The sequence below is a fragment of the Crocodylus siamensis genome, chromosome 4 (assembly GCF_052110815.1).
Source record: "Crocodylus siamensis isolate JL-2025a chromosome 4, ASM5211081v1, whole genome shotgun sequence".
In the NCBI taxonomy this organism is placed as follows: Eukaryota; Metazoa; Chordata; order Crocodylia; family Crocodylidae; genus Crocodylus; species Crocodylus siamensis.
This window is the reverse complement of record NC_143398.1, coordinates 53,598,446-53,670,534: the sequence shown is the minus strand read 5'-3', so window position 1 is coordinate 53,670,534 and position 72,089 is coordinate 53,598,446.

The window sequence follows — 72,089 nt, the reverse complement described above, 5'->3', positions numbered from 1 at the left end:
GACTTTAGGCTATATGAAAAAATTCATTTTTCTTAAGAGCTCCAATTGAAAAAGATCATTCGTTGCTTAAAAGCATTACTCAAAAATAGCTGAAGCTAGACCATTCAAACCAAAATTCTAATAAAATGTTGTAAATTGATAGTTTGGGCCACTTTCTGAAATCCCATTTAAGTTTATACTAGAAGATCTGATTACAAGATTGAGTTCCTACATTATTTTATAATGCTCAGTGCAGAATGATTTCAAGACTTTATATTTAAGAATGCCTAAATTCACTAGATATTCCTACTCGTTCTCTTTGTTTCATTCAATCTATTCTCCCCTCCCACATTCTCTTATAATTAACATTAAGAAGGTGTTTGTCAAGGATGTTTCATAAAGAACTCCTTAAATAAAGAAGCCAAATTAAAGTCTCTTGTGTTAAGACATTTTGTTAAGAACCCACTCAGCTAAGGATGCCTCAAATTAAGACTCTTCAACTAATGATGTATGTACCTTCATTTTGGAAAGTATCAGTTAAGTATGCACTCCTAAAGCAATTTATCAATGCTGAGGTGATTCAAAAGGTGAGACCCATGTAAACCGTTCAATCAAATAAAAAGTATATCAAAGGTAACTTAGCAAAACATATTTCAAAAGTAACATAGCAATCTTAATATTTTTCCAGGTTTTTTTATTATTTTATGAAACTTAGATTATACAGCAGAGTAAACACTGTAATAATAAAGCTGAAAATTCTGTTTTAGAGTTTCTGATTTGACCTCTCACTTTCCTTGATGTCAATCAAATCTTACTCAGTTGAAATCAGTGGAATTACACTAGTGTAAAACTATTCTATTATACATTATCTCTATCATTCTAAATGTAACACAGCAGGACATGGCATGGGTTCAGAAGTGAATCTCTCTCTCCTGGGCACTGGCTGTTGGATGTAGAACAGTGCTGCAGGTATGCATATGTAAAACTTGTGCTGCACATATGTTTCCTGCACCCTGCTTAGAATCATGTCTCTTCATGGTCTTTAGTCATCAAGGGCTCAGTTCACAAGGAGCTTTAAGTACTGTAGCATCTGACCTTTAGGTATGGGCTTAATTTTCCTTGTCTAAAGGGCCAAAGTTAGCTATTTATCTCTGCTTGGGATTTGCAACTGCAAAACCTTTTCTGGCTAAACCCTTTTCTTTCAAAGGGAAAGGAGGGGTTAGTTCTTTCTTTCAAAAGACTATTTGGTAATTGCCCTGAAGCATATGTTATTATTTGATAGAAAATTGGACTGCTTGAGCTGGAAAACAGGAGAGAATCCTACCCAGGAATACTTTACAGCCTAATAGTTAGAGCACCTTTCTGGGCTCAAGTCCCATCTTACAAAGGAGGATTTGAACCTCGGTCTCCCCCTTTCCAAATGAGGACAAAAGGAGAACACCAGCAACTTCTCTTGGGTTGTCTTTTATATGGACCTGCCTATGTATAGAGTATGTTTGGTGAATCGGGTCATAGAGATAAGATAAGTAAGGACATGCATATGCTGTGCTTCTGGTAGGCCTTAAGACTAGAGACAGACATTACACATAAACCAGCTTAAGTGATCAGAAACCAGTTTAAGTCTGTAACAGATGTTCAGTGTCCATAAACCAGTTTGAAAATGGCTGAAACCAGTTTGAGATGCACCTGGCTGAATGTAGTATCAGACTTAACTAATTTGGGTCAAACCGGTTTATGCAATGTCTGTCCCAGATCCCTTGCTGGTTTAAGATAAACCAGACTCCCCCGGCATCCTGGCATGCTCTCTGGGCTGGGTGGGGCTCTCTGCTCCACAGAAAATCTGGCCCTGCCCCTCTGCTCCCTGGCAGGAGCTCTGGCAAAGGGTCTGCCTGGCTTCCCCCTGCCCTACCTTTCCCACCCCTCACAACTCAAGCAGGAATCCCCCTCCCTCCAATCTCCAACAGCACAGTTCCAAGCCTTACAGACCCTAGGCATGTGGTGTGCTAGCTAACGCCAAGAGGTGTCTGTGTGTGTGTCTCCAATTTCACTGGGACAGGCAGACAAAACAGTGACTGCTTAGGTGTTTTTGGAGCTAATCAACAGGTCAGCTGGTAAACTGTTTAAGAAGAGTTTGAACTAATGGAGAGAGGCTATTGTTTTGCTGATGGGGTGATAAACACTGTTATCAGCTCCCTGCTTGCTTGCTTGCCTGTCAGTTTGCTGTAGACAGTATAAAGGAGCAGGGAGGGAGAGTGAAAAGTATCAACAAATGCATGCACTGCACACCCTTCTCCCTTTGCCTCAGAGTGCTAGCAGGAGTCTTGGGCCTGACAACACACCCACCCCTTGAGCAGGCAGCAGGGGAAAGCCTGGGATGGTACAGGCAGACCTCCCTAATCAGAGGTCCTGTGAGGGCCTGGCCAGCCCCACCTCTGCCCAGCTTCCTGCTGAAGGGAAGGGAGGGCTGCTCTAGTGCCCCCCCCCAGCTTCTAGCCTGAGCTACTGCAGGCATGTGCCTGAATTTCCTCAGTCCAGAGAGAACGTCTGTCCAGTTACAAACTGGTTCAGCCTAGCTAGCATAGACTAACCTGCAAAGAGTGAATCAATTCAGGCTCATACTTTTTGAATGGCTGTCCCTATCCTAAGTTTTTAGCTGATAGACTCTGTGGGCAGTTTGGGTCTTGTGTACATCATAAATGTAAAAAACTTAGGTTAGTTTAGTGCTCTGTTGGAGAAGAAGGGAATTGGCAAAAGCTGGAGGCTCCTCAATGTTGAACTGAGGAGGCTATTGAGATGACTTGGAAATAAGCCCTAGAGTCCAACCCAAATTTCTTTATCATCCCCAAGATTGGTGCTCCTTTTATTCTCTCTCAGTGCAGGTCAGGCTTCTTATGACCCTAAGCCTCTTATTATGCAATAGTTTCTGTTAAAAGTCAATTGCTACAATAGTTGTCTGCAATATAGTCATATTTTCCTATGCTTGGAATAGGAAGTAATTGTACAGTGTCTGGTAACATTGTATTGCAACTGCTGGTAAACTCTGACTAATGCTGAACACAGTGTATATGCAAAAATTCTTTTTGTTGTACTATACTTATTTCTTTTATATGCCACACCAGCAGTATATAATACAGTAATCACTATTGCATATTGGCTCCAATTACATAATGCAGAGAAGAAAAACAGTTTACAGAAACATCATCCACCACACAGTATGTATTTCCTCACAGCTGTGTGTGTGTCATGTGCATGCATGTGTATGACTTGGGGTAGGAAACAAAGTCCGTGTGGGAGCTGGATTATTTCAGTCCAGTCTATCCTAGGTAACCAAGAGCCATTTCAGGAACATTTTGCACAAGTTTATAAGGCCTTGGATACAAGTACATCACAGAGCTACATTCCTCTGACACACTGCTGCAGTGTGCAACCACAATGTTGAAGCTGAAATTTCCCAGACCATTCCTTTGTCAAGTGCTTTTTTTTCTTGTATTACTAGGTAAAAAGACAGAATATTATGCTATCGTCGCTCTTAAGATGTGAGAAGGAAGGCAGCAAGTATTTAATGAAGATAAACAGATTCATTCTTTCGTTCTATCCTATCAGAAAGTCAATGCATTATTTATGTACACCTTTGCTGAAGATCAATGTGGTGATAAAATGTCCTGTACAATATTTTGGTTATCTGTTTCTGGACCTCCTCTTTAATTCTGCCACGTTCCCTGTCCTTTACTACTGGCAATTTTTTAGCATTTCAGTTAAAACAGAAAATCCAGGTTATGGATATCCAAGGCAGTGCAGGGGGTAGAGGCAATAGAAGAATATTGAGAGTGATGTAGTGTTGGCATGATGTTGTAGCTGTGATGGTCCAGGAAATATGTGAGGCAGGGTTTTTTGTGCAGTGATATGTTTTAATGGACCAACTACATTTAGACAAACTTTCAGGCACAAGGTACCCTTCTTCAGGTCTGAGAAAGAAGCAGATACACTAGAACAATAGCTTATCCCCATATGTAGATAATATTTAAATTATAGCTTGTTAATCTTTGCTTGGCTTCCTCATATGATCATTACTGTTTCTCTGACTCAGAAGCTGAGGGCTTTTCAAGGAGGTAGGAGTTCTTCTGCCACTTATAAAATGGTACATGGGAATGTCTGGTGCTATCTTAAGTTAATCAAAGGTTGCAAGATTAAAACTAAGTGTAAAAAATAAGTAGATTTGGAGTTTAGAGCTCTGGGAATCTGTAAAAACAGTCTTGCCTGTTAGTCCTGGAAACCAGCATTAGAAACATTTGAGGTTTATTCATCCCTAAAATTTACTGAGAATTCACAAGTTAGACATGTGTATTGTTGTTCCACTGTGTTCTCATGTAAGTGACAGTTATCATCAATTTGCAAAGTTACGTGACTATTTGGAGCCAAAAGCATTAGTCTGCTTTATTGTGTTAATAAATAGTGAAACCCATTATCTACTGATTTATCATGGTGCTGAGAATTGTTGTTCTATAGTTTATGACAGTTCACTTAGCAAATAATGCATGCATATTGTTTTCAATTTCTTTGCACTCCCAGGAGGGCGGTAAAACTATTCTAGGTAATAGATTAGTAACAATAATAGAGTAAGAGCTGGAGGGTTTTCTGGAATTTCTGGAGAAATGTATTTCAGCTTGTACTGCAGCAGTCATCCAAGACATAAATTTATTAATGTGACATTTATAGACTGCATGGGTCATTTAAATTATTATTTGAAACAATAAAGAACTGGTATTTAAATAAACTAAAAAAGCACATATAAATAGAAAGCTCTGTGTATTCAAATTCAGAACATAAATGGTTCTGTTTGTTTATCATACAATTACTACCTTTAAATATAGAAAAATAGATCTTTAGATGAAACTTAAATTAAATGGTTTGTTGAAAAGCTTTTTTATTATCCTATAATTATGATATAAAGTGTGTGTTTGTATAGATAGCAATCATATTATATATATATTATATGATTACTATCTCTATATAGATAGATAGTAATCATATGAAAAAATATATATATAATGATATAAGATAGATATTATATAAAAGAGAGAGAGAGAGAGATCATAATTTATTTTTTGCAACTTTATAACCAGCAAGTTCTTATATATATGATAGTTTTGAGACCTTATTGTTCAGCTTCTCTACTTAACTTTAAACATTATCAGGGAAATATGTCTCATACAACCCTTTTTCTACTGTAGATCTCCAGGAGTGCTATCATTTTTATATCAGAATAGGGTTTGCTCCACTATGAACTTCACCACCCCACTTTCAGGCTCATCTAAATTAGAATTGACCTGAGCCTTCTTGGGTGCCTACAAATGTTTAGGACCCCACTCTGAGTCATGGTGCTTTATATAAAGAACCATGAGTTACAGCTGTCCCCCTGACCCAACCAACATTCGCCTGTTGGTTTGGGGGAGATTGAGCCTGCCTTTACCAGCCCTCCTGGCCAGCAGGTAGGGGCACTCCAGTAGCTTCCAAGGAGGCTGTTGAACTGCCCCTCCCCAGCCCCACTCTCTGTCTCCAAGCTCTGGGGCTGTTAGCCAGGAAGGAGAGGGAAAATGAGCAGCACAGACCTGGTGGCTTGCCCAGTCTGAGCTTGAAGGGAGCAGTGGAATAGACCTCTTCACCTTGCAGGTCTACTCCCTAGTTAACCTGATAGGTGAAAAATTAATGCTTGAAGGAATACTAGTTCCCTAAGGTGCTTTAAAGCAGAATGCCTTAATTTAGTACCTGATTTGATGAGGGTTATTTTTTTGTGCAATTGGTGATTTTCAAAGCTCTCTGTGTGAGCAATAGCAGAGAAATCCCTCAGAGAAAACAGTGGCATGGTAGCCTTTGATCACACATCTGTGTTTACTGCAAGATGTATTTCTGGTTAGATCTCATGTAGCTTACTCACAAGCGTCATCCAGAGGCAGGTGGAGATTTTCTCTGGAGGCAAGCAGTTGACTGACCATGAGTTTCAAGAGAGAGAGTGGGTTTCAGGTGCTGCAGGTTCTCTGAGAGTTTTCATCATGGCTGCTGCCCCTCCTCTTGGGCAATCTTTAACTTATATAGACCTTATGACCTCATTTACCTGATCCAGTGAAGGCCAGCAGTTGTTGCCTGCAAGCCAACTAATTTGAAATGCATCAGTGGTTGCTGGGTAGACTGGCAGGGTCTCTAGCCCCTTCCCAGTTATGATGACATTGCTTAGTACAATAGGGAATTGAAGCCCCACCGCCCAGGTATGTGAGGCCAGTCATGTAGGCAGAGGGAGCAGGTTCCCCCCTCCCTCAGGAATATATCCAGCTCAGGTTACAACTCAGGATTACCTGAAACCAATAGGGCCAGTGGTGTCTGCCCTCTGCAGTGACCATGGTAACCAAATTGTCAGATTGGTTATCAGCTTGATAACAGAGTTTGGGGAGAGATAGAGATGGCATTCTGCTACACACTTCTCCAACCTCCCAATCCTTTTCTACCATACTAACTATGAAACTATAATCATACCTTATTTTGCATTAGTGAGAATGAACAGCACAATCTCACTATACACAGGGGCAACAGAGTTTTAGGGAAAATTAATTCCTACTCAAGACCCTTTTATGACATTGACAAGCACATGGGGGACAAGATCATGGGTAACTGGCATATTATAAAAAAACCCCTTGGGTTTCTATTTTTCTGCTAGCTGCACTTGGGTGCAACTTGAGAAAGATCTTAGGGCAATGGAAAATTTATCTGGCACCTTCTCTGTCTATCTCTCTCTCCCCTGTTACTCTTTTGTAGCTGTTTCCTCTTTAAGACAGGAACTGTGTTCATATGTTTGTACAATTCATAGCATAAATATACACAGTTCATAGCACTCCATTTCATACTAGTACATAATATTAATACACAGAAAATATGTGTAATAGGAAATTTAAGTTTTAGAATGATAAATTATTTTTAAAAATTGCAAGGTGAGGTTCTCACCTGTGTCTTATTCCTCAAAATGAGCTGAGATGGCACCTCTGGCAGCAGACTTTGAAGACAGACGAGAAAAGCTGTCTCTGAAACCCCACTCTTCCCATTTCTCCTTCTTCCCTGTAGCTGGTCCTCTCTGTACCCAATCTCATGAAGCTACATCAATGGAGGAGGTATAATATTGCTTACTGTAAGTCATTTTATTTTAAAATTCACAGCCAAACAATAGGTGAAATCAATGGCAAATGTCATGTTTATTATGCATGAGTGGAGCTGTATTGGGTGCTATTTTCCTGTCCATCATATGCTTATGGCATAAAGATTGATATTTTTTTCTAGAACTTCAAAACCAGGTAATTTTTTGCTTATTTTATACTTATAATTCGTATGCTTTCTTAGTTTATTAACACAGGAAATAGATAAACCATATTTCTATATATATATAAATATAGTATTGCATATTTATGTTAAGCAGTTTACTAATAGCTACAATTATATACCTACTATCCTATAATCAGCAGCAGAACCTATATCTGATATACTGGCCAACCCAAGAACAGGAGTTGCACACAACCATTTTACGCATAAAATATTATCTTTTGTCATCATCTCATGGGAAGGGAAAGTCAAGTCAGTGAACTTTTAAGACTTTGATCTAGCAAAAAATACCAAGGGTATTTCTCCTAGGGTTTTCATTGTACTGATTTAGGACCTGATGCTGCACCCATCAATTCCCACAAAGAATATGAGAAAACTGGGACTTCATTGTAAAAGAAACTACACAAGGATAAATTAAAAGATTCCTTCTTCCTTCACTGAGAAAGCTTCCCCGCCCCCCCCACACACACACCTTGTTTGTTGCTATTTACCTCACAGAGGACTTCATTTCTAAAATACTAATGAAGTGTTTTATATCATAAAAGGATAAGTAAAATTGAGTAATTGAAGAGGTTAGGAGTCTTTTAGTTTTTAACATAATTTTTGTTAACCTTTTTCCCCCCTATTTCATAAACAAATGGTTTCTGGTTAAGGTACCTCTGACTATCTCAGTATGAATGGGGATAGGGAGTTCATCTGGGATGGATTTACTCTCCTGGTATAATAACAAGCAGAAGTCAGGGTCAGGAGAGCTTGAAAGCATTAGGATGCTGATTGGAAAGTCTGCTGTTTCTTACCTTGAGGGTTGTTTCTCTATTATTGTAAGCTGCCTTGCCTTTATGAATAGGGTTTGATATAAATCTATAATAACAACAACAATACACATGCAGAGGCCTAATTTGATCAGAGAGCTGGGGAAGAATATTGTTCAATTATCAGGCAAGTCTATCAGAGGCTTCCTATGATTTTTTTTCAAATTTCCTCTGTCCTCCACCACTGATATCTAAATGATCTCCATGATTTACAAATACCTGTAGTGAAGCATAACAGAAGGTTGCTAAGAAATCTTGTGTGGAAATCTCAAGGTGGATATCATCTACAGCAGCCTGTTTGAGTGCAATTAGGCAGCTATGCAAAAGCTGAACTTACATTTCTTTTCCATTTATCACCTACAGACACCTTCATAGTGATCTGTTCTAGGTAGTTAACATGTCGATGCCTTCCAAATGTTTAAAACAATTTTTTCTCTCACTGTAGCAGGGCACTAAGGTGCCTGCTACTTGAAGAGTACGAATGGTCACCCAGGTGCTGGTTGCTGGGGCAACCAGGAGGAGCTAGGGGCTCACACCTGTTGAGTGAGCTGACTGGAAGGGGCAGGCCTGGCTCCTATATAACTCCCAGGCTGAGGCCATGAGGGAGGCCCCCGCTTGCAACAAAAGGAGAAGGAGCTTTGTTGGCTTTTCTCTTTGTTGTAGTCCTTGGCATGTAGAAAAAGACTTCAAGGTCATGGTGGATAATCCATGTTTTCCAGGTGTAATATTGTGGCTGAGGGCCAGGGTATTCCTTGAATATATAAATAGCAATATATAGTGGGAATAAGGAGCTGGATTAATATATTTGGCAAGTTGATTTTTTACCTAAAATACAGTTGGAGTCATTTTTAACTTATTTATATAAACATTGTATTTTATATCCAATAGGCCAATGATTAAGGCACCTTTTTCTGATATAAAACATTTATAGCCATATCTACTCTGTGCCCAGTTCAGAGCAGAGATTTCAGCTAAGATTGCCTAGCTTTCAGGACAGTATCCTAAGCAGCCATCACTAAAGTATTCTGGTGTATGTTTCCTGCAGTATCCGCTATTGAACCTGGTGCACTTTATACAAATATTCACCCGTGTATAAACTAGAATCCAGTGAACTTACTTTCCAAACTATAAAGTTCCTTTTACATTTTCACTCTGGTTCAATTAATGTCTGTGTGTTTTATATAAAAAACGAAGAGTTTCAATATGAGAGTAAGAATAATATAAACCAGAATATACTCTACAGCCCTCCTTGAAATTCAGGCATTTTTCTAGGCAATGGGTGAAGTAGGTTCAAGTTTCCTAAAGCAGAAGAGGACTCTGACCCCTGATATTCCTCATCCTGGGGGAATATTCTAAGCGCTTGGTGTCGCTAGTACCACCTCTTCTTCAGAATAGTGCTTATGAATAGTATTTCAGAATAGTTAGGTGCTTATCCTCCATTTGCTGTTATTAAAATACCTTAATTGCAATTGAAATGGAATATTTTTTGGGGGGGGTTATCTTGAAAAAAAATCTAAAAAAAAAGATACTGTGTTTGACTCAAACATTTGGTCACTGGTTTGGTTTTCTGATTTAAATCACAAATATTTGCAGCGGTAGGCAGATAATGATAGCTTTGCATTTGGTACAAGTGTTATTGCTTATAATATTGTGTGTAGTTCTGTTGTCTATACTTCAAGACTATTATTTTTAAAATGGGGATGATTCAGAGAATATCCATGAGAATGACTGAATATTTGGAAAATGTTCTTTTTAGTCTGGGACTTGAGGGGTGTGTCCAGACCAGTGCACACATGCCTCTTGCAGCATCTCAGACCAGTTTGAGATGTCACAAGAGGCATGCTGAGAACAAAAAAATGTTCCTCACATTACATATTTGTAGTGCGGGCTCAAAATTTGATATCTGGATTTTCAGGAATCAAATAAAACACCCTGGAAAAAAGCAGCCCAAGGCACAGTTCCTCACTGTGCCCTGAGGCAAGCTGGGGCTTGGACCTCCAGAGATGCTCTTGCATCTGGCTAGAGCATCTCTATAGTGCCCCTTGCTGCCCAAGCAAGACCAGTGCAAGGCTGTGACCCGGGAGCTGTCCCTGGTAAGTAGGGACTGGGGCGGGGGGACAGCTGTAGATGTGTGGGGGTGAGAGGGTCAGTTGCTCAGGGCCCACTGAGGCAAGAGCCCCAGTGGTGCAGCATGTCTCTAATTGCCTCAGAGTTGCCACTGCCTGTGCCTCTCAGTGTGGGTGCAGCCCAGCTCAGTGCAGAGCCACATGGGACTGTGCATCTTCAGGCAGCTCCAGGGCCACTCAGTCTGGCACCTGGGGCCCAGATGTGCTCGCAGGGACCGTGGGTCATGCTGAGCCAGGTCCTGCCTCCAAGGAAATGGCCCCACCTAATGGTGTTCAGGGTCTGTGGAGGCAGGACCAAGCTCAGTCCATTGCACAGTCCCTGTGAGTGGGGCTGGGCCTCAGGTGACAGTCTGAGCAGCCCTGGGGCTGCCTGAAGCTTCGCAGCCCCATGTGGTGCCATGCTGGGCCACACTTGCACTGAGAGGCACAGGCAGTGCTGGCTCTGAGGTGATCGGGGATGTGTTACACCACTAGGGGCTCTGGCCACAGTGGGCCCTGAGCACCCCATGGTCGCTGCTGCTGTGGGGGTGAGTTGTGGGACCTGTGTGGGGAGCTGGGGCCCTGTGTGGGGCAGGCTGTGGCCCAGTGCGGGCCACATGATGGCCCTGTGAGGGGTATATGTGGGCCCCATGAAGGGCACAAGGGCCCTGCGGGTGGGCATGTGTCTCTTGCGGGGGGCTGCAGGTCCAAGGGGGCAGAAGCTGTCTCAGGTGTACAGCAGGTCACACTCAGGCATCAGCTGCAGTGGGTAGAGGGGGAGGGGCACTCCAGGTTAGGGCTGCTTCAGCAGTCCAGCTGACACAAGGGGTAGTATCCCCAGATACCAAGTGGCCATGCCTTAGAAGCTCCTGAGGGCAGGTTTTTATACTGCTGGGGACAGCACAGGTGCTGGCCCCAGGCTCTAGCTCCCACTGGCTGCAGATCTGGGAGGAGATGGGCAGGGTTATTTTGTCCCAAGTGGCACAACTTGCCCCACAACAAAGTGCGTGTCCAGGCATGTGCACTGAGGCCAAAATCCCCGGCTCAAATTTGTGCCGCTCCTGCTTCAGCTGCTGCAAGCGAATGTGCCTGCATGTGTGGATGCACCTAAGGAGCTCATTTTATTTAGTTTCTCACTGAAGTTTATGGCGTGATCTGATCAGTTTATAGGCATGCATATGGGAAATAGAAATTTGGTAACAGAGTGCTCTCCAATCGAGCAGGCAAATGTATAATTGGAACCATGGCTGGAAACTGTTTGAAAGTAGATACATTTGGACTAGAAATAAGGACAAGCCTACCAAGGTTTGTAGTGGATTCTCTTTGGCTTAGTATTTCTAAATCAAGATTGGATTTAAATCAATTTTTTCTGAGCTGTTCTAGTTAACCATAGGTGTTAGATTTGAAACTGAAGTTAATAGAAGTAAGTCCTATAGGCTGTTTTATGTAGGGTGTCAGTAAGTTACAATTGTCTTTGTCTTAAAACTGAAGAATCACCTTTGTCTTATTTAGAGTCCAGACTGATGGGGGCTAGATTGGAACTGCTCACAAAATTGAAATAGTGTAAAATGTCTCTGGCTTCTGAGAGAGGACAATTACAAGTACGATGCCTACAGTAGAAGAATTGCAGAGCTTTCCAACAACTTTGTTTCATAGATTTCATAGACATTAGGGCTGGAAGGGACCTTGGGAGATCATCGAGTCCAGCCCCCTGCCCAAAGGAATGCATGATGTTAGTTTTAACCTATTATGCTTACATTGTTTAAACTACTTGAGGGAAAGTCATTTTTCATGGTCCATACCACCACAGTTCAAATCAGTAGCAATTCTCAAGCTGAAAAACAATGACTAGGGTAAGAAAGGTGTAGTAATATTGGTATAGTGGTAATTCACTCTAGTTATATCTTTTTTTTTAAGACCTGCACCTAAAACTCCCTGCATGTATCTACATGTACAATTAGCATGTAGCAATAAATTCTGGCACGCTTCATGCTAGAGTTTATTGCTCCTGGTGCAGTATTTAAATGTGCACTTGGGACTGCAGCATGTTGAGCCAGGGTGGAGCAGCCCTGACTGGCAGGGGACTCCCGGGGTGCTCCAGCCCAGCTCAGTGTGCTGTAGAAGTGCTGGATGGGGCACAAAGGTGCTCCAGTGTGGGGCTTGCAGGCAGGAAGCCCCCACACTTTAGCACCCTCATACCCCAGCCAGCCCTGGTCACTGTCTACACATGCATTTTGGTGCATATTACTATTCTGCTGCACAATAGTACTTGTCCTGGATAGTACTATCCTACAGTGGAGTTAGTTAATTTACTGCACCCTAATATGGGCACACTTGTAAACAATGACACTTTACTGTGAAGCTAATCAATCATCTCTGCAGTAAAGTGCACATGTAGATGCAACCCCTGTTTCCATATCTGCTATGTTTCTGACTGCTGGAGGTCCACAGTTATACTGAGCTTCTTGAACCATCATATACAGGGAATGTCTTCTTGCTCTGTTCCTCTTCCTAATGCATCTTTGCATCAGGCCTGAAATAGTAATACCTGTAGCACTAAGGGTTAATTCCCTTCCTGAGGGCTGACATGACATGATGACATCAGCAGGAAGTTGTTAGCTGTCTGTGTGTGTGTGTGTGTGTGTGTGTGTGTGTGTGTGTGTTAGTAGTTGCAGTAAAGCCCTTTTGAGAGCAAGAAGTCTCCCTGCCTTTTCCTAAGCTATGAGATTACACATTATCCTACTTGTCACTTGCTAAATTTATACAGTTGATCAAGGATCATTTGCATCTGAGTGATTCCAAAACCACTTAATTTGCAGCAGGTTGCTGAATTACAAATGAACTGCTCAGCTGTTTGCTACAGCTTTTACTTCAAAGGAGGCTGCTTCCTTAATCAGCTGGAGCTCTTCAGGAGTCTCATACAGCTGATCCGAGAAGTGGCACCCTTTGAAATAAAAGCTACAGTAAATATTTGAAGCAGCTCAGTGGTCCTGCACAGCAGTTTGCTGTAGCTCTGAATATCCCCAGATACTCTGAAAACCCTTATCTTCTTCACAGGGTGCTGGGGGAAGGGGCTGTTAGGAACTTAATCCTGCATACTATCTGGGCTTGACTGTACTAGGGTTCAGTCATTAACATTCACTAGCATTAGGCTATCAAACTCCCTGGAGATATCCCTCTAAAGCTGTTATTGAAATATAGTCTGTGACAAGAAATAAAATATATTATTACCATAATCCAGGGCTACCCAGCTTCTGGAAAGTTGATGGCCACATGCAACATGGAATGCAAACTGGGGGAGCCACATACTACTTGCCATGCAGGTGCTGCTCCCCACAACACTTATCTCTGCTGCACAGGAAGCCTGGCTCTCCACCACCAAATATCCAACTGCATCTTCCTCCTGTTGTCACCCTTCTGCTGGCCAGGTGTGCTGTGTAGACAGCTTTGCCTCTGCCACCCATGAAGCACAGGCAGCTTAGCTCCCCCCACCCTCTAGCCATATGCATAGTAAGAGAAGCCCAGCCTGCTCCCCAGATGCATCTGCAACATGGACACTATATCCCCTTCCTAGGTCCCCAGGAGTGGATGCAGAAAGCAGAATCAAGGAATGGATGAGGAGTTTGGAGCCTTTGATTAATGCTGCACTAAAAGCAAAGTGGGGACTAGCGGCTGGATGGCAGAGGTGGCCCTAGGTATGGGCAGCATGAGCAACTGCTCTGAGTGCTGTAGTCAGGGGGCATCACGGATACATGCTTGCCCTGCACTGCTGTTCCCTGCTACTCATGCAGTGGGGTACTTCAGTGGCAGCTAATCCTGGGGGCTGGGCAATGGAATAAAATGCCCCCTGACAGCAGTGGTGGTGGCAAGCACTGCTAGGGAGGAGAGCACCAAAGGCTGGGCCAAGGGCAAGGCGGCGGTGCCCAGTGAGAAGGCAGTGTGATTGGCCAGCTCCAGCTTGTGTGGCAAGGGCTTCACGATCACTGAACTACTGGCAGCCAAGCTGCAGCCCCCCTGCCCCTTTTCAGCCACCACCACCACTGTCAAGGGTGAGAGTATGGGCAGCCACGTGATGCTGGGTGGTGGCAACTGGGTTTTGGCTGTGCTGTGTGGGGATCCCTGCCTGCTGTCTGCCCATCTGTCCTTCATGTCACCCTGCACTGACCTCCCACTGGCCCCACTGCCTGGCACCAGACCAGAATCTTGGGTGAGTGAACATGCATTGCCCCATGATAGCCCACAAGGTCTTCTGCCGGGGTCTTCTGCTGCTGCTGGGGCATATGTGCCACACACGCATGCAACCAACCCCCTTACACATACACCTGCAACCCCCTCTCACACACACTTTCCCACCCCCAAGGACTCCCCCTGCCCCCACAGAGACAGTGCCAAACATGAATGATGCGTGCCCCTGGAGGCTGGGAGGGGCACGGTGACCACCTGCAGGTGGCAGTGGTGTTGGCAGCGGGGGTGGGTGGTGAGCAGGGACTGCCCACAGTTGCCATCTGTGTTGGCGGCAGCAGTGAGGAGGGACTGCCCACAGTCGCTGTCTGCGCTGTTGGTGGTGGTGAATGGGCACTGCCCGCAGCTGCTGCTGGTGGTGGTGAATGGGGACTGCCCACTACTGATGGTGGCTGGGCTGGAGGAGGGAGGGGAGCAGCAACCACCCATAGAAGCCAGCAGCAGCTTCAGCAGTGGCCAATCTCAGGGGGTGCATGTGCCCCCCACGTATGTTGCCTATGGTGCCCATGCCTTGTGGGGGAGAGGCATCAGAGGGATGTGCCAAAATGCAAGTTCAACCAGTGCACCATTTTCTCTAAGGTTGGCTGTGCTGGACACAAATCCCATATTAGGGGGCCACATATCAGGAGCTGCCAATTGGACAGTACTGACACAATCTGTTTAACACCTATCACATATGTTCACTATGGAAAGTCACTAGGATGAAAAGCAGCAGAAAACTATCATGTAGAATTCTGTAAAAACTCTTGTACCTTCTGTGTTGTCCAGTATCTCCAGCATAGCATTGGATTTAGACCAATATTTCAGATACGTTTTTTCTCCATCAATAATGTTTTCTGTTTCATTCTGGCAAGCAAGAGCTCTAGTCATGAGCTAGGACTCTATTGTTCTGAGTACCATACAAATGGGGCGGGGGGAGGGAGGAACACAATTTCTTCCAGAACTGACTGAGAATTTACTGAAAATTCAGTTCATTGAGATCAAAATGTATCTTTTGAAAACTGTAATCTCTGACACATTTTGCTGAATCAAAGGCAAGGTAACCTTATGCTGATATAGTGTAGGGTTTGGCACATTGAAACTTAAAAAAGGAGTGTGAATCAAAGGATCCAGCCTCCTTATTTCTACAGGGTGCTGAAAGCTCACCCTGAGGGTACATCATGTACTTAGATGGCTTTTGAAATCTTTGAAATCATATGGCAGCAATTATACTGTGCCTGAAATGACCTTTTGGAAATTACTTTAAGAAAGCCTTAATAAATGGACAGTTACCCTGGCTTTGGTGACAAACAAAACAGGTCCTACTTTCTTCTCTGTAAGTAGTAATTAATTGGCTCACTATAGGCCGAAGGGAAACTTTTACTGGGTTAGTCTAGATAGAATAAGCACAATAGGAAAACTGTATGTTGAAAAAGATTTCAGGAATTCAGCTAGTCAAATCTCTCTCATACTCAGATGGAATCAAGTATAACTAGATTATCCAAGGTAGGTGTTTGTCTAACCTGGTCTTAAAAGCCTTTCTAGCAAGCCTGTTCCGGTGTTTTATTATCCTGGCAGCTAGAAAGTTTTCTCTAACATCCAACCTAAATCTTCCTTGTTGCAGCTCCATCTTCTTGTCTTCTGCCCAGTGACCATGGAAAGCAGTTGATTGCTTGCTTGCCTTAACTTATTTTAACTTATTAATCGGAAACCTGTTATCCTGTATCCCTTCCATTCCATGTCTTGTTTTTTTCTAGACAACACAGAACTACTTCGTTCAGCTTTTTTTCCAAAGTTGTGTTTTCAGTATCTTTTGTTGCCCTTTTCTATACTCTCTCTAATTTGCTTTTTCTAAGGCAAATTATTTCCCGCATCTACTATCTTCAAAATAGAATGTGGTTCATTCTTTTCCTTGTTTCCAAGGAGGGAATTCACCTCTGCTACTAAACTCTGTGTAAACTGCAAACACCTAGTCCTAGGAAGTAAGGTCAGTGGGCGTGTCTACATGTGCAGTTAATGAGACTGAATAAACTCTGGTGCAGTTTGCGCTACAGTTTATTTTTCCCAGGCACCACATTTGCACATGTGCCTGGTACTGCAGCACATTTAAGCTGGGGTGGATCAGCCCTTGCTGCTGGGGAGACTGAGGGGTCCACCTGCCAGCTTTGGGCTTCTCTGCCCCAGCTCCATGTGCTGCAGAGGGGCTGGCTGGGGCACAAGGGTGCTTTAGTGCAGGGCTAGCACTTAGCTTTAGTAAACACTGTTGTTCTGTGTGTATTTTTTGAAATATATATTGGTTCTAATGACAGCGTGCTCTGTTTTATTTACAAAATAATTATTCTGATCTCATATGATATATTGGACTGCCATTTATTAATACTGGATTACCTTTATATTCTATGGCAATTGCTTCTAAGTTATTGTCTTGTTCTCTATGCCATTTAGCTTAATGAAACAGTATCACCCTTATTAGGATGCACCTAGGAAAGTGTCAATGTGGCTAGGGCTTTCAAAATGGTTGAGGCAAATTAATACTGTCAAACCCAAGAGGGAGATTATAAATTCCCCTTTATGCCGTCTTTATGCCTTTCAAGGACAATTTACCCCCTGCAGATTCAACTGATGTTTTAAGTGCCTTGCTTTTTCATTTTGCATCACACTGTAATACTCTATTTCAGTTTAGATGTGTTCCATTGTTTGATGTTTCTTTAAACTCAAATTAAAGAATGAGACCTCAACTGTTAAAATGTTTATGTAAGTATTATGTATATACAATTTAATTAATGTGAATTATGCCTTATGTTGTATTAAAAATAGGTGATTGAATGATGTATATTCTGTTTAGAAAGCAAGATGTTTAATTCCATTCCTTACAAGTTCAGCTTCATAGCAAAGAATGTTTGAAGAAGTGGGTGACTACTGGCAGTGAATATTCATTTGATTCAAACTTTTATTCATTTCAAATTCAACATATAAAATGTAAAAAAATCCCAACCACCCAGCTGAGGTTCAGGGTAACTTTGAAAACTATTAAAATGAAGTCATACACAAAGGATATGAACAGCAGTAGGAAAAGACCCACCTTTCTTGACACCAAAGGAGATAATCTAATTTCTGCACCTCAGCTCATACAACACTAATGTCTTCAAAAAAAAAAAAAATCATACCCCATGAAAAACTCAGCTGTTTTCATACCTACCCAAACAGGTAGACTATACAGCATGTTCTAAAGCTCAATAATTCCTCTATGGATTCCATAGTAGTCTCACTGGGTGCGTCCAGATGTGCATGGACATTTGGTTCCCTGGGGACAAGTAGTGGCGGTACACCTTGCGCTGACGCTTCTTGTCCCTGGGGAATGCCTGTGCCATGTATGTTTTGGTATGTGGCAAGTTGACCCAGGTGGCACAGGGGAAGCTGCGCTGGCCCCAGCAGCCTTACCTGGGGTCCTGGGAGCCTCCTGGAGCTGCAGCCACAGCGATTTTGCTGGGTGGAGCCTGGCCGGCAGCAGCAGCACAGCTCTGAGCAGCCCAGCTCCACTTTTTAACAGTGCATGCTGCCCAACTGGGCACTGCTTCAGGGTTTTTTTCCACAGTATTTTTATGACCCCTAGGTATCCATGAAAAAAAAATGGAGCAGCGCACGCTTGGGCAGCGTGCCCTTGCAGCAGAAAGAACTCCAGACTGTGCAGTATAGTCTGTAGCAGTGCAAATAGACTGCCAGTGGATAAACATATATTGTGAAATATGACTAGAAACAGATTGAGGTAAAACATATCTTTCAAATATAAAATGAGTTAAAAAACTGCATGGTTAAAATATGTGATACAATACTCCTATACTGTGATACAATTTGTGATGGTTATAAACTAGATATGGTTTGTGTTATATATATATATTACACACACACACACACACACACACACTAGTTGATCACTGCCATTTAACCATCTTATGTTGGAGGCAGTTCTGTATGAAGAGTTCAGTCATAATTAACTATATTGTGTCATTGATTTGAATGATAAATTATGCAGAAATATTTATTAAAGTACATCCCACTCTCTGTGATAGTCTCCCCCAGTTAACCTACATTAATAAAGGCAATTATGAATAGATATTGATCTGACCCTGTTCTCCATTCAAAACTGCAAATGCTGCATAAGGCCAGACCTGTCACCATCCTGAAGGTTGGCTTACTGGAAATCAAGTAACAACAGATCACAAACTCAGCTTAAATTTTGTCCTTAGGCTTGACTTTCCTTAGAAGTTTCCTTCCAAACTTCCCTAGCTCTATTGCTTATATAACATACCTTTGTGTTATGGGACTAGAAACCCTATACAATAAATTGGACGAGTTAGATGCCTCAGTATAGAAAAAAAGCAAACTCTGTGATAAGCTAGGAGCTGACCAACAAACCCAACAGGAAAGGCGTGAGGAGAGGAGTTTTTCTTTAATCATGCCTATTCTGTGATTAAGGCACTAACCTCAAGTCAAGATTAACATTCTCCACTCATAACCAGAAACAAGGTTCCTACATTTTTCCTTACAGAGGAGAGCTAGAGGAGACAGCAACTGTGTTCAGATCCACCTTATATCAATTAAATGAAAGGTTAAAACACTGTCCCATGATACAGGACACCCAGGTGAAATTGCTGTTTCTTTCTGAGCAGATTTGAGTTTACCTGTAACAAGGGAGACCTAACCACCAGGTGGTAGGTATTACTCTGGGGTGAAGGTGCTCTTAATGGATCTGGCTGATGCTATTCTACTGTTTATGGAATGACTGAGTATTCAGCTGGACTTGAGAGCACACAACTGTATAACCTAGTGAGGCACATGACCTGGGCTCTGTGTTTTTTCCTTCAACTGAATATTGAATTAATTTTTATAACGTATTGCCTGGAGTGGGGAAACACGTGCGCGTCTCCTTCAAACTCAGTACCCTAATTGATCATAGATTAATTTCCCCATCTTTTCTCTAGTCCAATGAGTATAGGTATAGCTAGACTATCCATAGAAATCTAATTACGGGGCTTCAATTCCCTTAGAAACCCAGTAAAGGAAACACAGAGTACATGTCTTCTGTATTTTCATAGAGTGGTCTAACTGGTGAGTTATTGGCTTTAGCTGGCACCACCAACATCAGCTGCTTTCTGATATGCTAGGTGTGTTCTGGGAAGGTCTACTCAGGATTTGCAGACAGAAACCCAGAAGCTCAATTTTAGGTACCTGGGAAATTTTATTTATTTATTTTTAAACTAAGGTGCTGATTGCATTACCTTTATGGAGATTTCTGAGGAACTAAATTTTAGACTTTAGGCCAGTGGTTCTCAATCTTTTCAGACTTGAGGCACCCCTCAAAAAATGCCACCTAGTAGTTTTTCTGTGTCTTTTGACTATAGGAAAATAATAGAGAAGTTCTTTTTTCTTGCAAGGAACTCAGAAAGACCACACATGGGCAAAATGGTTTCAACTTTCCTCTTTTAAATCTCTGGGCTTATTTTGTGAACTATGTCTGTGGACCCAGAAGTGCTAACATTGTGTGGCACCCTTAAAAAGATCTCATGGCAACCCATGGTGCCAGAACACCTTGGTTAATAACTGTTTTAGACACTTAAGCGATCTTTTGGCACTTGAATATTTTTGTGGGTATAGTCCTTATTTCTTGGACCCATAATTCCTCTCTGAAGAATGGGAAAAGTATAATCCCCTGTAAGAACATTAAATAATGTTGTGATATAGAATCATAGAAAATTGAGGTTGGAAGAGAACTCAGGGTGTCATCTAGTACAAACCACTGCTCAAAGCAGAACCGCCTCCAACTATATTATTCCAGCCCACTCCTACTAATGCAGCCCAGTCTGCCATTAGCCTTCTTCGCAAAAAGGGCACATTTTCTCATGTTCATCTTATTGTCCACTGTAACCCCCAGGTCCTTTTCTACAGAGCTGTTGCTTAGCTAGTTGGTCTCCAGCCTGTTCCAATGCATGGGATTGTTCTGTCCTATATGCAAGACTTTTCACTTGTCCTTATTGAACCTTGTGAGCTTTCTTTTGGTCCAATCCTCCACTTTGTCTCTCTCAATCCTAGCCCTACCCTATAGTGTATCTGCAAACTTGCTAAAGGTGCACTCCATCTGATCTTTCAGGACACTGATTCAGATATTGAACAAAACCAGCTCCAGGACTGACCCCTGGGGCACTCCATTTGATACTGGCTGCCAACTAGACATTGAGCCATTGACTACTGCCCTTTGAGCCTGGAGATTCAGCCAGTTTTCTATCCACCTTGCAGTTCATTTATCCAATCGGTATTTCCTTAGCATGCTTGCAAGAAGGTTATATAAAACCATATCAAAAGCCTTTCTAAAGTCCAGGTATATCACAATGCAGTGCTCTCCCTGCATCTGCAGAACCAGTCATCTCATCATACAAGGCAATCAGATTGGTCAGGTGTGATTTTACCCTTGGTGAATCTATGTTGACTGTTCCTAATCACCATCACATTCTTCAGGTGCTTAGAAATGGATTTCTTGAGGATCTGTTCCATGATTTTTCCAGGGACTGAGGTGAAGCTGGCCTGTCTGTTGTTCCTCAGATCCTACCTCTTCCCTTTCTTAAAGATGGGCACCAAATATGTCTTTTCTAATCATCTGGGACTTTTTCTGACCACCACAAGTTTTAAAAAATGATGCCCAGGGGCACTGCAATCACATCACCAACTCCCTCAGCACCGTCAGGTGCATTGCGTCTGGTCCCACGGACTTATAAATGTCCAACTTTTTAAATAGTCTTTAGAAAGACTATTCTTTCACTGCTGTAGGCTGCTCAGTGTGAGGTGCTGAGATACTGTGAGCCATATGTGTTTCAGATAGAAAGTTAACAGAATGCATCTGCCACAATGAGATAGCAAAATTTACTGTATAGCCTTACATAGTGTTCTAGCTTGTCAATAGAAAAGTCCTGCAAGGATTTTATTGTTACAGCACTAGCTAGCTCTTTGTCACATCTTCAGAGAGTTTTGCAAACGTTAATTAATCTATAATATGCAATGGTGTGATATAATGTAGGTCTAGAGTTTGAGAACGGATGATGTAATTGCTTTCCTCTTCCAAAGTGAGCTAATAGCTAGTGTTGCCTAATTCACTGTAATAGAAGCACAGTATGGTGTGTAACACTGTTAAGAATAGATACTCAGTTTGAAAAATAAATTTAAACAGGTGTAGTAGAATTTGACATGCTATATGTTTGATAGACAAAATAAAACATATCCTCATTAATCAAGGAGTGCAGAAGTCTAAAGAATAATGCCTAGGGAAATGAGAACCTTTGCTAAATTTTCAGAAGCATGGATGGTATAGTTCTTCCAGGGGAGGAGTAAGTGATATAGGACAGAATGCTCCCAGTTCTCATCTGAATATCACTAGGAGGCCTCTGGATCTGAGGCCTTTATTCAGTCTGCTCTTCATTTCTAAATTGACAGAAACCATCTTGTTCAAGTCAAGGACATTCACCTTCTCATTAGTGTTGATGACTAGTGACTGGTGCTGCCGAAGGAAATGGTGATTTCTTATGTGGAAAATGGCCATTAGAAAGCTGTTGGAGCAAAACTGGTTTATTACTTGACACTTCAGCTTCTTAGAGAAGATTTATTCTAAGTGCAGAGGTAACACTGCCAAAGCTATAGGTCTGAAGTAATAAAAGATGATGATGCTCTTTATACTTGATGCAGTATGGCTAAGTAAAGATTTATATCAGGAAACTACTGAAGGTGTCCACACTGGTTAATATATTAGCAATTATTTCTTTTTAATTTTTTCTTCTTTATTTTTTTCCTTATGAGAGAAAATTATAAAGTTAGCTTCATGTAATTAAAGAGCTCTCAAATATTGAGAGAACTCTTATTTTTAAAAATGTTATATCTGTAAACCTAAAAATGACTAATTATTATATTTTAAAACAATATTTAAATATCTACTGTTTTTCCCTAGAGACAAATATTGTGAATGTATTTTAAAAGGATTGGATAATTTTATGGCCAGTAATAACATTTTAGTTATGTAAGTTATTTATCAAAGTAGAAGTAATGGAATGAAACTGAGCATAAGAAAATTTAAGCTAACAGTCAAGAGAAGTTTACTAGAAATGAGGTTGATTTTGCAGCATAATAAGTTCTATGAACACTTTATTTTCATGTCAGTTCTTAAATACAGTTCTTTAGTGTTTTGTAGCCTCTACATTCAGCTCTTTCTTAGGTCTTATTTTAATCACAACCAGTTAAAGATGAAACAACATACAGTTCAATCCCAAACATTCTCCCTATGCTGTCTAGTTCAAGACCACCTATCTCATTCCCTGAGTGTTCTATTGCTCTAAATGAAAACCTTTCCAGCTTTCTCTTGGACCTAATTCTTTTTATATTCCCACAGATGGAATCCTTACTTTTTGGTTTGATTGTAAATGTTATTTAGCAGACCTGCTCTACCCTGTCTCTTTAAGATAGAGCTTTCCTGTCTTAGCCCAACCAAACATGGGCATTTGTTTATCCAATTATGGTTTTCCAAAGGAGGTGATGGAATTTATAATAAATTAATTAAAACTAGATAGCACTTGAATAAATTTGAAACAAGGTAGCAAATTACTTCAGAATGAGAAGCACAGATAATGTAGTAACTATAGCTGGAAAGTCTGCGGCAGTGGGTGGAGGGTGCAGGGAACTCTCAGCGCTGCTTCAGTCCCACTGGCACAAGGGGTAGTGTCCCCAGGTACCAGTTGGCTGGGGCCCAGTAACTCCTGAGAGTGAGTAGACCTGAGCTACTTGCCAGGGCAGCTTTTTATACTGATGGGGCCAGGACAGGGCAACTTTTTATACTGCTGGGGACAGCACAGGTGCTAGCCCTAGGTTCTTGCTGCCCCTGGCTGCAGATCCAGGAGGAGCCAGGCAGGGTTGTTTTGCCCCAAGAGGCACAACTTGCAACACACCAAAGTGCATGTCCGGGCACATGTGCTCAGGCAAAAAGCCCCGGCTCAAATTTGCACCGCTTCTGTTTGAGCTGCTGCAAGCGCACATGCCTGCATGTGTAGATGCACCCAGGAAGGGTTAGGGACTGAAGGTTGAGCTTTGGAGTCTGGAGGAGCCAGGGCCTTCTTCCCTCTAGAAGCCACATATTAGGTTTCAGGGAGAGTCAGAAAGATTACATGAGGCTGGAGGTCCTGATCAAGCACCTCCTCAGGGAAATCTGTGATAGACATGATGGTGAATGGGTACAGGAAATTGTAAGAGTTCACAGAAAGAATCCTTCCTTGGAGTAAATAAAATGGAATTGCTAAGTATGATTGAGAAAGTTAATAAATAAGTTTGGCAAGGAACAATAGCCGAAAATATTGTGGGAGGAAGTAATGGATTCACCATACAGGTCAGATTAGAGCTACTGCTAAAAGTGTCAAGGTCTTTAAATAGCTTGAACCTGTCTACCAGAGAGACTGCATCTCTTCCCATGTTATGCTTTCACAGTATTCATCCTTGAGCTTCCTCAACATAAATAGGATCATAAGAAAGAGGGCTAGAAGTGACCTCCCTAGCCCCTTGATTGGGCAAAGGATGATCCCTGAATAACCACCTCAGTCAGGTGTCTATCTAACCTGCTCTTAACATTTCTAGGAATTTATACACATGCTCCAGGAATGGGAGGAAGGATGTGCTTTAATTAGAATGGCTCTGAGAGTCATTCTAATTAAAGCCCCTGGAGAATCATGTGTATCAGCATCCCCACACTGAAAAATGGTGGCAGGAGTGCTTTAATCTAAAGCTCATTTGATGAGCTTTAAAGTTCCCCCACTGCCATTTTTCACTGCAGGAACACTGATACATGTGACATTGGAGTCTGCTGGAGTGCACTAATTACCATGGTCCAGCAGACTCTATAAAAAACTCCTTCATAGTCAGGGTGTCCAGATTGTAGAATAAACTTCCTCCAGAGGTGGTGTAGTCACCTACCCCGAAGGTTTTCAAGAGAAGACTACACAGTCATCTCGCTGGGGTCACCTAACCCCAGTTGTCTTCCTCCTAGAGCGGGGGGGGCGGGGGCTGGACCCAATGATCTTCAAGGTCCCTTCCAGCCCCTAACAATCTATGGATTTATGCATCTGCTGGCACCTCACTACACGTGTATAGCTACCCTAGGATTCCACAAGTTATGTATGCAGCAGTCCAGTACTTGACCACCTTCATAATAAAAAAGTTCTTCCTAATCTCCAACCTAAATTTCCTGTACTTCATGCCCAAAGCCTGAAAGACTGAGACTTGGGCAACAACTTAGGGCCAAGGGGAGCCTGAGGCCCAGAGCTGGAATTAATGTGAGACGGGTGACAGCACAGGGGCCAGGAGAGACCAAGGCCCATGTCCAGAGAGAATGAGGCCTAGCAAGAGGCTGAGAGTGAGGTCCAGGCAGATCAACAGTTGTCTGAGGCCTGAGAGGGCCATAGACCAAGAGTGGGGTCCAGGCACATTGACAGACACCTGAGGCCCAAGGGCTGCCAAACCCAGAAGCCCAGAGGTAAGAAGACCAGTGTGTATGGAAGTAGAGGCCCCAGTGAGGGGTCAGAGTAGAGGCCCCAGTGCAGGGGCATATGGCCCAGGCATGTCTAATAACAGCTGAGATCAAGTTGAGCCAGAATCTGGGCCAAGGTATGTCTGAGGGCGCCTGAGGCCAAATTTGGGGCAGTGGCCAAGTGTGGCCCACTGAGGGGGCTAGGGGAGTTGGAAGTCCTTATGAATACTATCTGCAAGGCATGGGACATAGTAAAGGGGAGGTCGAACCCGTGTATTAGCCCTTGGCATCAGGGCATTAAATGGGCAGTCTCCCACATTTTTCCATCTGTTTGTTTTGATACATCCAGGTGTGGTGGGCAATTCAGGGAGGACGGCCCTAGACAGGTGGGTGGCCTGACATTGTGACTGGCCTCAGGATAGCCCCCCATCACATCCTTCCTTAGTTTTGGCTTCTCCAGATTTAATAACTCTAGTTTGCTCCACCTTTCCTCCTAAGTAGGGATCTACTATATTCATGATTTTGCATTTTTTGTAAAAAAAAATAAAAATAAAAAGTGGTTTCCAGAAACCCAACAAAAATGGCAATTCCCATGATTTTGGTGTGGAATTACCAGGGAAAAAAATTTAAAATAAAATGGTGGCTCCCCAGTGGGAGCCAGCAGTCCTCAGGAAGCTGCCAGAATAAAGGGGAGTAGCAAAGAATAATTAATAAATAAATAATTAATATTAATGTATTACCAAAGCTGCTCTCCCCTCTCCCTATTTTGCTGCTGATTGGCCAAGAGGGCTGCCTGTCTTGTAGCCCTGCCCCTCTGCCAAGAAGTAGTGAGGGGAGGGCTACACAATGGGCACCTCTCTTGCCGAATCGGGGGGGGGACATGATGGTTAGCTCTCTTGATTAATCAGTGGTGAGCGTTGAGGCCACCAGGGTCCCTCAGCCAATTAGCAACTGGGTCAGGTTGCTGCAGAAAGTCTGCCGAATTGGTGCTGCATGCTATGAGCAGCCTGTGCTTTTCCCCTCACTTCAGTAGGAATTAAATAGATCCCTACTCATAATTCATGTTTCCCAGGCCTCTGATCATTGTTGTCACTCTCCACTGGACTCTTCAATTTGTCTTCTTGAAGTGTGGGGTCCAAAACTGGATACAGTACTGCAGGTGAGGCCTCACTAGTGCTGAACAGTGTAATAATCACTTCCTTGTTTTGCAAGATACTCCTGATATTACAAACTCATATGCTGTTGCCTTTTGTAGCAAGCACACACTGTTGGCTCATATGCTGTTTATGGTTCACTGTGTCCCCTAGGTCATTCTCTGCTGTGTTTTGAAGCCTAGCCAGTTGTTTCCTAGTCTGTATTTGTTCATAAAATTATTCTCTCTCAAGTGCAGTACTTGGCACCTGTCGTTATTGAATTTCATCTGATTGTAGACTATTTCTCTCAGTTATCCAGATCAGTCTAGATCAGGGATGGGTAATTATTTTGGGCAGAGGGCCGCTTACTGAGTTTTGGCAAGTCATCGGGGGCCACATGAAAGGCAGCAAGGTGCAGATGAATATTAATTTTCTAAATTAATAGAATCCCCCCGGTCTAGATCCTAACCCTACCCTCCAGAGTGTCTGCAACACTAACCAATGTGTCATCCACAAATTTGCTAAGTATACACTCAATCCCATCATATAAATTGATAAAGAACAATATCATATCCAGGACAGACCCCTGGGAAGTTCCATATGATACCACCTCCTAAATAGGTATTGAGTCATTGATGACAGCTTGTTCTTCTGCTACTCTAGGCTACTTGTCCACTTCCCAAACTTTTATGTCAACTACACTTATGATCTGGTAGGTGACCTTGGGCATGGCTACATGTGCCTGAACAAACTGTGGAGCTCATTGCCCTGGAGTTAAGTGCTCCTGGGCACACTGTTCAAACATGCCCGCAGGAGCAATTAACTGAGGAGCAATAAGCTCTGTGGTTTATTCAGGTGCAGCACATGGAGCCCAGGCAGAGCAGCCCTGAATGGCAGGGGGCCCTGGGAATCAGTCTGCCAGCCTGGGGCTGCTCCCTCAGCTCAGTGTGCTGTGGAGGGACTGGCTGGGGCACGAGGCAGTTTAAGTGTGAGGCTAGCCTGCAGACAGCCCTTGTACTGCAGCATCCTTGTGCCCCAGCCAGCCAGGCAGCATCTACTAGGTGTGTGTGAAATGTGTCATATTCTGTTTGGATTTGGCCCAAATCAGGGACAGGGATTTGATTCATTGATTCAGATCACTGTCCCCAATTTGATTTGGCCGAATCTGAATCTGAAGATTCGATGCTGATTCAGCAAATCAGTTATTTGGCCATAGACACAGCTTTAAATGGTTTTTTTTCTATATACCTCAAGGTACCAGGTGCAGCTTGTGAATGCTGTGATGCTGGGGCAGATGAAGCATTCCACAGGTGCTTGGCGGTGAACCCAGAAGTGGACTAGAAGTACTTCCAGTCCAATTCTGGGTCCACCAGGGAGAACAGGGGGGGCCCCAGCTTGGCAATTGGCCATGGGGGGGATCCCAGGTGCCCCCCCAGACCCAGGAGACACCAGTCACTGAGCCAGGGGAGACACAGAGGGCCCCCCCAGCACACTCCCTGATGGATCCAGAAGTGGTCCGGAAGTGCTTCTGGTCCAATTCTTGGTCTGCTGCCAAGCACGCTGGGGAGCTCCATGCACTCCTGTGGGACACTCCATCTGCCTCAGCATCCTAGCATTCATGAGTCTCCTAGTATTTAGAGGTATGTAAAAAAAACATTTAAAGCTGTGTCTATGTCCAAATTATCAAATCTCCCCAAATTGATTTGGAGGGTTCTGATTTGATTCTGAGAGATTAAGGGGTCTCCTGATTCGATTTGGATTCAGAGGTTCAGCCACCAAATCAAGCTGAATCTCCATTGAATCAAATCAGGGACCAAAGCTTACCACAGCCTTAGCATCTACATGTGTTCTGCTGAAGAGTTTTTTACTCCACAGCAGGACAGTACTTGCAAATACAAATAAATTAGTTTACTCCAGCTGAATAGGGGTTCACATGGAGATGCTGCAATATATATTATGGAACTAACTGGTCAATTGTACAGTAAATATCTCATGTAGATGAGTTGCTTGTTAGTAAAGTCTGAAGTAAAAAAGTATTAAGCACTCTGCATCATCTGTAAATATGTTGATTCCTAGGTTGCCTTCTGTATTTGGTAAGGGAACTTTACTTGGTTCCTCTTAGTTTTACTTATCTGCTGATGGAGCCTTATATGAGTTTCTTAATTTTTGAACTTGCAAACACCCACCATTGTTTGCCCAATCCCAAATTTAATAATCTTCTGAGCATGGTGACAAACCCTTCTTTCAGAAGCTGGGTTTGGGAGGCATGAACTGGGAAGGCATGAACTGCTCATCAGTATAGTTATAAGCAGTTTTATATTCACATTCATTTATGAATATTAATGTCCTGGGGTGGATTCATATAGTTGTCTTCATAAAAGCTGAAGAAATCAATGTATACAATTGCATTTGGGTCAGTAATAACTCCTTTCTCCTTTCACCACATTCTTCTCTTATTGCCTACCCTCCAGAGCATAAGTGGGCAAAATATGGCCTACCAGGTACTTTCATCTGGCCCACAGCACCTGCCCAATGAATTGTACCCTACCTATCCCTTCTTCCCAACAGGGTGGGAGTGAGGTGCCCAAATATACACCCCCCCAAACATACCCTATTGCACTTTGCTCCCACTCATAGGCAGAAGGGCCCTGCATGGTCAGCAGCAGCTTCCAGGAAGGGCTGATGCTGTGGTTGCTGCAGCCCCTGGGGACTTGCTCAGCTTCCCCTGTCTCTGGGTCACTCTGGGCAGCAGGTAGGGAACCAGTGGAGGCAAGGGAGAGGTTGCAGCTGGGCAGGAGCATGGGGCTGGAGCTGCCACCAGTGTGGAGCCTACACCCAGGGGAGCACTGCCAGACTGAAGCTCAGGAAGACAGCCTGTGGGTGTGAGAGAAGGTGTGGAGGAAGCCCCAACATTTCTTTTATGGCATGCAGCCCCAGCAGGTGGTAGCAGTTGAGGCAGCAGCAGCAGAGGGGTGTGCTCGGGGAGCTGGTGCCTGGCAGGGCACAGCTCTGGCCAGTGCTGCACATTGTGAGAAGGGGTGCAGCCCAGTTGGGCCACCTCTATTGCCAGTGCTCCCCACCATTCAATCGCTAGACAGCTGGGAGTGGGCTAAGTGGGCTGAGGAGGGTCACGCCCCACCCTGCCCTGCCCCAGCTCCTACGTGGCCCAGCCCCCCACAGAGCCATGCGACCAAGCTGCTGGTGCGCAAGCCAGGTTGGGGGGAGTACACACCTTTCCTTTCATCAGTGGGGGGGAGGAACCCCGCTTAGCCCCTCTAGCACCCAAAGAGTAGCAAGACACTGGCTGGCCCTTCTGCACATGCGCACAGTTTAAAAAGGGCCCAGCAATGCCACAAGCCTTATTTTTGTCCCAGCTCTGGTACAAGATGAATGGGTGTAAGCCTGCTGTGCCCCCATGAGCCCATGGAACCCCAGCAAGACCCCAGGACTCCAATGGTAAGCAGGGGCCCATGGAGGGAGGGACCTAGACAGCTGAGAGTGGGCTAAGTGGGCGAGCAGGGTCACGCCCCACCCAGATCCTACTTCGCCCAGCCCCCCAGGGAGCCACATGAACAGTCTGCGCAAACAAGCATGCTCCTAGGACCAGTGCATGAGTTAGTGTGGGAGTTCATGAAGGAGGGTTAGCGGGAGGGCACAAGACCCTGCCTGTGAGCCCCCCAGGGTAGAGAGTCCCAGCCGCAGTCAGCCCACCAGTGGCATGATGTGGATGGGCATGCACCACACCCTGAGGGGCCCCTTGGGTCCTGTGCCCCCCCAACACCTCAGAGACAGCCACCCAGATGGAGTCCATGGTTCCACACAGATCCACACAGATGGCGCCTCTGGATCTTGGCTGCAGGGGCTGGGAGCATGGCCACCTTCCCGTGTGGGGTCTGCTCCCTTTTGGGGTCTCTGGCACACCAGCTGGAGGAGCTTCAGGCCACAGTCTGGAGACTGTGTGCCATCAGGGACTGTGAGCAGGAGATCGATTCTTACTGCCAGGCCCTTCTCCCCTGGGAGATGGAGAATAGACCATGGTCTCCCTCCAGGACAAGGGAGGACTCAGGAACCTCCCATTCTGTCCAGCCCAGGGGTTGGACCAAGGTGGTCAAGGGCCCCAAGGCCCACTGCACCATGGCCCCCGACCTGCTGGAGCTTTGCAACAGGTATGAACGTCTTGCAGCCCCAGCAGAAACTGGTGAGTTGCCAGCTCCTGCAGGCAACACAGGCGCTACTGTAGCTACCATCCCCACTCTTCCCAAGACAAAATACTAAGTGTTTGTTGTGGGAGACTCCATCCTGCGCAGGACTAAAGGGGTAATCCATTGCTGCTTCCTGGGAGCCCGCATCTGAGACATTGCGGGGAAGATCCCTAAACTTCTCCAGTAAACTGACTACTATCCCATGCTCCTTATCCATGTGGGCACCAATGACACCACTTGGAGCACTCCCAGCTGGGCCATGAGGTGCTACAGGGATTTGGGAGCAGGGCTTAAGGGTCTGTGGGCACAGGTGGTGTTTTCTTCCATCCTCCCAGTCTCGGCCTATGGGTTGAAGAGGGAGAGGAGAATCCAGATAGTCAACCAAAGACTGCGGTGCTGGTGTCATCAGGAAGGCTTTGGCTTCCATGACTACAGTCTTTTCTTTGAGACAGGTAGCAAGCTTCTGGGAAGGGATGGTCTCCACTTCTCTCTGCTGGGGAGGAGGCTCTTCTCAGCCAGACTGGCTGAACTGCTCCACTGGGCTTTAAACTAAGGCTGCCAGGGGATGGGGGGACTACTGCCACTGCTGGGCCACAGAGCACCCCTTGCAAAGTCAGCAGCCCAAGACATTTAAGGGAACCCACCCCTGCCCCAGCCTTGGAACAATCTGTAGGCAAGGCAAGGGCCCCCAAGGGGAAACTTGTGGGCCTACACACAAATGCCAGGAGCTGGGGCAATAAACAGAAGGAACTTGTCCTCCTGCTGAACACAAATAACTATGATGTCACAGGGATAACGGAGACCTGGAGACACTCCACCCATGACTGGGCCACAGGTATAGATGGCACACGGTGACCATTTGGTGACCAGCTGGTTACCATGTGTTTGTTCAAAGACTCAAGGCGACACATACTAACTTCTGAAGAGCTGCATGTGACTCTGGACCTGCAGGTTGGCCACCTGCCCTAGTGCAATACCCTTTTCAGTGCGATGGTAGTAGAGCACATGTATGGTAATTTGACACTGATTGCTCAAAAGGCAAAATAGAGCATATGTGCACTAAATAAGGGACGCAGAAATCTAAAGTATAATACATAGGGAATCAGAACCAACGTGAAGGAAAACTCAAGCTATTAACCAATAAATCTTTGCTTCCCATATTGTGTTCATATCCCATGGCTTTAAAGCATCAGAGGTCACTTGACAATGACTTCACTAGAACAGATTTCAGTATTCAAGAACTCTTTAGGCAGTACTTATCAGCAATCTGTAGTCATCTATACGCTCATGTTCATCTAGAAGTTTTCAGATAAGCACAGTATGTTACAGGCCATTTTATTATGCTAATTATAATCAAAATATAAAGATCTAGTACATGTTTCAATGTGTTATCTCCCTACAACAAGGATATGATGTATATTGAAAATCATTAGAAAAGGTTTACTTTCAAAAGCTAACTTGTTATTGTATGTTAATGGTTTTGCTATTTTCAACACTAATGAGGGTTGTGATTTAACATATGGTAATATGTTAAATCACAACCCTCATTAGTGTTGAAAATAGCAAAACCAGTATTCAGTATTCATGAAATGTTGGGTATCAATGCTGCAAATGGTAGCTGTGAATGGTATGTTTTCTGGTGACATTTTTAATGATTAAATTCCCTTAGTCAGTAATAATGGCTAAGAAACTCATGGAGCCAATGAGATTCCAGAACTCTCTGGGGGACATTTCTATTGACCTTGATGACCACTCTGTTGATGGCCTAGTTGATCTGTGGAATAGTACACTAGCCTTGGCCATAGACACAGTAGTATTTCAGCATCTGTTCCTGGAATGGATATGGGGAGTTGAGGCAGCTTAAGCAGAAGGATAGGTGGTTAGCGTGCAGGTGCCTCTCAACCCATGCCAAAGCTGACCAATTGTGACACACATCTATTTTAAAGGATTGTGACAGCGGTGGCAATAAAGAGGCCTTTTGTGTCTACTGCCATTGTATCTGAAAATGTTATTTGGCAAAACTTTCAGATGGTGATTTCTAGGATTTAACACAGACTGAGGTTGTGGCCTTGGTCAATGATCTTTTGCTTGGAGCGTAACATGAGAAATTGTGCCATGCTGATCTTACTAGACCTTTCAGTGACATTTGATACAGTTGACCATGAGGTGCTGATAAAACTTTCATAGGTCTTAGTGGGCATTCATGGGACCACTTTAAATTGGTTCTGGTCTTTCCCAACAGGGAGGTTCCAGAGGTTGGTGACTGGCGAGTGCTCATCATTCCTTCAGAACTTTTCCTGTGGGATCTCCAAGGGCTCAATGTTATCATTCCTCCTGTTTAATCAGTATATGAGGTCTCTGGGCAAAATAGTCTGGAGATTTGGAGTGAAGTGATATCAGTATGCTGATGATATTCTGCACTACCTGTCCTGACCTGACCTTCTGACCCTGATCCCATAGCCTCTATCTTTTCCTAGTACCTGGCTGCAGTTGCAGTGAGATTTAAGTGAATCAACTGAATCAATACAAGAGAGAGGTGATGGTGTTTGGCAGACCACTTGACTTGGAGGTGGGGATTGGGACATCTACCATTGATTGGGTTCTGCCTTCTCTTCTCACTCAGGTTTACAGTCTTGAGGTACTCCTGGATCCTTTGCTGCATCTGGATCTTTTGGTGGGGGTAGTGGCTAGGAGCACTTTCAACAAATTCACCAGGTGAGAAGGCTGCAACCCTTTCTTTTATATCTGAATCTGGCCACCATTATCCATTCCTTTGCAACCTCAAGGCTAGACTATATCAGTGCTCTCTATAAAGGAGGCAGAGATGGAGATGGAGGCTGATGTAGAATGTGGTAGCCTCCCTTCTGATGGGGTGGGTAATCAAGAACACATAACTCCAATCCTCCAGCATATGCACTAGCTCCCAGTAGCTTTCCAGGAACAATTCAAAGTGTTGTTTTTGACCTATAAGGCCCTAAATGGCCTGGGGCGTGTTTGTCTAAGAGACTGCTTATTGCCACATTGTTCTCCCTTATGCCCCACTGAGATCCTTAAAGTAAGACAGGAACAACCTTCTGCAAGTACCACCATTATGTTAAGTGTGCTTGGCAAAAACATGTGGGAGGGCATTCTCAGCAATTGTTCCTCAGCTCTGGAACTCCCTTCCTGTGAAGGTTTGCAAAAACTCAGCCTGGACAACTTTTGGAAGTGCTACAAGACCCCTTTATTTTGGCAGGTATTTAGCAAACAAAGCTAGACCAAAACATTCTTTAGGGCTCTCTGTTTTATTTTAATATTCTAGTTGTCCAGTTAAGTTGTTCTGTTTTGTTGCTGCAAGCAATCCTGAGCCTTTGGTGAGAAGGGCACCATATAAATTGCATCAATAAATAATATGTAAAAAGTTTTTGTCATCATCAGTTCTTATAATGTTTAGAGTAAGATTTTTAATTGGATTGCGTATGAATTACAGGTTTCATATTTAAAAATATTTTAATCTTCAATGTACAACTGCCCCTTTTTGTATGCAAATGTGAAAATTCCACTTAAATGCATGGCCACATGGAAAAAATAGACAAGTGGTGTATAGATTGAGAAGGCCAAACTATGCTCTCTCACCCCCAAGAAGCCCTACTTTTAAAGAAGTTGAGAACTTTGTGTAAGTTTTTGAAGAATCTCCTCATGTATTGTTTTTGTAAGAATTGAGTAATTTAGGCAGTGCTCAGTTCCATATGAATCCAAAAACTGACCTGTTTTAAATAGTTTGACTGAAATTGAAATATGTGTAATCTTCATTGTGACATTCATTTTATAATGAAACTGGTTTCAGATTAATCTGTAAAGAAATAAGAAGTGACTACATGGATAAAACGGAATTGGAACAGGGAAAAATCATTTGCGAAAGATCTAACAGGAGATTTTCTTATGGTAGTGCTGAGGGTCTCTACATTGAAATCCCTGAATCATATCTGAATATGTCTTTCAAAAATAATGGGAGAAATAAATACCACCAGGCATTGCCCTTATGTAAGACATCAATTTTCTAGGTGTAGATTGGAAAACAATTGCTACCTATAATGCCATGTCCCAGTTATCCCTGGATCTAGCAGCTACCAGATAGTGTGATCTCTAGGTTGTTCAGTGACGACTAAGTTTTGGTATTTAGTGAGGAACTTATGGAAGAGCTAGACTTAGGAGGTGATTTTTGATCCATGGAATGATGGGTTGATGTAACATGTGGGATGATTTATAGAAGTAGGTGTGTAACTAAATTCAGTTGCAGAGGGGGCCGCAGGAAGACGAGGAGACACCACCTGAGCAAGACAGGTAAAAAATGCTAGGAGTGACCAGGTAAGAAAAAGGGGTCCAAACAGTCTCCCAAATTGGGGGGTGGCAAATGCAGCTAGGCAGGGCCTTAAATGCCTATATACCAATGCTCGTAGTATGGGGAATAAGCAGGACGAACTTGCCCTCAGAATAGCCAGTTCAGACCCAGACATAATAGGGCTAACAGAAACTTGGTGGGATTCATCCCACAACTGGGCAGTTAACATTAGGGGCTATAGGCTTTACAGGTGGGATAGAGAAAGAAGGAAAGGTGGGGGTGTGGCACTCTATGTCAAGGAGCAATACATATCCTCTGCCAGCAAAATGGGGTCAGAGGAGGGGCAAGCTGAAGTGCCCTGGGTCAAGGTACAAGGGGGCCATGGGGAGAGAGATTTAACGGTGGGGGTCTACTACAGACCCCCCAACCAAGGTGAGGAGCTGGACCGAGAATTTTTGGGCCAGCTTGCAGACGCATTTAAGGCAAGGGATGTAGTTGTCATGGGTGAATTCAATTACCCGGACATCTGCTGGGAGGAACAGTCAGCCAGGTCAGACCGTTCCAGCAGGTTCCTGGCCAAGATACAGGACCTCTACTTAATGCAGGAGGTGCACAGTCCCACCAGAGGAAATGCCCTGTTGGACCTGGTCCTGGCCACAGGCAACAATCTGGTAAGGGGCCTCCAGGTCCTTGACCACTTGGGTGATAGCGATCATCGCTTGCTGGAGTTTACCATCCAACACAGGGTGTCAAGGGCCAGCAGCAAGGCAGTAGTAGCCCTAGACTTCAAGAGAGCCATCTTCAACGAGTTGAGGAGATTAGTAGGAGAGGCACTGGGGTTCTCAAGGGCAGGGGATCTCAGTGCCCAAGATGAGTGGTCGTTACTTAAGGAGATGATACTTGGGGCCCAAAGGGTGATCATCCCAACAAAAAGCAGGGGGGGCAGGAGTGCCTGAAAGCCCTCCTGGCTCACCAAGGGCATCCAGGAATGCCTGATTGCCAAAAAGGCAGCGTACACCTGGTGGAAGGGGGGTTCTATCTCCAAAGAGAAGTATACCTCCTCTGCTCGGGCCTGTAGGGAGGCTGTCAGGAAAGCTAAGGCGGACATGGAGCTAGGACTTGTGTTCAAAATCAAAGATAATAAAAAGTCCTTTTTCAAATATATAGGGAGGATGAAAGCACCAGGAAATGTGGGGCCCCTGCAAGATCCTCTGGGCAAGCTGGTGGTTTCACCAGAGGAGAAAGCAGACGTCTTTAACCAATTCTTCACCTCTGTTTTCTTGGGCAGGGACCGGGACTTCCCCACTGTGATGCAACATGGACTCGAAGGGAATGCCTCCGGACCTCAGGTTGGGGAGGACCAGGTTAGAGAGCTTCTGGAGGGGCTGGACGTGTTCAGATCAGCGTGTCCAGATGCTTTCTACCCCAGGGTGTTGAGGGAGCTAGCAGGGGTTTTTGCAGGGCCCTTGGCATGGCTTTATGAGCACACATGGTGCTAGGGCCAGGTGCCGGATGATTGGAAGGTAGCCAATGTGGTCCCCATCTTTAAAAAAGGGAAGAGGGAGGACCCAGGCAACTATAGGCCCATCAGTCTTACCTCAATCCTAGGGAAACTCTTTGAGAAGATCATCATGGAGCACATCTGTGATGGGCCAGCCTCAGAGATGATGCTCAAGGGCAACCAGCATGGTTTCATTAAGGGCAGGTCATGTCAGACCAACCTGATTGCCTTTTATGATCAGGTCACAAAAGCATTGGATGCAGGTGTTGCTGTGGATTTAGTCTTTCTGGACTTCAGCAAGGCCTTTGACAACATGTCCCACCCCATCCTCGTTAAGAAATTGGGTGACTGTAGCATTGATGCCTACACAGTCAGATGGATTGCAGATTGGCTGAATGGTCACACTCAGAGGGTGGTGGTGGATGGGTTATATTCGACCTGGGGAGAAGTGGGCAGCGGAATCCCCCAGGGCTCGGTCCTTGGCCCCGTGCTGTTCAATCTCTTTATCAGTGATTTGGATGATAGGGTGAAAAGCACCCTGTTTAAATTCACTGATGACACCAAAATTTGGGGTGAGATGAGCACACTGGTAGGGAGGGAAAGACTGCAGCAGGACTTGGATAGGTTACAGGGGTGGTGTGACAGGGGTGCCACTTTTGGAGCCTCTCTGGACACATGGCTCCACCCCCCTGTAGTGGGCTGACCGCCCGCCTACTCTCATCTGCCATGCCTTGATCTTATTTATAAACGATGGATAATTGGAATTAGTGGGAGGCTGCCCACTTGTGTGCGCCCTGATGACGGGGGGGGGTGCTGTCTATGGCTCCTTTTCCTCCCCTGCACCGCAGCCCAAGCCTCACCGATGGTGCTGGTGTTATTATGCCACGGCCCTTTGTCTGCCTTCGGGGCCCTTTGCCTCTTCTCCCTCTCGGGGCTCCTCATCGCCCCCTGGCTCTGGGGCTCCTCGCTACCCCCTGGCTACGGGGTTCTTTGTCCCCTCTGCAGCCTCTCGCCCCCTCTGGGCTTCCCACCCTCTCTGGGCCTGTACCGCGCTTCCCGTGCTTCTCGCCCTCTCGGGGCCTATGCCGTGCTTCTCGCCCTGCGCCGCACCTCTCATGCTCAGGGCTCGGGTGGCCCATAGCTGTGCCTGGCCCTCTGACCCTTTCTCCGGGTCATGCACCCCACTGGGCAACTGCCCTTGTGGGCTGGGGTCCCAACCCCACACACCGAGCACTTCCCCAGTGCTCTCTCGCCATGCCCACTGTGGCACAAAACGCTGTGCCACTCTGACACCACTCGTTGTGCCCCTAATGGGCACCAGGAACTCCTGGATTATTGGGGAGCTCCTGTGAGGCCTCCTCACACCCCTACAGCCTCACCCGGTCCTCTGGTCTAAGGATAACTAAATCATCAAGCTCAACAGCTATAAGAAAACAACAAGGAGCCTCCGGGCTCATACCATACATTCCAAACTACCCTGGTTCTTAACCCTACCTCTTAGGGTTTGTTCTTCCCTGCATCATTGCAGCCGGTCTGAGTGGTCAGGCTGCAGCCATCAGCCCGTGCTGCTCAGCTGTCCTGCAGAGCTCGAGCTCCTGCTCCTGCAGCTGCCAGAGAGGAACTGGGTCTGGCCTTGGCCTTCTCTGTTTATAAAGGCCAGGCCCTGCCCCCTGGCGGTCAGCTGACCCACTCTGTTACCATGGTAACTCTCACCTGCTGCCCTGCTGAGTGTCAGCTTAGCCCATTCACTACCATTCAGTAGCAGGCATCCTCGTGCCCTGCTACAGGTGGGCTAGCAAAAACAGGATGCGCTTCAATACTGACAAGTGCAGGGTGATGCACTTGGGTGGTAGTAACCAGCAGCACACCTATAAGATGGGAAACTCCCTTCTTGAGAGCATGGAGGCAAAAAGGGATCTTGGAGTCATTATTGACTCCAGGATGAACATGGGCCAACAATGCGAGGTCATGGTTGGCAGGGCTAACCGGACCTTGTCATGCATCCACAGGTGCATCTCAAGTAGGGCCAAGGAGGTGATCTTCCCCCTCTGTGCAACACTGGTCAGGCCACAGCTGGAGTACTGCATCCAGTTCTGTGCGCCCCACTTCAGGAGGGATGTGGACAACATTGAGAGGGTCCAGAGGAGGGCCACCCGCATGATCCAGAGACTACAGGGCAGACCCTACAATGAGAGATTGCGGGACCTGAACCTGTTCAGCCTTCACAAGAGAAGGCTGAGGGGGGACCTGGTGACAGTCTATAAATTCACTAGGGGAGACCAGAAGGGTTTGGGAGAGACCTTGTTTTCCCTAGCACTCCCTGGCATAACAAGGTACAATGACCACAAGTTGTTGGAGAGGAGGTTTAGGTTAGACATTCATAAGAACTACTTTACAGTTAGGGCGGCTAGGATCTGGAACCAACTTCCAAGGGAAGTGGTGCTGGCTCCTACCCTGCGGGTCTTTAAGAGGAGGCTTGATGCTTACCTAGCTGGGATCATTTGAGCCCAGTTTTTTCTCCTACCCTAGTAGGGGGTCAGACTCGAAGATCTATAAGGTCCCTTCCGACCCTACTTCTATGATTCTATAAATAGATGAACATTTGAGAAATTAAAAAAAACAGTTGGTGACATCAACTGAACTAAAGAAAAATGGGATGTAAGTATGGAGGGGGCTTGGAATTTCCATATGTCCAAGGTGCAAAAACTGTCTAAAACATGATGAAAAAACTTTTAGGGAAGGGTTTCAGACTTGCACGGAAGAATAATTATCTAAAGGAGGCTATTAGGAGGAAGCAGAGAGACTTCTTTAAACAATGGAAAAAATGATTGGCCTCCAAAGAAAATTCATTACAAAATGTGCAGTGATAAAGTGGGAATTCCCAGAAGTCAAGATGAGTTAGATTTGTAAAGAAAATTAAATATTAAAATATTATTTATTCATATAAATAGGAGAGGCAACAATGAAAGGAGTGAGGAAAATTTGTAGGGAGGGTGAGATCAAGATTAATGATGATCTAGATATGGACCAAAAATAAATGAGTATTTTGTCTCAGTTTTAATAAGGATGATATTGAATGTGGAGGCAAAGGCAGAGTGCCTTATTGGAATGAAGGCACAGTAATAGAAATTACCACTTCCAAGATAAAAGCAAAACTAATAGAGCTTAATGCACTCATACTGTGGAGACAAAATAATTTCCATTGCAGAGCACAAAAAGAACTGGCCCATGAAATCAGAAACCTGATACAAGGATTTTTGATAATTTGGTTACAGCTACTACAGTAAGATTGAAGAAAAGGTTAAAATGGGTGTAAAATGTGATCTGAGGAACTGTAGACTTGTTAGTTTGTCCCCAGTAGCATGCCAGGTTTGAAGGAAGGCATAATTAACAATATGGAGACAAGTGAGAAAAAGAACAAAATACAATGTGGGTTTACCAAAATTATACTGTCAGACGAACCTAATAAGATAACTGATTTTTAAGACAAAGGAAATGTTTACATGTAATCTTTCTGGACTTCAACATAACATTTGACAGTGTGCTACATGAAAAGTTATTAGTTCAATTAAAAAAGATAGTTGAGTACAACAGTTGTAAGGTGGATAAAGAATCAGTTATACACAAAGAAATAACTGATTTTTCTGTAAGAAGACTTGTTGAACTGAAGGGAAATTACTCACAGAGTTATTCATAGATTTATTTTAGGACTAATCTTATGTGATATTTTCCTTCTGAGCTGAGAGACTGAGCATGCTAATGAATTGTCTACACAATGTAGTGTTAGGAGGGAGTTTCAATATGGAGGAAGATGAGACAATTGTAGAGAAGGAATTGGACAACCTGAGAACTGGAATAATATACTGTAAGGGTTATAAAATGTAAAAGTACAAAGTATAAGGTCATGAACTTAAGGACTGGACTAACAAGAAGTTTTCTATAAAATGTGTATTTGTCAGATGAAAATGGATGAGGAAAAATTAGATGAGGAAAAAACCTGGGTATTTTAATTGATTATGGGATAATAAATAAAAGTAGGATACATCCAACATCATCGTAGGATGTTATTTCCATTAGGCTCCTGACAGATACTACACTTACAATGTGAATAACTGGTTAATCACATTTTAAGTAGTGACCGGGCCAGACATTCAATCAATTAATGATGTGATAAAACAAGGGATAAGCCACAAGGTTATTACACATATTTTGATTCTTATCATAACTTTTAACTGAACATGGGGATAGTGCCCAGCGTCTGGGGCCTGTTAAGATATGCATGTCCTCCAGAGACTGAGAGACCCCTCAGCTGATTGTGGCTTGAAGCCAGAGAGTGCATCACGCATTCCCTAGCTGGGAGCCCTGGTCAGATCATATGTGTTTCCCTTGCTGGGATCCCTGATCAGCTGAAGGGGATCCCAGCTGGAGAAGCACATGGTGCAGTCTCCCAGCTGGGAGCTCTGATCAGCTGATGGGACTGCCAGCTACAGGAGCACCTGGTGCATTTCCGTGACTGGGGCCAAGCTTGCTGTTTACTGGTGCAGCAGTTACCTACAAAAGCAAAAGACTGGACTTTGTGACCCTTTCAGTCGTTTCATATGGTCATATGGAACTTGGCAGCTAGTTAAATGACCGTGGCTGGGATTTGTCTCCACTCCTGGCACATGACCACAGGACAATGGTTTTCTGCAGAGAATCCTGATTGCTTCCCAGCTGAAGGAAATGGGGATATGTAAATAGATATTATATTTAAGGGGGTGTTGGATGGAGGAGTGATGGGGTTATCAACTATCAGAGGCCTGAAAAATGGGACGGAAAAAGGGCAGACAGGAAGGATTTTGGCTTCCCTGAAACACTTCCCAGATCCCAGATCCACAAAGGGGATAAGTCTTGACTAAGTGAGGATAGTGCATGTCGTGCATATTAGCTACTTTACAAACATCTGTAATTCCATTTTTCAAATCTCTTTAATTCTTTAGGGTTTGCTTGAAATTAAGAGTAGTTAAGAAATCTCTTGGGTAAACCTGCATGCCTTGCTATCCTGTGACAATGTCCTTGAAGGGGATTATACAGAAGTTCAGAATGCCCAAATAGGAACTAGCAACAGCTGAGTTATTGGGTTTGGAATTTGACAGGTGGTGGATAGTGTTACATCAAGGAGGCATGGCAGATATGATGTGTATCCAACTTGAGAACAGTGACCTTGCAGTGCCAAGACCCAGCAGAACATAGAAGTTTGTTCAAGAGATTGATTGATGGCTGTCCTGTGAGATGCATGTCTGTCCTAATTTGTTTTCTTGTTTTTAAATGTTTGAGGAAATGCACACATCCAGTTTTCAGATACTAGTTAATATCTGAAAGCAAAAAACAGGAGGCTACAGTGGGAGTGTAATGGTGAACTTCCTATTTCTGATGCTGCACAAATCAAATGTTCATAGATTATATAAAACAATTAGTGCATATTATTTGACAGGTTGATAGTTATCTCAGTGTGTGTATTCTGTCCCTCTGTCACAAACACAAACTCCTCTCACACACAGACATTAAAAAAAAAAAAGAAGATACAAAAGAAGGGAGAAAGAATTAGGCAGTCCCACTCCATCTCCAGGTATTAGGGTGCTTGACCCTCCAAACTGGATCTCTGACTGCACTCTGTAATCATAGAGCACTGGTAGGGTGGCCATCATAGAGGACCTTCCGGTTTTCTGCTACTCTGTCCTCTGCCCTCTAATGATACAAAACCCGACACCTTTATGTCCTCTATATTTCTCTTCAAGAAAAAATTGAGGCCATAAAGGCATCTGGTTTCATATCAATAGAGGACAAAGGACAACTGGACTGTCCTCTGTGATGGCCACCGTAAGTACTGGTCAGGAGAGGAGTTCTCACACAAAGGCAGTGTCAGTAATTCTGAAGCTGCTTTATTCAGGGTCATTGCCCAAGTCTAAGTCAGTACACCCCAAAGTACTTTGCTGTCTGCTAATACACGGTGGGGTTTGATGAAGAACAGTAGCATTCCATCCATGATCTCTTTCCTCATACGCCAGTGGAAGTGAAGTGTCATGGAAGGAAGAATGTAAGGTTCCCCATAAAATGATCCCCAATATTAACATTGCAGCTGCTAGCGATATGCTACAAAGTGTTATATCACAAAAGAAGAACTGGTCTTTTACTGTTGTTTCAAGATCTCTGTGTCATTTCATGTTTAACCTTTTATAGCATGTAGGAAGTAACAAAATCTGATGCAAATGATCAAACTCAGCATGAGGGATGACTGAAAGATGTTTCCCAAGAACCAAGGAAATGAAACAATCATCTGAAAAATCACCTTTATGGAAATAATGACTTTCAGGTATACAATGCAACCTTTATTTTATGGCAATAAAATATCCAGCTTGCATGTCTTATCAAACGTCACAAAATCTACTGATGATTCAAAGCTCCATGTAGTTGCCATGTATTTTTTCCCCCACCTTTATTCCCTTTCTTCTGTTTTGATTACCAAGACTTGATGAATTGTCATCACAAAAGCATAAGAAATGGCCACTTGAATCAGCTTGCTTTTTTGGTCAAGAATGTCACAGCAGTATACTTTCATTCCTCCTTTGAAACATTTCTCTTCATGTCAGAGAGAATGCATTATTTTATACAGAAGTACCTTACTGCTTTATGGCTCAGTTTTACAGTGCTTCTAAAAATGGACTAAGAGACTTAGAGTTGAAAGTTCTTGGCACCCCTCTGGGGGCATTCAGCACATTACAAGATTAAGCCATTAGCTATAGTCCATTTATGAAAAATATTAGTTTGAAGTGCTGTTCTGTTAATCTGTACGATGTTTCACCTATTGAGTTCATTGTTACAAGTACCACATCTGATGAAACAATAGTAAGAGGCTTTTTGTCTTCATTCTCTAAACAATACAAAAGATGTACTATCACATAATATAGTGAAATCTAATACAAAAAAGAGGCATCTTGAGGAGCTTTCTTGAAAATGAGTGTCTGGATTGTTTCCTTTTTTATTGACTTGTCTCTGTGCGAGACTGAGTCAACATAGCTTATGTATTTGTGTGTTTACTGGAATTTTTATAATGCATGTCATAATATCAAAGTGCTGTCTCCTCTTCACTGCAGCTAGCAGTAGGCCTTTTTCTAGCTTTTCTGTTGGTAATTATTGCTAGAATGGTGAGAGACTGCAAACAAGAGGTACTGGCAGAACTGAAACACTGAAGAGGTACTAAATATGTGAGGATACTAAAAGGGCTTCTGAGAGTGGAAGGAGGACTGCATGTTGGCTCTTGGAAATGGTACTGGGTTGGAAAGATTAAGTGGTGCTGGAGGTGAAATGAGGTAGTGAGAAGTCAGGTGCCAAGAATAAGGGAATGATGAACAGAAAGCATCGATGCAGTAATGAAAATGGAAGGGTAGCACAAATGTTGAGAGCAGAGAGGAGGCAAATTTTCTAGAATCAAACATGATAATTAAATCAGTACCAAGTGTATTAAATACCTAAACAGGTAAGATTAGGTGCTAGAAAGAGAGGATGAAGACCAGTGAATGTCTAGAATAATAGAGTTGGAAGAAATATCAAGGGTCATTTAGTTCAGGAGTGTTAAAATGATGACCCTATAAAATGGCCTGTGGTACTGCCTGTGGGTTTGGGACTGGCCCCACACACATGCAACATGCACTAACCCTGGCTGTATGAAGCATGCAGATCTGGTTTACTGTGCACTGGATACAGTTTCTGGGGTTGGAGTTAGTGTGCATGCTGCACATGGGGTCAGTCTGGGGTATGCACCTGCATGCTGGATCCAGGCCAGTTTGGATCAGGCTCATGGACCAGCCCCACATGCCTAATGCAGCATACCGTCCCAATTGGTCTTGTGCACGGTGCAGGGCTGGGGCTGTGCTGGGACTGTTGCAAGTTGCATGTGGTGTGTGGGGCTAGAGCCAGCACTTGTGCTGAATGCAGCACAAAGGGGCTAGGGACAGACATTCAAAAAGCCTGAGCCTGAATAGGTTCAATCTTTGCAGGTTAGTTTAAACTGGCTAATCTAAATCAGTTTTGTAGCCAGACAGACATCTCAGAAATGCAGGCATATGCCTGCAGTGGCTCAGGCTAGAAACTGGGGGGTGCTAGAGCAGCCCTCCCTTCCCTTGCACAAGGATGAGGTGGTGGGGTGTGGCAAGGCCCCAGTAGGACACTGATGGGGGGGGTCCCCCCCTTGATAATGGAGCATTTATCAGCTCTGTTATCAGCATTTAACACCCCATCAAAAAACAAAGCCTTACTCATTACAAGCTCTTCTCAAACAGCTTTTTCCAAAACCAGCCTCTTTTTTTTTTTTTTTACTGTTCATTCCATCCAGGAAGAGCACACACCAACTGCAGTTGCTTCCTCAACCTGACAAAGGGTTTCTAAACCCAAAATCTTGCTAAGAATTTTTTTTCCAACTATTTAGTTGGTCTAATAAAAGATATCAGATTTACCCAAAGAATCTTGTCTGCCTTTTCCAAAGGAAGGAATGCAGGGACATTACCATCTGGTTACTTCCAAAAAGTCCTAAGTGGACGGACACTGTCTTATCTGCTTTACACAGCTTTAGCTAGCATACAACATGCTGGCTACAGTCTATGGTGTGGGAGAGAGGAGCAAGGGATCTCTGCTTAAACAGTGAGTGGTGAGTGGCTGGGAGGGGGGTATGGGGAAGCCAGGCAGATGCTGCTGTGCCTGCAAGTTTCTGTCAGCGCTCCAGCCAGGGAGCAGAGGGGAGGGGCCAGCTCTGTTGTGGACTGCACTGGTTTATGTGCATTGAAAATCTGTTCTGTTTCAGGTTTAGGGCAGTTTCTGATCACTTAAACCAGTTTGTGTGTCATGTCTGTCCCTACGCAGGGTCAGTCTGGAATATGTGCTGCAGGCAATGCCCATGCTGAACCTCACCTTCATGCTGGATGTGGTGTGTGGGGCTGGTCTGTGGGCCAAATCTGACCTGCAGATCCCCTCTTCCCCTTTCACATAGTTTGTACTTCTGGATGAGTTTGATACTCCTGATCTAGTCTCACCTTCATGCACAGAGGCAAGTTGCATTATGCCTTGTACATCTTACACAGATAACTAGCCTCTTGAAAACTTCCATTGAGGGAGATCCCACAGCTATTCACCATATAGTTTCTTCTGTTGTCCTAAAGCTCATAACAATTTGCCTATTTCACCTCTGCCACAAGACTTAAACTAAATTGGAAGATAGGGAAGACCCACTGTAGCCTTGTGGTTAGGGAACTCATCCAGAAAATGGGAGACCTCGGGTTTCATAAATTTCATAGATTTCATTGATTTCATAGACATTAGGGCTGGAAGGGACCTCAGAAGATCGAGTTCAGCCCCCTGCCAGAAGGTCAGGAAGTCAGCTGGGGTTATAGGATCCCAGCAAGATAAGCATCCAATTTACTCTTGAAGGTGTTCAATTTAGGTGCTTGAACCACCTCTGATGGCAGACCTTGGGGGCTCGGACAGTAAAGAAATTCTTCCTTATATCCAGCCTGAAACGGTTTTGCAGTAGTTTGTAACAGTTTGACCTCATTATTCCTTCGGGTGCTCTGGTGAGCAAACGTTCCCCCAGAAACTGGTGGTCACCCCTGATAAACTTATAGGTGGCCATCAGATCACCCCTGAGCCTACGCTTTTCCAGGCTAAAGAGCCCCATGGCTCTCACCCTGTCATCGTAAGGTCTGTTTTCCTGACCTCTGATCATGTGTGTGGACTCTCTCAAGCTTCTCCACATCCTTTTTGAATTGTGGAGCCCAAAACTGGACACAGTACTCCAGCTGAGGCCTCACCAAGGCTGAGTACAAGGGGAGAATGATGTCTGGGGATTTGCTTGAGAAACATCTATGGATTCAAACCAGCATTTTGGTCACTTTACTAGCCGCAGCATCACATTGCAGGCTCATGTTCATCATGTTCAATGATGACCCCCAAGTCTCTTTCTTCCATAGTGCTAGCCAGCGTAGCACTGCCGAGCCTACAAGGATGCTGCAGGTTTTTCCTCCCAAGGTGGAGAACCTTGCATTTATCAGCGTTAAACACCATCAGGTTCTTGTCCGCCCATTTGCTGAGCCTGTCCAGGTCAGCCTGGATCACCCGCCTGTCTTCAGGTGTGGATGCTTTGCCCCAAAGTTTGGTGTCATTGGTAACTTGGCCAGTCCGTTTCTGACTCCAATGTTCACATCATTCATGAAGATGTTGAACAATATGGGTCCAAGGACGGAGCCTTGGGGGACCCCACTGGTCACAGAACACCATGATGAGTGACTTCCATCTATTACTACCCGCTGGGTCCAACCACGGAGCGAGTTTTCCAGCCAGTGGATTGTAGTGGACCCAAGGCCACAATTGGCCAGTTTTACCAAGAGGTGATCATGGGATTCCAGATCGAAGGCTTTTTGGAAGTCAAGATATATGACATCAAGCTTTTCTCCCTTGTTCAGGTGATAGGTTACCTGAGTGTAGAAAGAAATGAGAGGACCTACCCGCAACAAACCCATGCTGGCTATCCCTTAGGATCTTGGTGTCAGCCAGTCCATTAAGGATGGTCTCGTTAATAAAATTTTCTAGGATCTTCCCCTGGATAGAAGTCAGGCTGATAGGCCTATGGTTAGCTGGATCCACTTTCCTCCCTTTTTTGAAGAAAGGCACCACATTGGCCTTCTTCCAGTCTTCAGGCACTTCACCAGAGTGCCAGGAGTTTTCAAAGATCTGTGCCAAAGGCTGGGCTATGATACTCACTAGGTCCTTGAGTACCCTGGGATGTAGATTGGCAGGGCCAGCTGACTTGAAGGTATCCAGCTTCTCAAGGTGTTCCTTCATGAGTTCAGCATTAATGGAGAGCAGGGGATCTCCCTCACCCGGACCTCCCTGTCCTGTAGCAGGCATGGGCGTCCCATGGGACTGATGAAAGACTGATGCAAAGTACCCATTTAATAGGTTGGCTTTTTCCTGGGTGTCAGTTGTCCCATCCGGTTCAGCAGGGATCCAGTGTTGCTCTTGCTTTTCCTCCAGCTCCCCACATATCTGAAAAAGGACTTTTTATTGTCCTTGATGCTTGAAACTAGTTGGAGTCCCGTTGCAGCCTTGGCTTTCCTGGTTTGCTCCCTGCAGGACCAGACCAGTGCAGAATAATCCTCCTTGGAGGTGAATCCCATCCTCCATCCTTTGTAGGCCTTTCTTTTTAGTCTCAGGAGGTCTGCTAGATACCTAGAGAGCCAAGGGGGCTGCTGTGCCCTCTTGCTACCTTTCCTCCGAGATGGAATAGAATTAGTTTGTGCATTGAGGATTGCTCCCTTGAGGAGCAACCACTCTTCCTGAACTCCCCTCCCCCTGGGGTCATGGTCCCTTAGGGCCTCACTGACAAGCCTTCTGAGCTTGCCAAAGTCAGCTTTCCTGAAGTCAAGGACTTCAGTGTTGCTGACTGACTTGCCAGCTTTACAGCAGATGGTGAAGGTGATCAGCTTGTTGTTGCTGTCACCCAGCTTCCCATCGATCACTAGGTTGAGGCCTTCCTTACCCAGAGGTGGTTTCAACCTTCATCTGATACCCAAAATAGTGTTCTAATAGATGGTAGTGCCTTCTTCAGCCTTCCTCTTCATGCTGGCCCTCTAGGGACAGCCAAAAGATGGAAATAAGTGATGTCAGGAAGAAGAAAAGAACCAGCTAGATTGTATAGGTCTCAGTGTGATGGATACTGCTCTGGAAAGGAGAGGTTCCTGCTTTCTAGCCTGGATGTTTGTTCCCACTGGGGCAAAAACTTCCCTACTGTTCTACTTTATCCAGTGATCATTAAATACCAGGTGCAGTGGCACAGTTCCGTTCATGTTTGATGCTAGTGCTCACCACTTCCTCCTCCAGGTATATATAAATGGGTTATTTTATAATTTGTCATAGTAACTTCCTGCATATTCAAGTTAGACTGACTGTTTTATAATTTATAGAATTTTCTTTTCTTTTTTTTCTTTTTTAACTCTTCAGCTTGAGGAAAGCAGGATGAGAGGGGCCAGAACAGAGCAGTAGGGCAACCTGAGGAAGTGCAGACATGAATGACTGGTGCCTCGCACAACTGAAAGGGCACCATGGTAGTGAGCAGGGATTGCTCACAGCCACTGCCTGCAGTGTCAGCAGTGGTTAGACAGGACCGTTTGCAGCTGCCGTCCATGGTGTCAGTGGCGGTGAGCGGGGACTGCCAGGAGCTGCCACCTGCGGTGTCAGTGGCAGTGGGGGGGAGTGGCAGGAGGGGTCCACCCACAAAGCGGGGTGCGGGTGCAGGTGGTAACTGTCTGTAGAAGCCAGTGGTGGCCAGTCTCAGGGGTGGAGCCATCCTTCCCTCACCCTGCCCCCCGTGTTCCCCTTACTTGTTGCCTAAGAGTGCAGATAAGAAGGAATGATCAGGGTGATGCTGGAGGAGGAAGATAATGAGACCAAGAGACAGATAGGGTAGGAGGAAGGATCTGAGTAAAAATGAATAGGAGGCTGGCTCTTGGTGGAAAAAAGGTGGAAAAGCAAAGTAATCAACGAAAAAATATACTGAAAGTGACTGAGTAATGAAAAGAGACAAATAGAATAAAGGCCTAAAGCAAAGGGAGTTTACAACATACATCAGTGGAGTCCAATATGCTAAGATATTATATTGTGAGGTGCCAACATCTACAAAAATGAACATGAGATCCCATACCAAAGAAAGATAGCCCAGGATTCTGCTTCTCTGCCGAATTCTGAAACTGCAAATTGTTTTGCATCACATTTTGGAATGAAAATATGACATCTTGCAATATTCTATAGAAAGATATTTTGTTACAATCTAAATATTGCATTTTGATAAATAAAATACCATGATATTTGCATGAAAAATATGTTATTTTTAAATTAATTAAATTTATTCTATTTTACTGTAGTTTTATATTTAACTTTATTTTGTATTTTTATTCTATTTGCAGTTATATTTTATTTGTCTTTTGATTTTATTTCAAATGATTAAAGCAGCTGTAGGTCTTTATTATTAGCTATTTTAATCCTTTGAGGGCTTATGTTTTGTTTCTTCATCAAAGTGATTCCTGTTTGAACAATAAAATCAGATAAGCCCTCAGATGTAAAAACAACTGCAGAGAAGCTGGGCAGTCTTTTGGGATTACCGAATTATCGGTTGCCCATAGTCTGTATATCAGAGGATCTCCACGGACACGATTCTGCATCAAAAGTATGGTTTAGAGACTTCTTTACTGTATTGCAGGATCAGATCTGTTTGAAATCCCAGCCCCAAGTGTCATGGATTTCTTCAGGGGAGTGCTTGCTTGGGACCTTGTCTGGTCTTTCTGAGTACTCTCCTGAAACCAGCCCAGGCATGGCTTGTAGACTTGAGGGAAACTGAAATACCTTCTCACACTGAGACCCTGGCCTTTCTATCCCTGACCATCCCTGGCTCTCTGCGGCCCTGCTTCAGGGAGCTACCTTCTTGTTCAGCTCCTGAGGGAACAATATTACTTCTTGATAGGAAGAAGTGCACGCTGATGCTACAAGTAGAGAGACAGACAGCTCCTCTTCAATAAAGATGTTTATTAGGATAAAGGCGACCCAACAAGAGGTTCTCTATCCCATTCAAAGAATTAATATTTATTTAATACTCAATCTGTCCTTAATCTGGCCTGCAGAACCCCAAGCACCCCAAATTAGGGCAGCTGCTTTCTCCCAAGACTGGGTGGACCTGAGCCCAAAAGTTTCTTGGCTGTTCAGTGCCTTCAGACTCTCTGCCACAGAGGTGTAGCAAGTCAACTGGATGCCTGGGACAGCTGTGGGCACAAACAGAAGTGACAATTTTTTCCTAATCTGGCCATAGAAAGTGGTAACCATGATCAAATACAAGTACACAGCTGCAGACTGATTCAAAAGTGGCCAAAAGGGGAAAATGAGGGTTCAGATGAAGACATTTCAAAACATCTGTAACTTGTGTATGCCAGCCTTCAAACTGTTTTCAGAATGGGAGTAGAGGGAGTTTGGTCTGGGGCTTTTTCAGCCCCCACTGGAAGGTGGGCTGGATATATTGGAGCCCCCCTGAGCTGATTGGACTCCATTTCACCCACTTCCGCTCCAGTGTCAGCTGGGAAACCCCTAGAATGAGTTCCTTCTTCTCCCTTTACCCCTTCCCATTCTGAAAACAGTGTGGGCAGGCAGGCAGGCTGAGCTGCTGCACGGGGAAATGAGCTGCAGGCTGAAAGCCAACAGCTATATTCCCCTCCCCCCTGGAACTGACAGTGAACTTCTGTTTGGTCTGGGGCATCACTGCAACTTTGAACGGTTCCTGCAAAGTGTTCTGAGTTACAGCAGACAGCTGCATCTCTGTATGTGCCCCGTGATGCATGGAAATAACAGCAACTTTCAGCTGCTGATGTGCTGTAGGTGCAGTTGTGTGCCTGTGGTGGTTTGTACACCCCACCATGGTTACACTACTGCTTCCCTGCAAGCCACTGTCCTCCTGTTTTAGGGTTTTTTGTATGTTGTGATATTAACTTGGCCACTTCCCTTGATGCCTCCAACATATCACCTTCACTCCCACCTTTCTGAAATGTCAGCTAGACTATTCAATTCTCTGATGATGCTGGGGGTCTATCTTGTCTAGTCCTGCAGGTAGACAGCTCTGGGACCTAGCAGGGACTATAATCCTTCTTTCCTGCATAGAAGCTAGTTGGGGAAATGGAGGAAGAAGAAATTTATTATGATATGAACAAATTTTAAACAGTAATATTACAATGAAATCTGTAGTCTGTCACACCAGGTTAGAATGTAGGGATCCTTGAGCTTACTCAAAGAAAATCACCCACTGTGCCTGAAAAGTGTGGGAATTGTCATACCTGATGATAAGTTCTGAGGGGATCAGAAGAGGAGCACTGAAGGAGATTCTATATCATAGCTTCTGATTTCATATTCAATAGCCACTGTCTGTCAAACTGGGTGTTTTTTCTTTTATTTTCTCCTCTCTCCTCTTTTTTCTATGCTCTTCTTTCCCTCTCCTCTCCTCTTTTCAACTGAATCATGCATTTTTTCTTATTGAAGCTCTATGATCTGAAAGCTATTGGAACTCTTTTTTCTTGAATAGAGCCCATAAATAATATTGGGCCAGAATATCATACTGTAAATTGAGAGAGATATTCTAAGTTGAAAATAGTATAAAAAGCTTTAAATTTTTATCATGCCATATATTTCATTATTCTTTCATATCACATCAAGTTATAGCCACAGTGGTACATTATACAGACACACTAAGCCATTAGGGAGACAAAAGTAACATAAAATACAATTGGAATGTACCTACAGAATGATAGTGTTTTGAGTAAAAATAAAAAAAGGAAAGTTTTCATATCCTAACAATGATTCTTCATATTAGACTTTTAGGCCAGGTTATGTGAACACAGTAAAGAAAATCTCAAACTTCCAAAAAAGGCAATGAGGTAGATTCAATACTTGCTTTACTAGTTTTACCTTTGCCTGACTCATAAAATCATAGAAAATTAGGGTTGGAAGGGACCTCAGGAAGTCATCTAGCCCAACCTCCTGCTCAAAGCAGGATCAGCCCCAACTAGATCATCCCAGCCAAGGCTTTGTCTACCTGTCTTAAAAACTTTCAAAGATGGATATTCCTCAAACTCTCTGAATAGCCTGTTCCAATGCTTTACAACCCTTCTAGTGAGAAAGTTTTTCCTAATATCTAACCTCAGTGTCCCATGCTGTAACTTGAGACCTTGTCCCTTGTTCTGTCACCTGCACCACTTACAACAGTCTAGCTCTATCCTCTTTGGAACTACCTTTCAGGAGGTTAAAGGCTGCTATCAAATACCTCCTCAGTCTTCTCTTCTCCAGACTAAATAAGACCAGTTCCCTCAGCCTCTCCTGGTAAGTCACATGCCCCAGCCCCTAAAACATTTTTATGGCCCTCCATTCAACTCTCTCCAATTTGTCCACATCCTTTCTGTAGTGGGGGGGCTCAAAACTGGACACAGTAGTCCAAATGTGGCCACACCAGTGCTGAATAGAGGGGAAGAATCACTTCCCTTGATTTGATGGCTATGTTCCTACTAATGCAGCCCAGTATGTTGTCAGCTTTCTTGGCAACAAGTGCACACTGTTGAATCATGTTCAGTTTATTGTCCACTGTAATCCCCAGGTCCTTATCTACAGAGCTGCTGCCAGGTGTGGCTGGTGAACTCAGACTGGTGGGGCGGGTGGGGTGTGTTGCCGCTGGCCAGGAGAAGGAGGAGGGTTGCAGTCGGCTGACTGCAAGCCTCTCCCCCACAGCTCCCCACCATGTGCAGCTCCACCCCCCCAGGCTCCTATGTGATGCTCCATCCACCCCACCAGTCTGAGTTTACCAGCAATGCCTGGCTGGTGCTTAACCAATCAGTAAACAGCCTGTACCAGTGCATGGGATTGAGCTGTCCTAAGTGAAGGACTTTTGCACTTCTCCTTATTGAACCTCATGAGATTCCTTTTACTCCAATTCTCCAATTTATATAGGTCGCTGAATCCTAGCCCTAACCTCTAGCATACCTACTACTTTCTCCAGCTTGGTGTCATCTGCAGACTAGCTGAGGGCTCACTCCATGCCATCTTTCTGGTCATTGATGAAGATATTGAACAAAACTGGCCTGAGGATTGACCTGCAGGGCACTCCACTTAATACTGGCTGCTACATAGGCATCAAGCCATTCATTACTACTTTTTTAACCCAAAGATCCAGCCAATTTTCTGTTCACCTTCCAGTCCATTCATCCAACTTCTTTAGCTTCCTTGCAAGAATGTTGTGGGATACTGTGGAGAAAACTTACCTGAGTTGGCAGAGAGGCAGTGGGACACTGTGCTAGCAGAGGAGCATGGCGGGAGCAAAACTGTGGTGGCTGGAGCTGCTGTGGGTAAAGATCAAAGTCAAAACCCGTGGTGGAGCTGGGAGGAGCCGGAACCAGCTCCCGTGTCTGCCTGGGCACAGGGACAATTGGCCGGACAGATGCCCGGCATCAGGATAAAAGACCCAGCAGGAAAGAAGCTGGGGGGAGCAGCAGCAGCAGCAGCAGCAGCAGTGTCCTTAGCTGGCTCAGAGGAGCCTGAATGCTTAAAGACTCCCAGTGTGGGAACATGGTGGCTCCCTTGTGAGGGGAGTGCGATGGGGATGTTAGGCCAACAAGTATCCCAGGGGTTGCTGGCAGAACCAGTGTGGACGGAGGATGGCAGCAGTGACTGGGCCATCAGCAGGAGTGACGGGGATGGCACTCTGATGGGGACAGACCCGGGAAGGAAAACACATGGCAAGAGGGACCAAAGCCCAGGCAGAGTCAGACGCTGCATAAGCCAGGAAGAAGAGGGGGTTGTGGGAGACGCTCGGTATAAATATTACCAGTGATCAACTACTGCAGCTCCTAGGGGACTGAGTGCCAGGGAGGGTCAGAGCATCAACCCTGATGGACAACAGCATGGTTGGCATTAGGTGGGTTTTAGGGGAGGCGGAGCCCCGAGAAGTTATAGCATGAGGATGACTGAGGGGAGGTACCTCGGGAGGCAGGACAAGACATCGTCCTGCTGATCAAAACCTATTTACCATCAAACATGTAGCAGGTGAGACCTCTGAGGCATCTGACCCAAGGTCACTTCCAGTAGCCTGGCTGTGTAGCCCAACAAGCCATGGCGAAGTTCAAGAAGAGCTTAGATGCACAGCACTTGGGAACTAGGCATGGAAGGTTACAGATACCTTATCAAAAGCCTTTCTAATGTCAAGGTACATCATGTCCACTGGTTTTCCTGCATCCACAGAGCTAGTCATTTTATTGTAGAAGGTAACTAGGTTGGTCAGGCATGACTTGCCCTTGGTGAATCCATGTTGACTGTTCCTAATCACCTCTTTCTCTTTCAAGTGCTTAGAAATGGATTCCTTGAGGATCTGCTCCATGATTTTTTCCAGGAACTGAGGTGAGACTGACTGGTTTGTAGTTCCCCAGGTCCTCTTCCTTCCCTGTCTTAAAGATGCACGCTATATTTGCTCCTTTTTTTTTTTCTTCAATCATCCAGGTCCTCTCCTGATCACCAGGAGTTTTAAAAAATAATGGCCAGTGTCTCTGCAATCACATTGGCCAACTCTCTCAGCACCCTCGGGTGCATTGCCTATGGCCCCATGAATTTGTACACATTCAACTTTTCTAAAGAGTCCCATATCTGTTCTTTTGCCACTGTTAACTGTTCCCTTCCTCCCCAAAATTGTGCTGCCTGGTGTAGTAGTCTTGGGAGCAGACCTTGCCTGGGACAACTGAGGTAAAAATGACATTGAGTACTTCATCCTTTTCTGAATCACCTATCACTAGGCTGCCTCCCTCATTCAGTAAGGGACCCATACTTTCCCAATATTCCTCTTGTTGCTGGCATACTTGTAGAAACCTTCTTGTAACCCTTCATGTCCCTTGCTAGCTGTAACTCCAGTTGCATTTTGGCCTTCCTGATTTCATTCCTTCATACCCATGGAATACTCTGTTGTTTATCCAGGTTTCCACTTCTTGTAGCTTCCTTTTTGTGTTCTAGCTCACTGAGGAGTTCCTTACTAAGCCAAGTTGGTCTTCTTCCATACTTGCAAGTCGTCCTGCACATCAGGATGGTTCATTACTGTGCCCTCAGTAAGATTTCTTTAAAATACAACCAGCTCTCCTGGACTCTTTCCCCTCACAGTCTGGCCTCCCACCTACCAATTCCATGAGTGAGTCAAAGTCTGCAGTTCCCTGAGTGAGTTTATGTCCATTTACTTCAGTACAGTTACATCAGCAATTGAGTATAACATCAGCCCCAATATTTTAAACTAGATTAATACCTTCAAAAGTTTAAGGCATGTAGGTTGTAGCCATGTTGATCTAAGGACATAGGCAGACAAGGTTCTTTGGGTGAATCTGATTATCTTTTATTAGATCAACTTAAGTAGGCGGAGAACAATATTTAAGCAAGTTTTCAGGTTCAAAAACCCTTTGTCAGGCTAAGGAAGTTTCAGCAGTTGGTATGTGCTCTTCCTGGGTGGAATGAAAAGTAAAGAAGACAGAGGCTCGTCTGGTATGCATACAAGATAGGTAGTCAGTGAAAATGTGAATTGAGGAGTCAATGAGTGAGAGACAGGCTGGGTGGGGTGGGGGAGAGAAGAGGGATGAATAATGGAGAGGTACCTGGGGAGTCAGATGTCAGGCAGGTTATAATGTGCCATAAATCCAATGTCTATATTTAGTCCATGATTTTTAGTGTCCAAGAGGTTGATGAAGTGGAGTTCATAGGCTCATCTCTGGGAAGTGTTTTTGTAAGTTTCCTTTGAGTATCAGGACTGAGAGAGTGGTTTTCTTGTGAGAAATGTGCCTCCACAGGTAATGGGTATTCCTGTCTTTGATAGATTTTTGGTGTGTATTCATTCTGGTGTGCAGTTGTTGTTTGGTCTCTCCTACGTATTTTCCATCAGGGCATTTGGTTCATTGGATGAGATATATTACATTTCTGGAGGTGCAGTTGTAAGATCCGGGAATGCTGATGGCTCTGTTGTGGGATGTAGTAATTGTGGGGGTGGTGGAGATAGTTTCATAGTTTCTAGGGTCAGAAGGGACCTGAGTACATCATCTAGTCCAACCCCCTGCCATGGCAGGAAAGAGTACTGGGGTCAAACGACCCCAGCAAGGTGTTCATCTAACCTCCTCTTAAACCCCCTCCAGGGTAGGAGCCAGCACCACTTCTCTTGGAAGTTGGTTCCAGATCCTAGCTGCCCTGATGGTGAAGTAGCGCCTCCTGATATCTAGCCTAAATCTACCCTCTGCCAGCTTGTGACCGTTATTCCTGGTCACTCCTGGCAGTGCTCAGGGGAACAGGGACTCCCCCAATGCCTGCTGATCCCCCCTGACTAGTTTATAACAGGCCACAAGATCCCCCCTCAGCCTTCTCTTTTGGAGGCTGAACAGGTTCAGGTCCTGTAGCCTCTCCTCAGGGCCTGCCCTGCTGTCCCCTGATCATGTGAGTGGCCCTCCTCTGGACCCTCTTCATGTTGTCAACATCCCTCTTGAAGTTCCTGCCACTGATGAACCTTTGTTGGTTGCCCTTAAGCATGCAGTCACCTGCTGGCCCCTCGTGGATGTGTGCCAGAATAGTTTTCTCAAACACCTTGCCTAGGATCGGGGTAAGACTAACTGGCCTATAGTTTCCCAGGTCCTCCTTCTTCCCCTTTTTGAAGATGGGAACCATGCTGGCCCTCTTCCAGTCCTCCGGCACCACACCAGAGCACCACAAGTGCTCGTAAAGCTGTGTTGGCATGTTTTGCATTTATTGTCATGGCATGATCTGGCTTGAGGAAGTTTGCTTTTGGTGATGAGGTTAGCTAAGTTACTTGTTTGAAGGCTAGGATAGGTAGCTCTGGGAAGATCTCTTTAAGAATAGGGTCTCTTTCTAGTATGGGTTGCAGTTGTTTGGGGATTTTCTGTACCGGTTCGAGGAAGGGGTGATATGTCATAACCAGCGGTGTGCAATGTGGGGGGGTTTCTTCTGTACTGCAGCAGTTCTTCATGTGGTATCTGGGTGGCTCTTTCAAACATAAGATCTATCACTATGGAGGACTGTCCATGTTGGGTGAAAGCTTTTTTAAGATTGGTTAGGTGGCAATCCCAGGTGTTCTCTTCAGTGCAAATTTGGTGGTATCTGAGGGCTTGGCTGCATATGACAGCTTTTTGGTGTGTTTAGGGTGATTGCAGGTTCTGTGCAGATATGTATGTTGGTCTGTGGGTTTCTTGTATAACGTGGTCTGTATTTTATCATTCTGGATACTGATCATCTTGTCTAAAAAGGAGATGTTGGTACTGAAATATTCTAGAGAAAGTCAGGTGGAGGGATGGTGACTATTGAATTTCTGAATGGAACTCAATCAGAGATTGTAGGTTTTCAATCCAAATGATGAAGATGTCATCTATATATCTTAAGTATAGCAAGGTTTTGATGGTGCAGTCTTTGAGGAAGTCTTTTTCCAGATGGCTTATAAAAAGGTTGGCATACTGTGAGGCCATGTTGGTGTCCATAGCTGTTCCCATCATCTGGAGGAAGTGTTGGTTATTAAAAGTGAAATTGTTGTGAACAAGATTACAACTCAGAATACAGACCCAAAGATATTACTGACCTTCTACGCTTCATCCTCACACACAACAATTTCACCCTGTCAACTAATGGGGCTCCCAGCCACAGTATAGACTCTGCTTCACATGCAAGTTAAAGCTTGAAAGCAACCAGCTGTAAAGTTAGTACACATTTTTGAGGTCCAATTTTATAGCGGGTTGGTGCTTTTTATTCTGTGATAGCTACTTTGAACATATACCAGGTCTTCAGATAATTGCACATTTAACCAAGTGATTGTGTGATAACTGTAACATGTAGAATGGGGCCTTATAGTTGGATATGAAATAGGGAGGACAAGAAAGTAGGGTGTCTGATTATGTGACAACCAACTGGTATATGTTATATTTTCACTGGGTTAGTTCAAAAACGTCCAACAGCAGTAACTTTTAAAGAAGAAATTACGTACTAAAATCACTTCTCTGCTTTTTTCTTTATCTACAAGTTCTGAGATACCAGTTTCACATGTCTACAAATCTGTTGCATTGGCTTTGTGTTATGACAGCCAGAAGCTCTCTGAGGAAGCAGCATATTTGCAGTTGTTTTCCTGCTGGTCATCAGTATACTCAGAACCAAACATTTCCATTACTCATTTGAACTCTTCAAAGGTCCAAATTGTCGGGGAAAACCGAAGGATTGGGCCCCAAGGTCACGGTGGGCCGGGGTGGCAATTAGATACGGACAGGTGGGATTAGCGGCGTAGAGTCTGGAGTTAGGGACTCGGAGCGGATTGAGAAAGACAGGTGAATTTATTTGACTTACGCTTCAGGCGTAGGCAGAAAGGTCTTCAGTTACAGTTGGAACACAAACAAACAATTAACAACAAAGGGGTCTGTTGGCCCACGAGGTTCAGTCCGAAGACCTAGTCCCAGGGCTGGTCAACAGCTCATAAATGGGGATTACAAACAACAAAAACGAACTGTAACACGGTGATGATGAACCGCGTGACGCCAGTCCACAGCAATGGACGAATCGGGTGGTCGAATGAGAAAGCCGAGGTCAGTAGCCAGAAGGTGATGCAGCGGAGACGTCAGTTGGAGGGATGAGCAGAGTCGTAGGTGGTGAAGGAAAGCCGAGGTCGGTGATCCGGAACCGAGTTAAACAAAGTCCATAGGGTGATCCGAAATCGTAAGCCGTTAATCAGTTCGAAAGGTATGTCAGGAACCAGATAAGCGTAGTCAAAAACCGCAATACGGAGCCGAAGGAGGAGATCAATAGGCCCTGAAGCCTGACTCAGAGACAGTCCCTGCAGCAGCAGCCTCTGTCTCTGGTCCGCGCGATCTCCCCTCACACACCACCACACACCACCCCGAGGGAGGGGCTCACAGAACTTTTATATCAATTTAGTAGCCAATCAACGTGCTCTCCGCAGAGAAATTTCTAGTCCGATTACCTCATGTCAGGTTCTGACTGAGCATGCTCTCAGTCAGAAGCTGACACAATCTGAGCATGCGTCTGTGGGGAAAGTAGGTCAGCAATGATTGACAGCTCCGCAGGTCACCCAGGGGGCAAGGACTGGGTGAGCCTTGGAAATTTCCACTCACAGCTTCAAACTGCGCATGTCAGTTTAACCTCTTCTGTACTGGCAGCATACTCTCAAAAATTTCCATGACACAAATCTTTAAAATTAGGCTGGAATTATCCGGTGAGATTTCTAGAACTTTTACCTTTACTCACAGATAACAATATGAGATGAGTTTTTTCAATAATATTCTAGTATTTCTCTCTGAACGTTTTGGATCTTTTTAAAAAAGTCAGTCATTTAAATTCAGATGGCATTTATTTTCTCTATGCCTTCCATAAGGAAACATTTTTTTATCCATCTACAACAGGAATGATGGATGATAAAACTACCCATACCCGCTACCAGCTAAAACAAAGCTGATATATACCTTATAATCATAAAATCATAGAAGAATCATAGAAGTAGGGTTGGAAGGGACCTTGTAGATCTTCAAGTCTGACCCCCTGCCTGGGCAGGAGAAAAAACTGGGCTCAAATGATCCCAGCTAGGTAGGCATCAAGCCTCCTCTTAAAGACCCCCAGTGTAGAAGCCAGCACCACATCCCTTGGAAGTTGGTTCCAGATCCTAGCCGCCCTAACTCTGCAATAGTTTTTATGGATGTCTAATCTAAACCTACTCTCCAACAACTCATGACCGTTCTTCCTTGTTATGCCAGGGGGTGCTAGGGGAAACAGTGTCTCTCCCAAACCCTTCTGGTCCCCCCTAGTGAGTTTGTAGATGATCACAGGTCCCCCCTCAGCCTTCGCTTGTGACGGCTGAATAGGTTCAAGTCCCGCAATCTCTCATTATAGGGTCTGCCCTCTTGTTTGTGGATTATGTGGGTGACCCTCCTCTGGACCCTCTCAATGTTGTCCACACTCCTCCTGAAGTGGGGCGCACAGAACTGGATGCAGTACTCCAGCTGTGGCCTGACCAGTGTTGCATAGAGGGAGAGGATCACCTCCTTGTCCCTGCTAGAGATGCACCTGTGGATGCGTGGCAAGGTGCAGTTAGCCCTTCCAACCGTGACCTCGCATTGTCGGCCCACGTTCATCTTGGAGTCCATAATGACTCCAAGATACCTTTATGCCTCCGTGTTCTCAAGAAGGGCGTTTCCCATCTTATAAGTGTGTCTCTGGGTACTGCTGCCCAAGTGCATCACCCTGCACTTGTCAGTACTGAAGCGCATCCTGTTTTTGCTAGCCCACAACTGTAACCCATCCAAGTCCTGCTGCAGGTCCTTCTTGTGATAATCACTTGATGCACCCTTTTAGTCCTCCAGTCCACATCAAAGTTATCAGAATTGCAATAAAAATGTTGTTGTAACTCAGCAAATGGGAAATATATATTACCATGGGATATATATATTTTATTGCAAGTTAGTGAGTCAGAATCTGAACAGGAAAATGTAGTCACGGCATTCAAAATTAAAATGACTGAACACCATAATTTAGACATCAGAATAACACAAATAAAGATCCCTGCTGTATTTTGCTGTGTGCAATTCCATCACCATGCTTACTTGCATATGTTTTATTCGTTTTAGTGCTATAGATCGAGAGGATCAAAGACTGAATCAAACATTGAATTAAAACACTTAAAAAATCTCATATACAAATTTTATAGTTTAATTTGAAATTCAGAGGAAGAAAAGGGTATTTGATTATATGACAACAAACTGGTATCTGTTGGTTGTCACACAATTCTGTGTTTCCTTGCATTTGTTATTTTTCAGAGCTACAGAATTTATTTCTTCTATCTACTAGTGACCAACAGGTCCCAATCTAATGATGAGCAGATGCTTTACAAAAATCTTTGCACATTGGAAAATCAAATATTTATACAACACATAAAGGGAAATATATTTACATTTCACTGCAGGTGATTTAATAAGTTCTATACCATTTCCCCAATGAACAGGAGTCACTTCCAAACACTTTCAATTATTCATGCCCTGATTTGCAAATATTGCAAGGAATTCATATCTGGCAATGCATACTAACCCTGTAGCTGCTTGGAAGGAGTGAAATAATTCCTTCTGTTTATAGTGGATTCCCTTATCTCACCATAGTATATTCAGTGCTTCCTCCTGGCTAATTTAGAAATCAATATTAATAAATGTATAATTGTTCTTTGCATCTTTTCGACTGAAACAGTCTTGTATTTTGAAATGTATGTGGAATTTGAAGTAGGGCTGATAACAAAAAACGCTGATTTAATACTGGAGAAAGGTGGAACCTTGCCCTGTGAAATGTGGATTGAAAGTATTTGTGGGGACTTTGTTGCAGACTGATGAAAAAAGCCTATTATTTCACCCTCTCAATTGTTCACGTGAGCAATTTTATGGATGGGTGTGTTAGTTTAGGCTCTCATATGTTATGTGAATCCTATCATTTTATTGGAATTTTGTCATAAGCAGACTGCTTGAGCATTGGCTAGGTAATAGAGTAAACAGTAATCAGGACAGTACATATAGTCAAGATGCATTTGTAGATAGATGATATACAAAACAGATATGGAGTATTGTGGGTATAAGTAAAATATTAAGAAACCAGAAGGAAGGAAGCTTATTTTAATAGGTTCTGTTGCCAGCAAGTAACTTTGGCTTGCTGGAAGCAAAAGGTCAAAGTACATATCTAAATACATCACTTTAAATTGCTGCTGTTAAGGACTGGTTAGGGGAATCATTTTAGTTTTACATTAGTTTTACTTGATGACCCCATCTAGTGGCTGCTCTTTAATATTTGTGACCAATGTACTTTGGTCAGAAGAGAAGACAACTCAGGTTGCTGGTTGGTGACAGCTCAAGCTTTGCTTAATAGATTTTATGGTTAGAAGGGTCTATTAAGATCATTTGATTTGATTTTCTATATGTTACAGGCTTTGGGGGAACAAGAGAATATCTTTTTGGAACAAGATAAGGTAAGTCATAAAGTGCATCTGTCTATACATGCATCAAAGGACTTTTCCTAATGTACATTAAATTTAGTACCTCCCAATGTGAGGTACTAAACAAATGCTCATTATGCTGCCTTAATGTGCAGTAACAAATGTGCACAGTTTTTAAGGGGCAGTTATTATGCCGTAACCTATTTTACTGTGCATTAGCGTAATCACACAGGTTTTTCTATGTGACACTTTAATGCACAGTAAAATAGGGTACTGTGCATTAAAGCGCAAGTGTAGACATGCCCATAGAGCATCTCCTACATCCCTTGATAAGTTGTTCCATTAGTTAATTAAATATCCAGTTAATTAGTTAATTAGTTAAAATAGATATCCAGTTTGGATTCCTGTAAGTTGTTTCTGGCCTTTGAATCTGTTTACTGTGCTACAGAGCTTTAGAATCAGGTATCTTTTTCTTGTGTGGATACTTCTCGGTCATGCCTTTTTAAAAACAAAAAACCTTATTACATCATAATCCTAAATGGGTTGACTTTTCTAATAAATGTCTTCCTCTAAGGCAAGTTTTCAGACCTTGGTCCAAACTTGTAACTTTCTCCTAAATCTTCTCTTGATTGCAATTCCACTTTTGAAGCATTGATGCCAGAAGTAGACCTGCCATTCCAGTAGTGGTTTCACTATATCCATTGATGGCAGACTGAAGAATTTCTTTCTGCAACCATTTCCCCAAATCAGAGTTAGCTGGAGACTTGCTAGGCCTGATGCTAATTATGCTAGGGACTATGAATAACGTTATCATAAAGGGGACACACAAATACACAAAAACTGCCTTGTTAAATTGTAAATCCTACTACATGGTCTCCATTTTGAAGGAAAACATTTTTAATATAAATGCATGGGTTCCATCTGGTTTTAAAATTAAAAGAATGAATAACTGAAACTGAAAGATCAAAGGAAAAACAATCCTTGGAAATGCTTCATTGAAGATCTCATGGTGCATGCAGCAGGCATTGTTAACAGTTACATTGAACTAAAGTTAAAAAAAACAACCCTGTAAAATATTTTGGTAGGTTTAGGTTCCATAGCAAAGATAGTTTTTCTCTATGGTGCATTTAAGAAGGAAAATAGCATTTAATAAATAATGAGGTGACACTGTCATTTATTGATTTATTCATATTTATCCCTGAGGTTTCTTCACAGAAAATACAATTATAGGTATTACATGTCCGTTAAATTTGTGTGTTTCTGTGGCTGAGATCTTTACCATTTCTTTGGAAAGACTTTTCATTGTAAACACTTGCTGGTTATCACATCATACATCTGAAGAGAAACAAAATTATGCTACTGGCTTGCCATTTTTATATTAATGTAAAAAAAAGTGCAATCAGTTCTGACAGTTTTGATTGTAGCTGAAAAGGCAGGATTTTTAAAGTAGAGTTTGATTACAATAAAAGTGTTTATATGTTTATTTCTGAGTTTAGCCTCTCAGGAAAAAAAAATACCAAACTTGTTTTATTTAACTTCTTATTTGTAATTTTTAAAATACAGGAAAACATGGAATTGTGTTGCAGGGTCATTGTAGAATCCCCTAGCATGGCACCTTCAACCTACATTGGACGTAATTCTGTGGTATAGGAATAAATGTAAAAAAAGACAATAGTCTTGTAGTGGCTTATGAAGTTGGCTAAATTGCTGATAATTTTCTTTGATCAGTTGTTTTTGCAATGTATTATTGTAAAAAAAGGGTATAACTTAGAAAATTAGAATAAAATTATTTCTCCCCAATTAAAGCTTTTTATAATCATCTATGTTGATGTTCTCCCTTGATTTGGGAGGAAGGGATTTATTTATTTAAACACGTGAAAATTATTTAAAAATTCATAGAGTTATTCATAGTTATTCATAGACATTCAGGCTGGAAGGGACCCTGGAGGATCATTGAGTTGAGCCGCCTGCCCAGGGGCAGGAAGTCAGTAGGGATCATAGGATCCCAGCAAGATAAACATCCAAATGTCTTTTGAAGGTGTTCAAAGTAGGTGCTTGAACCACCTCTGTCAGCAGTCTATTCCAAACCTTGGGGGCTCGGACAGTAAAGAAGTTATTTTTTATGTCCAGCCTGAAACAGTCACAGAGAAGTTTGTGACCATTTGATCTTGTCATCCCTTGGGGTGCTCTGGTGAACAGACATTCCCCCAGCTCCTGATGAACACCCCTAATAAACTTATAGGTGGCCACCAGATCGCCCCTGGGCCTGTGCTTTTCCAGGCTGAAGAGTCCCATGGCTCTGAGCTTCTCATCATAAAGTCTGTTTTCCTGACCTCTGATCATGTGTATGGCTCTTCTCTGCACCTTCTCAAGCTTCTCCACATCCTTTTTTAATTGTGGAGCCCAAAACTGGATTCAGTACTGCAGCTGCGGCCTCACCAAGGCTGAGTACAATATGAGAATGATGTCCCAGGATTTGCTTTACAAGCATCTATGGATGCAAGCCAGTGTTTTGGTCTCTTTACCAGCTTCTGCATCACATTGCAGGCTCATGTTCATCTTGTGGTCAATCATGACCCCCAACTCCCTTTCATCTGTGGTGCTAGACAGAGTAGCACTGCCAAGCCTCTAACCATGCTGCAGATTTTTCCTCCCAAGGTGGAAAACCTTGCATTTTTCAGTGTTAAACACCATCAGGTTCTCATCTGGCCATTTCATAAGCCTGTAAAGATCTGCCTGGATTACCCTTATGTCTTCTGTGTGGATACTTTATCCAAAAGTTTGGTGTCATTAGCGAACTTGGCCAGCCTGCTTCTGACACCAATGTCAACAACATTGATGAAGATATTAAAAAGTAAAGGCCCTAAGACAAAGCCTTGAAGGACCCTGCTGCTCACAGAGAACCACGATGATTGACTTCTGTCAACCACCATCCTCTGGATCCTGCTGCAGTGCCAATTTCCCAGCCAGTGGATTGTGGTGAGATCAAGGCCGCAGTTAGCCAGTTTTGTCAAGAGGTGATCATGGGATACCAGAATGAAGGCATTTTTAAATTCAAGATATATGACATCAATCCCTTCTCCCTTGTCCAGGTGATAGGTCACCTGGTCATAAAAAGAAATGAGATTGGTCAAGCAAGACCTACCTGCAACAAACCCGTGCTGCGTATCCCTCAGGATATTGCGATCAGCTAGCCTTTATAGGATGGCCTCTTTGATAATCTTTTCCAAGAATCTTCCCCAGGATAAAGGTCAGGCTGATGGGCCTGTAGTTTGCTGGATCCACTTTCCTCCCTTTCTTGAAGATAGGCAAAACATTGGCCTTCTTCCAATCATCGGGCACTTCACCAGAGCACCAGGAGTTCTCAAAGATCCATGTCGGAGATGAGCTATGATGCCTGCCAACTCTTTAAGTACCCTTGGGTGTAAACTGTCAGGGATGGCTGACTTGAAGGTGTGCAGCCTGTCAAGGTGTTCCTTCACAAGGTCAGCTTCTATGGGTGGTAAGTAATCTCCCTCACCTGGGCCTCCCTGTCTCACAGTGGGCAGGGGTGTCTCATGGGACTGGTGAAAAACTGATGCCAAGTACCCATTTAGCACATTGGCTTTTTCCTGGGTATGGGTTGTCAGTTGTCCCATCTGGTTTAGTAGGGGTCCAGTGCTGCCCTTGCTTTTCTTCTGGCTCCCCAGATATTTAAAAAGGACTTTTTATTATCCTTGATATTTGTAGATAGCTGGAGTTCCATCACAACCTTGGCTTTCCTGCTTTGCCCTCTGCAGGTCCAGACCAGATTGGAGTATTCTTCCTTGGTGGTGGATCCCATCCTCCATCCTTTGTAGGTCTTCCTTTTAAGATGCAGGAGGTCTGCCAGTTCCCTAGAGAGCCAAGGGGGCTGCTGTGCCCTTTTGCTGCCTTTCCTCTGAGATGGGATGGTCTTTGCTTGTACATCCAGGATTGCTCCCTTGAGGAGCAACCACTCATCCTGAACTCCTTTCCCCTTTGGGTTGTGGCCCTTCAGGGCCTCACTGACAAGCCTCCTGAGCTTGTCAAAATCAGCTTGCCTGAAGTTAAGTACTTCTGTATTACTGACTGACTTGCCAGCTTTACGGTGGTTGGTGAAGGTGAACAGCTTGTGATCACTGTCATTCAGCTTCCCTTCAATCATTAGGTCACTGATCAGCAGTTGCTAGAACCAGGTTGAGCTGCTCTTTACCTCTCGCCAGCCCGTAGACTTCCTGTGTCAGATGGAGGTCATCCACACATGAGAGAAAGCTTTGCAGCCACTGGGTAGTTGAAGTCTCCCGTGACAACTGTACACCTGGAGTGCACGGCTTCAGCCAATTCCCTGGCATACTCCTGGTCAAGATCTGGACCCTGAGTAGGGGTCTGTAGTAGACTCCCACCATAGTATCCCCTGTGCTGTGTTCCCCATGGATTTTAACCAAGTGGGTCTCAAGTCCACCATGGGTGCCAAAGTTGTCTTGTAGGGATGCGTAGCCCCCGCCCCTTTTGTCCACTCGATCCCTCCCATACTGGGTATAGCTGTCTGTACCTGTGGCCCAGTCATGGGTGGAGTCCCACCAGGTCTCCATTATCCCTATGACATCAGAGTTATTTGCGTTTAGCAGGAGGACAAGTTCCTCCTGTTTATTCCCCAAGCTCCTGGCATTTGCGTATAGGCCCACAGGTGTCCCCTTGGGGGTCCTTACCTTGCCTACAGATTGTTCCAGGGCTGGGGCAGGGATGGGATCCCTTAAATGCATCGGGAGCTAGGAGCAGTGGGGAGAGGAAGGACACAGGCACACGTGCCCCCTTACCTGACCTGGAGCGGAGGCGAGAGCAGCAGAAGCGAATGGAGCAGCAGTGGGGGCAGCAGCAGCTGATCCCCCTAAGGTAAGTGGGGTAGAGGGACGGATGCAGCTGAGCTGGATCCGGAGGGGAAGCCCCCCAGATCCCTCTTAGCTGAGCCGGTAGGGAGCTGTGCGAACAGAGCGCGCAAACAGGCGTGGGCTGGGGGGACTGTCCCCCAAGCCAGGGAGCACCCCCGGGGTTATCCCTCAGGGAGTGGGCTCCAGAGGCACCCGGTCCCCCAGCGGGGGAGTGCAGGGGGGCGGGATCACCAGCAGACACTTCCGGTGAGTCCGGAGCGCCTGATTGGTGGATAGAGCAGCGGCGGGAAATTCAAACCACGGCCATTAAAAGCCATGGTTTGATGTAGCTTCTGGCACTTGGGAGCTAGGAGCAGCAGGGAGAGGAAGGACACGGGCACACGTGTGTCTTACACACACGTGTGCCCCCTTACCTGACCCAGAGCGGACGCGAGAGCAGCAGAAGCGAACAGAGCAGCAGTGGGGGCAGCAGCAGCTGATCCCCCTAAGGTAAGTGGGGCAGAGGGACCGACGCAACTGAGCCGGATCCGGAGGGGAAGCCCCCCAGATCCCTCTTAGCTGAGACGGTAGGGAGCCGCGCTCCCAAGCCGTGCAAACAGGCGTGTTCTGTAAGAGCGTGCCGGTGTTTGCGCCAACATTTGCGCCGGAGGGAGAGCAGGAGGGGTCAGAGGCTGACTCATGTTAACGCGGGGCAGAGGACCCGAACTCAGCTAGAAACTCAGCGACTCCTATGATGGTGTCGACACGGAGTGCTGCCAGTGCCCCTGCCCCGGGGGGCGCGGCCTTCCCGGGGCTTGTCTGAGGCCTCCACCCAGATGAAGCCCACAGGGGGGCTGGCGTCCCCCAACCCCCTGGCCTGCGGGAGCTGCCCAGCAAGGCGTGGGGGGGGCAGGGACTGGAGACCCCCACACCTGTCCTGCAGGCACCTGCCTTAGGGCCCTGGAGGCACAGGTGAGGGAGCTCCAGGAGGAGGTTAGCAGGCTGAGGGCAATCAGGGAGGCAGAGGAGGAAATTGACAGATATTTTCTTTCCCTGCTGGGTTGTACGACCAAGAAAGATGCACCTCAAGATGAGCCCTCCACTGCTAAGTGGCAGACAGTCACCTCCCATGCCAGGGCTGCTCGAGACACGGCAGCACCAGTTCCTCCAGAGCAACTGGAAAACAAGTATGAAGCCCTGGCAGCCCAGGAGGAGGAGGAAGAAGAGGACGAAACCGGGGAGGAGGCAACTCCACACTGTCCGCATTCTGTGCAAGCTGAAGGAGGCAAGAAGGACAGGAGGAAGAAGCGTCGCATGATCATCATTGGTGACTCCATCCTGAGAGGTACGGAGGGCCCCATCTGTCACCAGGACCCCTTGGAACACGAGGTATACTGCCTACCTGGAGCAAGGATTCAGGACGTGAAAGGGATGCTCCAAACCATAATACAGCCCACCAATTATTACCCCATGGTCGTAGTCCATATGGGCACTAACGATGCGGCCAGGAGGAGCCCTGATTGCCTGATGGAGGACTACCACGCTCTGGGGTGCGTGCTGAAGGAGATGGGCGCACAAGTGGTTTTCTCCTCTGTCCTGCCAGCGAGTGGACGAGGCAGACGGCATGAAACGTGCATCACAGAGACCAACTGGCGGCTGCAGGAATGTTGCTTTGAGGAGGACTTTGGCTTCTTCAACCATGACTGGCACATCACGATGAGAGACATGCTGGGATGGGATGGGCTCCACCTTTCCCCTAAAGGTAAGTGTGTGTTCTCTTCTAGGTTGGCAGACCTCCTCTGGCAGGCTTTAAACTAGGCTCGTCGGGGGAAGGGGAAGATGAGGGCGGAGGAAACATCAGACTGCCAGACCAAACAGCACCCACAACTATAGCCCAGCCCAGCCCAACGAGCGATGCAAATAAACAGGTAAGAGATAGGGGCCAGGGTAACGCTGGGACTAGGGGTCAGTACACACATCCACAGGAGGCCTCAAATGCCTCTACACAAATGCTCATAGTATGGGTAACAAGCAGGAGGAACTCACCCTCCTGCTGGCTGACACCAGCCCGGATATAGTGGGGATTACAGAAACACACTGGGTCTCAACGCATGATTGGGCGGTGAATGTCAAGGGATATAGGCTGTACAGGAGGGACAGGATAGGAAAGAGAGGTGGGGGCATGGCACTCTATATTAAGGAGGAATACACATCCTCGTCAATTAGCAAGGAGTCAGGGGAGGGGCACTCTGAAGTGCTTTGGGTTAGAGTACAAGGCAGTCGAGGGGAAAGAGACTTAACGGTGGGAGTCTACTACAGACCTCCCAAACAGGGAGAAGAGCTTGACCAGGAATTCTTGGGTCAGCTCACAGAGGTAGTGAAGGCTAAAGATGTGGTAGTCATGGAGGACGTGAACTTCCCGGACATCTGCTGGGAAGAACAGTCAGCCAGGTCTGAACACTCACGTAGGTTCTTGGACAGAATGCAGGACCTCCATCTAACCCAGGAGGTGCACAGCCCCACCAGGGGAGATGCCTTGTTGGACCTAGTGGTGATGACCTGGTGAGGGGGCTGTGGGTGCTCGACCACCTGGGCGACAGCGAACATGCCTGCTGGAATTCACCATCCAGCGCAAGTTGGCAAAGGCATGCAGTAAGGCAGCGGCCCTAGATTTTAGGAGGGCAGACTTCAACGAGCTAAGGAGGATAGTTGGAGAAGCGCTGAGGTCCCGGAGGGGAGGGGAGCCAGGTGTCCAAGGAGAGTGGTCGCTCCTTAAGGAGATGATCCTCCAAGCCCAAAGGAAGGTAATCCCAATGAGGATCAAAGGGAGCAGGAGAGCACACAAGCCTCCATGGCTCACCAAAAGTATCCGGGAATGTCTCCTTGCTAAAAAGGAGGCATATACCCAATGGAAAGAAGGGGTCATCACCAGGGAGGACTATTCTGTAGTTGCTCGGGGATGTAGGGGGGTAGTTAGGAAGGCCAAGGCAGAGATGAAACTGGAACTAGCTTCCCAGATTAAGGCCAATAAGAAGTCCTTTTTTAAATACGTAGGGGCTAAAAAGAAGGTCCCGGGTAATGTGGGGCCCTTGCAGGACGCGTTGGGAAATTTGGTTGTCACACCAGACGGCAAAGCTAACATGTTTAACGATTTCTTTGCCTCCGTCTTCCTAAGAAGGGACCAGAACAGCCACCTCCCTACTGGGCCCCCCTTGGGCCCTGGGGGAGGCACACCTGGGCCACGGATTAGCGAGGATTTAGTTAGGAGCTTCTGGAGGGGTTGGACGTATTTAAGTCAGCCAGTCCCGATGATCTCCACCCTAGAGTTCTAAAGGAACTGGCCGAGGTCATTGCAAGTCCCCTGGCATGGCTTACGAGCACTCGTGGTGCTCTGGTGAAGTACCGCAGGCCTGGAAGAGGGCCAACGTGGTTCCCATCTTCAAAAAAGGCAGGAAGGAGGACCTGGGAAACTATAGGCTGGTTAGTCTTACCTCGATCCTACGCGAGCTGTTTGAGAAAATTATGCTGGCACACATCCAGGAGGGGCCAGCAGGGGACTGCATGCTTGGGGGCAACCAACACAGGTTCATCAGTGGCAGGTCCTGTCAGACCAACTTGGTGGCCTTTATGATCAGATCACCAGATCATTAGATGCGGCGGTAGTAGTGGATATAGTCTTCCTGGACTTCCCACACAGTCAAATGGGTTGCCAACTGGCTGAAGGGCCGCACCCAGAGGGTGGTAGTGGATGGGTCCTTCTCAACCTGGAAGGACATGGGCAATGGGGTTCCCCAGGGCTCAGTCCTTGGGCCTGCACTGTTCAACATCTTCATCAGTGATTTGGACAAGGGGGTAAAAAGCACCCTGTTCAAATTTGCTGATGACACTAAGATGTGGGGGGACGTGGGTGCACTGGAAGGATGCAACAGGCTACAATCAGACCTAGACAGGTTACAAGGGTGGGCGAATGAGAATAGGATGGGATTCAACACAGACAAGTGCACGGTGATGCACCTTGGAAGGAACAACCGGCACCATACCTACATGCTGGGGAACTCCCCTCTTGTCAGCACGGAGGCAGAAAAGGATCTTGGGGTCATCATTGACTCCAAGATGAACATGGGCCGGCAGTGTGGGGGGGCAGTCAGGAAGGCCAACCGCACCTTGTCATGCATCCGCAGGTGCATCTCGAGCAGGTCCAAAGAGGTGATCCTCCCCCTCTATGCAGCACTGGTCAGACCGCAGTTGGAGTACTGCGTCCAGTTCTGGGCGCCACACTTCAAGAGGGATGTGGACAGCATGGAGAGGGTCCAGAGGAGGGCCACTCGTATGATCAGGGGACAGCAGGGCAGGCCCTATGAGGACAGGCTACGGGACCTGAACTGTTCAGCCTCCAAAAGAGAAGGCTGAGGGGGGATCTTGTGGCCTGTTATAAACTAGTCAGGGGGGATCAGCAGGCACTGGGGGAGTCACTGTTCCCTCGAGCACCGCCAGGAGTGACCAGGAATAACGGTCACAAGCTGGCAGAGGGTAAGTTTAGGTTAGATATTAGGAGGCGCTACTTCACGGTCAGAGCGGCTAGGATCTGGAACCAGCTTCTAAGAGAAGTGGTGCTGGCTCCTACCCTTGGGGTTTTTAAGAGGAGGTTAGATGAACATCTTGCTGGGGTCGTTTGACCCCAGTATTCTTTCCTGCCATGTCAGGGGGTCGGACTAGATGATCTGCTCAGGTCCCTTCCGACCCTAGAAACTATGAAACTATGAAACTTTGCAAATTAATACAAGTTCTTTTAAAAAATACTAAACAAGAGTAGTATTCAAGAAATTAAGGGTGTTTAAGTATGCCATATTATTAATGAATCTCAAATTGCAAATAAATGATTAGTAACCAATTTTTGAATAATAAAATTGAACCAATTCATTGTGTTTCATGACAGTTGCTAATCAATTATTAAATTATGTGTGCACTGGATATTACTTTTTGTTATATATTTAAATATCATGATTGGTGTTAAGACACAGGAATGGTGAAAAGTTGTTGGAAAATTTTATTGGGAAAGTTTCCCTTTAAAAAAAGCGGTGGGAACGTTTTTATTCCAAATGTTTTCCTTTAAAACAGTTGGTTCGAATGTGAATATGTAAAATTCATAAAAATAAGAAAATTCAATGTTGTGAAAAGAAAAAAATGAAACTGAAATTAAAATTACTTTTAGTTTTTATTCTTTAGAAAATTTTTATTGTGGTTTAGATTAAAAAATTAAGTATGGTAGGCCATGTTTAGCTTAAATGAGGGGCATGTGCGCACAACACTTTAAAGTGGGTTAAATGCTTTTCCAGTGCTTTAATGGGGTTAACGTTTGTATGCATTGGCAGCATATTGTGCAGTAATAATTCCAGCTGCTGTAGCAAATTGGGTGGCATAATGCACCTTAAATGACTTGGGGTG